Genomic DNA, 72,089 nt, shown 5'->3' with positions numbered 1-72,089 from the left:
AAAGATTCAGAGGTCTTCGGTCTGACGGTTCTTTGATAGTTTGAACGCAGGTAACTATTGCAGGCTCTGTGTATCTTTAAGCCTCATACTGTGTCACTCTCCATTGACAGTGTGTGTGTGTGTGTGTGTGTGTGTGTGTGTGAGTTCAGAAAATCACAGAAATCACGAAGAGATCACATATTGTCCTTTTGCATGTCTAATGACTCTGCAGAGGTCATAGCGGAACTTCTTGTACCTATTTCTGTCCTTTAGTTTTGCACCAACCTTGGTGTTAATCCAGCGATCCCTCACTGTGGGGACAACGGCACCGATACAATTTCTAATGAAGCCGGTAACGGAGGTGGTTAGCTCGTCTATGTTATCGGTGGAGTCGACAATTCAATCAGTGCTAGCAAAGCAGTCTTGTAATATAATCTCTGATTCTGGTGACCATTTCTCAACGGCGCGAGTCAAAGGTACTTTCTGTTTCAGTTTCTGCTTGTAAACAGGAAGCAGGAGTATGGAGTCATGATCTATTTTGCAGAATTTTTGTTGTGTTTTGCTTGTGGGTAGAATAACAGTGATCTAGGACTGTATCGCCCCTAGTGGCGTTGGAGACGTGTTGATGGCAGTTGTGCATCATGTTTTAGTGATACGGATTTGAAATTGCCACCAACCAGAAAAGCAACCTCTGGATGTAGGTTTTCTTGCTTGTTTATAGCCTTGTACAGTTCGTTAAGTTCCAGCTTGTTATTTTTCTTGTCCTGAGGTGGAACCTACAAGTAGGTGGAACAGTCAAAATAACTTCAGGGTGGTAGAAGGGTCGACATTGACCATCAGGTATTCCAAGACGGTTGAACAGTGGGTCGACACTTCTACCCCGCTGGAGTTAGCACACCAGTTGGTGTTGATGTAGAGGGAATGGGTCGGAATTACAGAGAGAGCCCAGGGCAGATGAGTCAAAGTTGAAGCTGGAATTTGGGTAAGTAACTGTCGATCTGATGTTCAAAAGTACTTGTTGGTTGTAAGAAATAATAACAGATACATTTCTTGACAATATAGTAAAAATAAACGGCAAAATAATCACAAAAAAGCAAAGTTGGTTAGGAGCTTGCAAAATGGCTGTCATTCAGTATAGCACCATCTTAACTAATCCGAAGCTGACGTGAGGAAAACTCGCAAAAGCGAGTTCACAAAGCAGATAGCCCAGATAGCATCCTGGGCCACGTCCTCAAAGTGTGTGCTAACCAGCTGGTGGCGTCTTCTCGAAGATGTTCAACCTGTCCCAGGCTGCAGTACCCATCTGCTTTAGGGAGGCCATCACCGTCCCAGTGCCCAAGAACGACAAAATGGCATGCCCAAATCACTATCACCCGTCGCACTCACCTTGGTCATCATGAACGCAGACGACACCTCCTTGGACACTGTGTTAACTAACCTCCAGACGAGCTTCAATGCCATACAACTCTCCTTCCGTGGCCTCCAATTGCTCTTAAATACAAGTAAAACGAAATGCATGCTTTTCAGCCGATCTCTGCCTGCACCTGCCCGCCTGTCCAACATCACTACTCTGGACGGCTCTGTCTTAGAATACGTGGACAACTACAAATACTTAGGTGTCTGGTTACACTGTAAACTCTCCTTCCAGACCCACATCAAACATCTCCAATCCAAAGTTAAATCTTGAATTGGCTTCCTATTTCGCAACAAAGCATCCTTCACTCATGCTGCCAAACATACCCTTGTAAAACTGACCATCCTATCAATCCTCGACTTCGGCGATGTCATTTATAAAATAGCCTCCAATACCCTACTCAACAAATTGGATGCAGTCTATCACAGTGCCACCCGTTTTGTCACCAAAGCCCCATATTCTACCCACCATTGCGACCTGTACGCTCTCGTTGGCTGGCCCTCGCTTCATACTCGTCACCACACCCACTGGCTCCATGTCATCTACAAGACCCTGCTAGGTAAAGTCCCCCCTTATCTCAGCTCACTGGTCACCATAGCATCACCCACCTGTAGCATGCGCTCCAGCAGGTATATCTCTCTGGTCACCCCCAAAACCAATTCTTTCTTTGGTCGTCTCTCCTTCCAGTTCTCTGCTGCCAATGACTGGAACGAACTACAAAAATCTCTGAAACTGGAAACACTTATCTCTCTCACTAGCTTTAAGCACCAGCTGTCAGAGCAGCTCACAGATTACTGCACCTATAATGTAGCCCAAACAACTACCTTTTTCCCTACTGTATTTATTTTATTTTATTTATTTATTTATTTTGCTCCTTTGCACCCCATTATTTGTATTTCTACTTTGCACATTCTTCCACTGCAAATCTACCATTCCAGTGTTTTACTTGCTATATTGTATTTACTTTGCCACCATGGCCTTTTTTTGCCTTTACCTCCCTTATCTCACCTCATTTGCTCACATCGTATATAGACTTGTTTCTACTGTATTATTGACTGTATGTTTGTTTTACTCCATGTGTAACTCTGTGTCGCTGTATGTGTCGAACTGCTTTGCTTTATCTTGGCCAGGTCGCAATTGTAAATGAGAACTTGTTCTCAACTTGCCTACCTGGTTACATAAAGGTGAAATAAAATTTAAAAAAATAAATGAAGTGCTTCAAGTGGCTGGTCATGGCCCCATCAAGGCCCTCTCCAGTTTGCCTACCGCTCCAACAGATCCACAGAATATTACATTTCCATCACTATTCACATGCCTGTAACACATCTGGACAAGAGGAACATCTATGTGAGAATGCTGTTCACTGACTATAGTTCGTGATCAACACAATTGACACAAGGGGTGTGTCCTCAGTCCTCTGCTGTCCTCCCTGTTCACCCACGACTGCGTGGCTTTGCAAGTTGCTCATGACACCATGGTTGTAGGCCTGATAACCCACAACGACAAGCCATCCTATAGAGAGGAGGTAAGTGAACATGCATCATGGTGTCATGACATCAACATCAGCAAAACAAAGGAGTTGATTGTTGACTTCAGGAACCAGAGCAGGGAACATGCTGGTACAAGAATTGAACACACGGCCTGGTACAAGAATTGCTTCATCGACGAACGCAAGGCTCTCCAGCGGGTGGTGAAGATGACCCAGTACATCACTGGGGCCGTGCTCCCACCCATTCAGGACTTCTACTCGAAATGGTGCCTGAGGAAGGCACGCAGCATAATCAAGGTCCCCACACACCCCAGCAACGAGCTGTTCTCTCTTACTGTCGGGCAAACGGTACTAGAGCATGAGGTCTGGTACCAACAGGCTCAGAGACTGTTTCTATCTACAAGCCATCAGACTGCTGAACACTTGAACTGGACTGACCACCTGCTCTAATTCTCTGCACCTTAGCAATCACTCATTCATATACCCACACAGACATACACATCCATATACATTCATGCTACACACACATCACAACTGCTGCTTTCAGACTCTTGTTATACTGCTCAGTTTATACACTGCACATTTTCTACAGTTTATACACTGTCCAATTTTGTGTATTGTAGTTTATATTTACTGTTTTTGCAGACTGTAGTATACTGTAGTATTTACTGTAGTGTTTTTGTAGACTGTACTATACTGTAGTACATATTGTAGAATTTCTGTTTTATTATCTTTTATTATCTTTCCCCCAGGAGAAATACTAAACGACAACATTTTCCATAACCGGTAGGTAAGGCCTAATGGCTAGTTCAGAGCCTCTGCTCTTTTCTATAATCTGTAGGGAACACAATATATGGTCTACACTTGGCATGTAGGTTTCTCACTTATGGGTAGCACAAATTGTGATATGGTTTAGGGGAATGGGCTGGGTATATGCAAATAAATACTGTAGTTCTTCCTATAGTTAATTTTTTGTGTGTTTCTGCAGACTGTTGCGTTTTTGATGACATGTTTTTTTCAAATAAAACTGTAGTATTTACTCTTGTATTCTACAGTATACTACAACATTCTATAGTAAGTACTACACATGATTCAGGGATACTACAGTGTGTAGTATACTATTATACAGTATACTATAGAATTCTATAGAAAGTACTGTAGTATTCTATAGTAAACTGTAATATTTTTTCATGTGGGTACTCACTGACCAGTAATACATTTTTTATAAAGCAGACTTGATCTAGCTTTTCATTAATTTGATAATGGACACATTTATCAGAAACTGTTGATTAATGTGGTTTAATTATTTTTATTAAATTGCAGAATGAAAGTGATGTGGATGATGTCATATGTATTTCCCTTTCGGACGAGCTTATGCTATAATGTAGAAACATTTTAATCCACAAAATGTCAAGCTATAGGGGCACATTTTGCAGCTAGTAGTACCACTTGTGGTCAGATCCTTCATGACATACAGTCCTCTCCTCTCTGCTTCCATAATCTCTAAACCATATCTTCTATTTCTCTCAGCCTCTCTCACAACTCCTCTGTGGTGCTTTAACACGCACTCACGCACACCCCTCTCTGTGGTTGTCTTACTAATGCATCGTCTCTCCTCTCTCCTTTCATGTGGTCGTCCACAGCAACCCAGGCACATTCATTTAGAACCAGACATAACCTTGGGCTTTCACTACTTTCTCAGTCCAGCTGCCGTCTTTACAGTGCCAGCGCCGCCGTTCCCCTTTCAAGTAGGACATACTTTTCTCTCTCTTTTTCTCTCGGTCCATCTCTCTTTCTCTCTAGCCATGTCTCTCCTCTCTCTAAGCCATGTTATGAGCATAACGTACCCATCTTCAAATCCATACTCTTGTTAATTATGTATGTCTTTAGTGTATTTTCAGAATTCGGTCTTCTCGGTCTTAAACATCCATGTCCCCGTGGTCGTCATTACCAACGAGAGAGAGAGCCCACCCTGAATGGAAATGCTGGTGTACCCTGCACATAACAACAGGCCCAGTTATCATCCTTTCTCTCACTCTCCTTTCCATATTTCCCTTTCTCTCTGTTTCTCTCTTGCTATCTTTCCTTCCCCCTACTTTCACGTCCTCCCTCCCTCCCTTCGTTCATCCTCCACGCTCCAAGCATGCTGTATGAACTAATAGCAGCGCTCCTGCAGCATTACTGTACTCCATCTCTCCATACAGGTCAGTTCTCTAGCAGGCCAGTTCACAACTAGCCTAGTAAGCTAGGCAGGAGGCTTTTTACAATCACTGTATGAGTTTCCTTTAAAAGGAGTTTGGTTAAAAGGGAGGGTCATTCCTAACAGTAAGTGGAACAGATACCATGTGCTCACATGCAAGTTATATTTTTTTGGTGGAGTCATTTGGAACTAGATAATCTGAAACTGCAGATTTTGGGTAAATTGTCTTTCCAATAACTAGTTAATGCTCCTTTTATCTTCAACTGTGCATAGCAGATAAGTAACATTGTACTACCATAGTAGGTATATATTAAGTACATTATAATAAGGGCTACAAACATTAAAGCTGAAATTTGCATTATGGGAAACAGCGCCACTATTCGCCGCCAGCACATTTATTATTGTTCAAGTTTAGTTTATGAAACAGAGAAGAGGAGCATCCAGCCACTTGGTAAAATAAAGAATTGCAAAACATAGTCTGTATTGTGCGAACATTGTTTGTTCTTTGAAGTTAATTTTTTTATTATCATAATTCATTTTTTAGAGGGTAGATCAGCTTTAATATTGCAGAGAGATTGCGTCTTCCATCAATGTAACTGTCTGCATAATTCCCAATCCCCCATGTATATTCTTTGTACATATATACAGTACCAGGCAAAAGTGTGGACACACCTACTCATTCAAGAGTTTTTCTTTATTTTTACTATTTTCTACATTGTATAATAATATGGAAGCGATCAGAACTATGAAATAACACATATGGAATCTTTGTTATATGTATTCATTATGGATCCCCATTAGCCAAGGCAGCAGCCACTCTTCCTGGGGTCAGACAGTTTATACTATTTTAGAAACATTACATTACAGACTGTGTGCCCTCAGGCTCCTACTCCACCACTACCACATACATTACCGGTCAAAAGTGTGGACACACCTACTCATTCAAGAGTTTTTCATTATTTGTATTATTTTCTACATTGTAGAATAATAGTGAATACGTCAAAACTATGATATAACACATACAAGTGTTAAAGAAATCTAAATATATTTGAGATTTGAGATTCTTCAAATAGACAGATGTTGCCTTGATTACAGCTTTGCACACTCCTGGCATTCTCTCAATGCATTTAAATGAACAGATGTGCCTTCTTAAAAGTTAATTTCTGGATTTTTCTTTCCATCTTAATGGATTAGAGCCAATCAGTTCCATTTGTCCATATTATGGGAAGAACAGCTCAAATAAGCAAAGAGAAATGACAGTCCATCATTACTTTAAGACATGAATGTCAGTCAATACAGACATTTCAAAAACGTTGAAAGTTTCTTCAAGTGGAGTCGCAAAATTATGAAACTGTCTCTGACCTGGGCCAGTGTGCCGACGGCGTACATTTTTAACTACTAATAAAATAGTTGCCAGTAGGTGGTGTGACACTGGCCAAACCCCCCTTTCCCCCAGGCCTGATGGTCTATTCCAAATGAACGTCTATGCAACCCTTTGCCCCGTCCCCTTTGTCTCACTCACACACATTGACACTGACAGTGACAGATCGAAAAACTAGCTACAATAGAAAATGGAAAAGCAGAGTAAAAAACGAAAGGGTTGGACTGAAAAGTTAAGAGACAAAAGAGTCAAAAAGTCTTCTCTCAAATGCAAGGAAATGTAAAAAACGAACCAACTTATTCAGTAGTGGTAGTAGTAGTATCAGTGCCACCAAGACTAACATCGAAGTGCTAGACCGGCAAGAGGAAGATACCACAACCCGGTTCGCAGGTAAAACAGTAGATGGAGAGGACAGCGAAGCCAAAGATAGTGCAGCCGAAGTGGTAGATATGTGCCTAAATGTGTTACAAATACAACATGTTATATCAGAATTTATGAGTGAAATGCAAATAACATTGGTCAGCTACTGCTGTGTAAATGTACCAGAAAGAAATAATTGAGGTAAAGACGTACAGTAACTGATTGTACAGTAAGTGGAAAAACTCAAATTTGACACCAAGCAAAGCTCTGAATGCCTAGATTTCGCCGTCCTGTGGGGATTTTGTGGGGGAAAAATGTGTTCTGTTGTCATTCATTCACTTGATATGAAAAGTGGGGCTGCTGCTCAGTTTTTGTAGTTTTTCAAAATTGGGCTTTATTAGTTAATTTATATATTATTTTAATTAATTTCAAGGTTGACGATTGGTCCAGTCCAGTTTCAGTGGAAGAGAGAGTCAGGGAAGGCCAGGATGCCAGACCAACTTTTGATTATTTCAAGAGAACCAAGTCAGATGACCTAAAAACATTTTTTTTGTTTCCACCCTATGCAGGAATAAAAAAACTCTGTGTTACAGAGGGTTTTCTGTTTTAAAGATGGCACCAATCGGAAATGCCTGTCATACAATGAAGAAAACCGTGTGTTATACTGTTAGATTTGTATGGCATTTGCGATGCCTACTGACAGCAGTATTTTTATGAGTGGAATGCCGGATTGGAAACATGTTCACCAAAGGATAGAAGAGCATGAGAAGAGCAAAACTCACAGAAGCAGTGCTGAGGCATACTTATTAAGGTCCTCCAAAGCAGACAAAGTTTGCTCAGTGGTAGTCAGGTGTCTGCCCACAGAGAGCAGGTACGCAGGAGAAGGCAGGTGCTGGAACGTGTCGTAGACAGAGTGAAAGTAATTGGCAAGAGGGGGCTCAGATACAGGGGGATTCAGTCTGAGGCTGCGTATACTTTCGAGGACACCAGTATTGATCACAGTAATTTCTTGGAGATGATAATACTGCTGGGAAAGTGTGACGTCTGCTTTAAAGAACGTCTCACCGAATGCATTGAGAAAAGCAAGAACCTATATCAGTCTGGGGCAAGAGGCAGAGGTTCTCTAATCACACTGCTCTCAAAAAATACTGTCAACAACGTCATTCACATGATTCAGTGTATTATCCAAGAGACCATGTCAAGTGAAATTGAGTAAGCTGGAATTTTCTCTGTCCAGATCGACACAACTCAGGACATAACTTCTCAAGACCAGTGTTCTGTCATTGTGAGATATGTGACAGATGTCATACAATAGAACCTTCTGGCTGTTGTGAAGTGTGAGGCATCCACTGGATGGTACTTTGTCCAATTGTTGATAGATGTTGTGGATAGTCTTTTTTTAATTTTTTAAATTTATTTCACCTTTATTTAACCAGGTAGGCTAGTTGAGAACAAGTTCTCATTTGCAACTGCGACCTGGCCAAGATAAGGCATAGCAGTGTGAACAGACAACACAGAGTTACACATGGAGTAAACAATTAACAAGTCAATAACACAGTAGAAAAAAGGGGAGTCTATATATACATTGTGTGCAAAAGGCATGAGAAGGTAGGCAAATAATTACAATTATGCAGATTAACACTGGAGTGATAAATGATCAGATGGTTATGTACAGGTAGAGATATTGGTGTGCAAAAGAGCAGAAAAATAAATAAATAAAAACAGTATGGGGATGAGGTAGGTGAAAATGGGTGGGCTATTTACCAATAGACTATGTACAGCTGCAGCGATCGGTTAGCTGCTCAGATAGCAGATGTTTGAAGTTGGTGAGGGAGATAAAAGTCTCCAACTTCAGCGATTTTTGCAATTCGTTCCAGTCACAGGCAGCAGAGAACTGGAACGAAAGGCGGCCAAATGAGGTGTTGGCTTTAGGGATGATCAGTGAGATACACCTGCTGGAGCGCGTGCTACGGATGGGTGTTGCCATCGTAACCAGTGAACTGAGATAAGGCGGAGCTTTACCTAGCATGGACTTGTAGATGACCTGGAGCCAGTGGGTCTGGCGACGAATATGTAGCGAGGGCCAGCCGACTAGAGCATACAAGTCTAAAATTAGATATGAGCAAGTATATTGGCCAATATAAGGGTTTCTCTACTCTGTTATCCTCAAAGTCCCCCAATCAAGTGTATGTACGGTGCTATGCACATGCCCTTAATCTGGTTTTGTCTGTCACAACTGAAAATGTCTTAGCAAGTGGGTCACTGTTTGCTCTCCTTAATGACATTGCTGTATTACTCCATGAATCCTACCAAAGGATGGATGTGTGGGAGAAGAAGAGCCAGGACAGAGTGTTTCTCCAATCTGAGAAAAACGCTGATGGGCTAAGCATAGTGCTTTGAAGAAGATCCTTGGATCCTTTGAAAACCCCGACCAGGGTCTGTATGTTGAAGTACTCCTCACACTATCAGCCATACAAGGACAGGCCAACATGACGACAACTATTCGGGGGAAGGCAAAAATATTTTCTGAGGCTCTTCTCAGGTATGAGACGATACTGACAGCTCAAATATTTATTTGGATATTTGAGAACACGTCACCACTGTCCAAATACCTGCAGACAAGTGGGAGGGACATCCTGTCTGCCCATCGAATGGTTGTGGCTACACAGGGAACCCCAAACGGCATGTCAAGAGGCTTTAACACCATTAAGAAAGCTGCAGACACATTTGTTCAGTTTGCAAATAAGAATATCAAAGAACAGGATGAGGACACAGAGCTGGAGGAGGTGGAAGCCACTCTGCAACAGAAAAGGGCAAGAATGAAGAAAATCATGTCTGGAGAGATGGCTCAAGATGAAGCTTTGACAGAGGCAGAGTGCCTATAAAGTTAAGTCCACAACCAAATCATGGATACAGCCACAGATGGTATCCACAGGCGATTTCTGTCTCATGGCACTCTATATGCTGACCTAGCCCTTCTGGACCCTAGAAACTTCTCCCAAATAACATCCAGTGGTCTTCCAGAGACAGCCCTTCAAGAGCTCAGCAAATGTTTGCTTTGATTTGATAGCCGAGCAACTGTTTTCAGTGTGAGCTGAGGAGCCTCGCTGTACAGTGGAAAAGATTGAAAAGCTCAGGATTGGAGGAATACATGACCAGGACAGTGGAGGATGGCCCTGATGGAAATGAAGATGAGGTGGAAATTAAGAATAAATACTGCTCATCCTGCAAATAATGACCACTGTGTTGTTACCAGATGCTGAGACGGTGCAACCTGTTGACTGATGCATACCATATCCTTGGCCTTGGATACGAGTTCCTACTCACCCTCTCAGTTATACAGGTAGCTTGTGAGCGAAGTTTCTCTACCTTAAAGTATATCAAGAGCAGACTCAGGAGCACTCTCTCACAAAAACACCTAGAGGTCTTCATGCCTTTGGCCACCTAGAAGGACATCCTAATGGCCCTGGATACTGACATGGGGATCGATAGAGTTGCAGAGATAAGTGAGCAGTTGAGAAAATTGCTTCTTCAATAAGGTAGTTGCGACATATTTCCTATAACTTGCTTACTTACCATTATTTTACTCCTACATTTCTGATGTCTCTTTTTCCTGTCTGTAATATTGCTGTCCAGTACTTTGACAGAGTAAAGCCAGCCAGCTGACCCTGAGCAGCAGTTAGAAAATTCTATGTTTCAGTGAGTATTGTGGATATTATAGCATCTATTTTTTACTCTAAGCTTCAGGTGATGTAGATGAATCATGACTCATGATGGCTTGTGCTGCTCTCTTACAGGTTATGTTCTATGTTTGGAGAGGTGTTCAACCATTGTTTTTTAGAAGGTGTACTCCCATGACATAAAGCTAGCCAGCTGACCCTGATCAGCGGTTAAACAGTTCTGTCTCAGTGAGTATTGTGGATATTATAGCATCTATGTGTCACTCTATGCTTCATGTGATGTGAGGTAGTTCAATCATGACAAATTCAGTGTGTGGTCTGCAGCCTTTTTAAAGTAGTACTGCAATAGTGATCAATGGTTGTGATGCCGCTAGGTGGTTGTATTAGGGGCTGGTCGTGTGTGTACGTGCGTGCATTAGCAGGGCGGCCATGATGGAGTATACGGGGGCCGGTTCTGGTGGGCCGGTCTTGATCTAAGTCCAGGGCCAATTCTTTACTCTTAGTCCGACCCTGGTTGAGGTTTAGGGTTTATGAATGATTTGTCTCAAATACAATGCTTTTAGTTTTAGAAATATTTAGGACTAACTCTTTGTTAAGTGTCGCAGTTATTTCTGTCACTGTAATAGCTGACAGGTACAGTGTTGAGTCATCTGCATACGTAGACACTCTGTCTTTCCTCAAAGCCAGTGGCAAATCATTAGTAAAGATTGAAAAAGGTGATGGGCCTAGACAGCTGCCATGGGGAATTCCTGATTCTACTTTGATTATGTTGGAGAGGCTTCCATTAAAGAACACCCTCTGTGTTCTGTTAGACAGGTAACTCTTTATCCACAATATAGCAGGGGGTGTAAAGCCATAACACATACGGTTGCCAGCAGCAGACTATGATCGACAATGTCAAAGGCCGCGCTGAAGTCTAACAAAACAGCCCCAACAGTCTTTTTATCATTAATTTCTGTTTGTTGAGTGTCCTTCTCTATAAGCATGCTGAAAGTGTGTTGTCAATTTGTTAAATGTAAAATAGCATTGTATCTGGTCAAACACAATGTTTTCCAAAAGTTTACTAAGGCTTAGTAACAGGATGATTAATAAGCTATTTATGTAAGTAAAGGGGGCTTTACTATTCTTAGGTAGCGGAATTACTTTTGCTTCCCTCCGAGCCTGAGGGAACACACTTTCTAGTAGGCTTAAATTGAATATGTGGCAAATAGGAGTAGCAATATCGTCTGCTATTATCCTATGTTATTTTCCATCCAAGTTGTCAGACTCTGGTGTCTTGTCATTGTTGATAGACAACAAAAAGATTTCACCTATTCCACGCTAACTTTATGGAATTCAAAATTACAATGCATGTCTTTCATATATACTGTACTTTGATGTGAAGTGTCAGCATTTGTTGCTTGCATGTTATGCCTAGGTATGCTAATCTTGCCAATTAAAAAAATAATTAAAGTAGTTGGCAATATCAGTTAGTTTTTTGATGAATGAGCCATCTGTTTCAATGAATGATGGCGTTGAGTTTGCCTTTTTTCCCAGAATTTCATTTAAGGTGCTCCGAAGCTTTTTACTATCATTAATTTATTTTGGTTTCAAAGTGTAGTTTCTTCTTCTTTTTATTCAGTTTAGTCACAAGATTTTTCAATTTGCAATACGTTTGCCAATCAGTTGTGCAGCCAGAGTTATTTGCCATTCCTTTTGCCTCATCCCTCTCAACCATACACTTTTTCAATTCCTCATCAATTCAAAGGGATTAAACAGTTTTTACAGTCATTTTCTTAATGGTAGCATGCTTATTAACAACTGGAATAAGCAATTTCATAAATGTGTCAAGTGCAGTGTCTGTTTGCTCCACATTACACACCACAGACCAACAGACATGCTTTACATCAATAACAGCAATCATTACAAAACTTATTGCATGACCTCTTATACACTACATTAGGTTTATCCTTTGGACATTTGGTTTTCCACTATAACTGATTGTCACACCCTGATCTGTTTTACCTGTCTTTGTGATTGTCTCCACCCCCTCCAGGTGTCACCCATCTTCCCCATTATCCCCTGTGCATTTATATCTGTGTTCTCTGTTTGTCTGTTGCCAGTTCGTTTCGTTCATACAGACCTACCAGCGGTTTCCCCCTTGCTCATGTTCTGTCTGTAGTGCCTGTTTCCAGATTTTGACATTTCTGCCTGCCCTGACTCTGAACCTGCCTACCGTCCTTTAACTTTGCCCTATTGCTCTGGATTACCAATCTCTGCCTGACCTGATCCTGAGCCTGCCTGCCGTCCTGTACCTTTGCCTGCCCTTGTTCGATTTAATAAACTGTTGTTACTTTGACATTGTCTGCACCTGGGTCTTACCTTCAAACCTGATAGTACAAACTGTCCATGACTGACCCAACAGATCCCGTTGCAGAGAGAACCCGAGGCTTCCCGACCTTACCCGAGAGTCACCGAAGATGGCTGAGTCACCACTTCCCGAGCCTTTGCAGCCTGGCAGAGCTGGGCTGTCGACAGCGGAACGGCAATACAGGATCAACACGAAGAGTTGTCTTCATCATTATTTTGTGTCCTCTTGTCGTTTAAAAAGACCAGAATAACTGGTGGGAGCAAGTACTCTGGTGGGCCATATTGAGTACTTTCCTGCTTCCCTTGCTCGCACCCCTTTTCATGCCATTCTGCTGTGGGGCAACCAGTCTGGCTTCCGAGCTGTACATCCCAACTCAGACCCTCTCAACTCCCATGGATGTTAGAGCGCTGGACGGGCGCTCTATAGGCCAGGTTACTCATAATACCACTCCCATCAACCTACGAGTGTCAGGGAATCACAGTGAGACTATTAAATTCCTGCTCATCAAGTCTCCTCAGATTCCCGTGTTTTGGGATTATCCTGGCTCCAGCGACACAATCCCCTCATCAACTTGTCTCCTGGTGACATCATGGGCTGGAATCCGTGCTACCACACCCAGTGTTTGAAGTCACCTGCCCCGGGATGTCTTCCTGTGGGCTCGGAAGGTGCGCCGGACTTCTCTACTGTTCCCGCAGAGTACCAGGACATGTGTTTAAAACTTCTTATGGCTGAAATCCCGTTAACGGGATCGATTTGACAACAGCCAGTGAAAGTGCAGGGCGCCAAATTGAAGCAACAGAAATCTCATAATTAAAATTCCTCAAACATAGAAGTATTATGCACCATTTTAAAGATAAACTTGTTGTTAACCTTGTTCCGCTAGCAGAACCCCTCGCCGACAGCCAATGAAATTGCAGGGCGCCAAATACAAATCAACAGAAATCTCATAAATCAAATTTCTCAAACATACAAGTATTAGGCACCATTTTAAATATACAATTCTCTTTAATCCAGCCACAGTGTCTGATTTCAAAAATGCTTTACAGAGAAACCTCCACAAACGATTATGTTAGGTCACCACCAAGCCACAGAAAAACCCAGCCATTTTTCCAGCCAAAGAGAGGAGTCACAAAAAGCACAAATAGAGATAACATTAATCACTAACATTTGATGATCTTCATCAGATGACACTCATAGGACTTCATGTTACACAATACATGTATGTTTTGTTCGATAAAGTGCATATTTATATACCAAAAATCGCATTTTAGATTGGCGCGTTACGTTCAGTAGTTTTGAAACATGCGGTGATTGTGCAGAGAGCCACATGAATTCACAGAAATATTCATTATAAATGTTGATGAAAATTCTAGTGTTATGCATGGAACCCTAGATACACTTCTCCTTAATGCAACCGCTGTGTCAGATTTCAAAAAAACTTTACGGAAAAAGCATAATCTGAGAACGGCGCTCAGAGCCCAAACCAGCCAGAGAAATATGCCATGTTGGGTAGTCAACATTATTCATAAATATCATTATAAATATTCACTTACCCTTGTTGATCTTCATCAGAATGCACTCCCAGGAATCGCAGTTCCACAATAAATGCTTGTTTTGTTCGAAAATGTCCAATATTTATGTCCATTTATTTCCAATAGCTTCTTTTGTTAGGGCGTTTGGTAAACAAATCCAAAAGAGCAATCTGGTCCAGTCGGACGAAACGTTCAAACAGTTATATTGCAGGTCGAAGAAACTTGTCAAACTAAGCATAGTATCAATCTTTAGGATGTTTTTATCATAAAAGTTCAAAGTTCCAACCGGAGAATTCCATTGTCTGTAGAAAAGACATGGAGCTAACGCTCACGTGACTGCGCGTCATGAGACTATGGCACTCTGACAGACCACTGACTCAAAGAGCTCTCATCTGGTCCCACTTCACAGTAGAAGCCTCATTCAAGTTTCTAAAGACAGTTGACATCTAGTGGAAGCCTTAAGAAGTGCATCTGACCCTTCCCGTCAGTTCGTGGTGGAGGCTGATGCGTCTGACGTAGGAGTGGGGGCGGTCCTGTCCCAGCATTCTGCCCTGGACCTGAAGCTACATCCCTGCGTCTTCTTCTCTCATCGCCTCAATGCCACGGGGAAAAACTACGATGTGAGAAATCATGAGCTTCTTGCAGTGAAGATGTAGTTGGAGGAATGGAGGCACTGGCTGGAAGGGGTGGAACACCCGTTCATCGTATGGACCAACCACAAAAATCTGGAGTATCGCCGCACTGCCAAACTCCTCAACTCCAGGCAAGGTAGATAGGCCCTGCTATTCACACAGTTCAACTTCTCCCTCTCATATTGACCGGGATCCAAGAATGTCAAGCTGGCTGCACAGTCTAGTTGTTATAGCCCCACTGCTATTACCCCGAGACCATCCTTCCCACCTTGTGCCTGGCGACGGCTCACTCAGCTGTGTATCGGGTAACAGGTCCGGGAGGCGCAGCATTCCCAGCCGAACCCTGGGGGGGTCCAGATAACTGGATGTTTGTGTCTCTGATGCAGTCCGCTCTGCCATCCGGGCTTCCGCCGGACCCTGGCTTTTATGCGACAATGCTTTTGGTGGCCTAGCATGGATACTGCTTTCCAGCTAATTTCTGCAGCATTAGAAAAGATGTCATCAATACATGTTGATGATTTCATTCCTGTGCTGTTTGTAACTACCCTGGTAGGTTGACTGATAACCTGAACCAGGTTGCAGGCACTGGCAACATTTTGCAGCTTATTCTTGAGTGGGCAGCTTGATGAAAGCCAGTCAATATTTATTAAACCACCCCGAAAATATACCTTTCTGTTGATATCACATACATTATTAAGCATTTCACACGTTATCCAGATACTGATTGTTAGCACTTGGTGATCTATAGCAGCTTCCCACCAGAATGGGCTTTAGGTGAGGCAGATGATCCTGTAGCCATATTACTTTAACAGCATTTGACATGACATCATCTCTAATCTTTACAGGAATGTGGTTCTGAATATTATCAGCAACACCTCCACCATTGTCATTTCTATCTTTTCTATAAATGTTATAACCTTGTGTTGTTACCACTGTATCATCAAAGGTATTATCTAAGTGAGTTTCAGAGAGTCAGAATATGAATGCCATCTGTTACTAGCTAATTACTGATTTCATTAACCTTATTTCTTAAGCTACATATGTTTATCAACAGTAGATGTGCTCATGATCTTTATGTTAGTGCAGGGTGAACTGCTCACAGTGGACTTCCTCCTAGGGCACACCGGCTTAGTGCTAACAGTTTAAATCTGGTTCATTGGCACATAATTACTGCATACAATAGCTGTAGGATCAGTAAATGCATTCAGGACAGTTAAAGGGACATAAATTAGGTTACTTATAATTGTGTCTACTGACGCCCCTGGTGTAATGTACAGTTGCTGAAGCATTATGACAACTCTGCGTCACAATGGTAGGGCTGATTTGGGCTTGAGTCATTGAAAAGTCATTGTCTCAACGCAGCCTTATAGTGCTGTGAAAGGATCCAGGATCCCAAAGGATTTGGGTGGATCCCATGCAAAGGGTATTGAAATTGTCAACAAAAGTTAAGCTGCAATAATCACGTAGCCAGTTGTGAAGAGAAATAATCCTGCTAAAGCGTTTCAATGCCGCAAATCCGAGATGGCAGAGGGCCAGATATGATGGGTATTTTGTTAGTGTTTAGCAGTGGGTCAATCAACTCTTTAAATTACAGCTTTTCAGAATTGCCCTTCATAATGTCATTAAAACCCACATGGACTACAATATAATCGATTTCCATTTCCTGGCATTGTACATTCAGGAGCAGCTTAGTAATGTGATTTACTCGAGCACTGGGATAAGTCATTGTTTTTGCACCAGGAACAGTCACATTCCTTACCATTGGAGCTGCCCAGAATCACGGCTGGCGAGAAGGCCGAGGAAATCCGCCCACTCCCACGCTTCTCAGTATTCAGAGATCCCTTTATGGATGGGCGAGATGCATGATAACTTGAGCCCATTTGTCACGTTCGTCATAACGAGGAGACCAAGATAAGAATACATTCTTCTTTTATTACACGAAAGAACACTAAACAAAACAACAAAACGAACGTGAAGCTATAAGACACGAGTGCTGACAGGTAACTACACATAGACATACCAAAACCCCATAGATATACAAAAACCCTAGACAAGGCAAACACACATACCACCCCCGGCATACCCTGACCTAACCAAAATAATAAAGAAAACAAAGATAACTAAGGTCAGGGCGTGACAGTACCCCCCTCCCAAAGGTGCGGACTCCCGGCCGCAAACCTAAACCTATATGGGAGGGTCTGGTTGGGCATCTAACCCCAGTGGCGGCTCTGGTTCTGGACGCTTTCCCACTTTTTTACACTGAGTCTGCTCTTGTAGCACTGACCCGTGGATCATCGTCGGGGCTCTGGACTGCGGATCCTCACCGTAGGCCCCGGGCTGGGGACCCTCGCTGCGTGGATCATCGCCGGATGTTCTGGACTGGGGACCATCGCTGGATACCGTCGCTGGAGACCCCGGGCTGGGGACCGTCGCTGGAGACCCCGGGCTGGGGACCGTCGCTGGAGACCCCGGGCTGGGGACCGTCGCTGGAGACCCCGGGCTGGGGACCGTCGCTGAAGACCCCGGGCTGGGGACCGTCGCTGGAGACCCCGGGCTGGGGACCGTCGCTGGAGACCCCGGGCTGGGGACCGTCGCTGGAGACCCAGGCTGGGGGCCAGCGCTGGATGCTCTGGACTGGGTACTGTCGCCGGACGCTCTGGTCTGCCAATGCGCACTGTAGGCCTGGTGCGTGGTGCTGGCACTGGTGGTACCGTGCTGGGGACACACACCTCAGGGCGAGTGCGAGGAGCAGGAACAGGGTGTACTGGACCCTGGAGGCGCACTGGAGGCCTGGTGCGTGGTGCCGGCATTGGTGGTACCGGGTTGGTGACACGCACTTCAGGGTGAGTGCAGGGAGGAGGAACAGGGCGTACTGGACCCTGGAGGCGCAATGGAGGCCTGGTGTCTATAGCTGGCATCAATTGTTCCGGAACTTTAACACACGTTTCAGGATGAGTACGGAGATCTGACTCAGGTGGCACCAAACTGACAACACGTTATTTTATTCTAAATCCGTGCGTCCTCCACCAACTCAACAACTCCCCCATTTCTCTCTCCTCTGAATCCTCCTTCTTCTCCCAGACTGGCTCTGGTTTACTCGTGCCCCTCCCCAATTGTTTTTATTGGGGTTTCTGTGGTTGCCTTGACTCCTTGTGTCGTCGCCTTTCTTCCTGTCCTATCTCCACCTGCTTCCATGGCAGGGTCCTGTCCCCTGCCATTACCTCCTCCCAGGTCCAGGATGTCCTCCACTCCTCTATCTCCTGGGCCCAGTGTGTCCGCTCCTCATTCACACGCTGCTTGGTCATTATTTGGTGGGTTATTCTGTCACGTTCGTCATAACGAGGTGACCAAGGCACAGCGTGATAAGAATACATTCTTCTTTTATTACACGAAGAACACTAAACAAAACAACAAAACGAACGTGAAGCTATAAGACACGAGTGCTGACAGGTAACTACACATAGACATACCAAAACCCCATAGATATACAAAAATCCTAGACAAGCAAAAACACACATACCACCCTTGTCACACCCTGACCTAACCAAAATAATAAAGAAAACAAAGATAACTAAGGTCAGGGCGTGACACTGTTGCTCCAGGTTCTGTTTTCGTATTTAATGAATATCGGTTTTGTTTCAATCATTTTAAATCATGGAATCATTTAGTAACCAAAAAAGTGTATAACAAATCAAAATATATTTCTAGAAGTAGCCAACCTTTGCTTTGATGACAGCTTTGCACACTCTTGGCATTCTCTCAGCCAGATTCACGAGGGCGGCTTTCCAACAGTCTTAAAGGAGTTGCCACATATGCTGAGCCCATGTTTGCTGCTATTCCTTCATTCTGCGGTCCAACTCCTCCCAAACCATCTCAATTGTGTTGAGGTCGGATGATTGTGGAGGCCAGGTCATCTGATAAAGCATTCCATCACTCTCATTGTCAAATAGTCCTTACATAGCCTGGAGGTGTGTGTTGGGTCATTGTCCTGTTGAAAAGCAAATTACAGTCCCATTTTTTTCTGGGCTGTGATGTTTCACAAAAGTTCTGAACCTTTTTATACTCATAGTTTCTACAGATTGTACATTTTTACAAAAATATTATTATATTATTGATCGATTGACTACGACTTTTCAAATCACGCCAGCCGACAAAATAGTTTGACAGCTCTTTAAAGTTTATTACTTTCTGAAAGGTAGCCATTATTTACTATTTTACATCTTTGTATTTATCACTTGGGTTTGGTATACTTCAACTGGTATGCCAGCCCTGGAGTTTTCCCAGACTTAAAGGCTTTAATTGCATCAAGAAGTTCCTCCTCTGTTGTTTGAAGTAATTTATTTTGTTAATTGATGTAATGTTGCAAATAGACGTGTTAGTTTCAGCATTACTGATTCCAGCTTTAAGTGCTGCCAAAAATGGAGAAATGTGAAATGAAGCTTGAATCCACTGTGGTGTGTTTTACAAAATGACCACTGTCTATTGGACACAGTAACACGTCCAATCGGTCTGCTGCCTTCTACAGTCTCTGGGAATGTTTCCTCATAAAAACAACAACCACAACATACCAAGGAGAGAAAACACATGGCATAATCCATTTCACAGTCTGCTGGAGATCAGCAATCTGCAATCTATAGAGAGCTCCAACTTCCTGACATGGACCCCAGAACTAAACTCAGCAAAAAAAGAAACAGCCCTTTTTCAGGACCATGTCTTTCAAAGATAATTTGTAAAAATCCAACTAACTTCACAGGTCTTCATTGTAAAGTGTTTAAACACTGTTTCCCATGCTTGTTCAATGAAACATAAACAATTAATGCACCTGTGGAACGGTCATTAAGACAAAGTTATGTCACAGTTATGAAAACTTAGGATACTAAAGAGGCCTCTCTACTGACTCTGTAAAACACCATAAGACAGATGCCCGGGGTCCCTGCTCATCTGCGTGAACGTACCTTAGGCATACTGCAAGGAGGCAGGGCAATAAATTGCAATGTCCGCACTGTGAGACGCCTAAGACAACGCTACAGGGAGACACAATGCTACAGGGAGACAGGATGGACAGCTGATTGTCCTCGCTGTGGCAGACCATGTGTAACAACACCTGCACAGGATCGGTACATCTGAACATCACACCTGCGGGACAGGTACAGGATGGCAACATCAACTGCCCGAGTTATACCAGGAACGCACAATCCCTCCATCAGTGCTCAGACTGACCGCAATAGGCTGAGAGAGGCTGGACTGAGGGCTTGTAGGCCTGTTGAAAGGCAGGTCCTCACCAGACATCACCGGCAACAACATCGCCTGTGGGCACAAACCCACCGCTGCTGGACCAGACAGGACTGGCAAAAAGTGCTCTTCTCTGACGAGTTGCGGTTTTGTCATTATTACATTTCTGTTAGTCACATGTTTGTGGAACTTGTCCAGTTTATCTCTCAGTTGTTGAATCTTGTTATGTTCATACAAATATTTGCACATGTTAAGTTTTCTGAAAATAAATGCAGTTGACAGTGAGAGGACGTTTCTTTTTTTTGCTGAGTTTATTTTATAGTGATATCTCTGAATAAGTTACATAGCAGTCAATCACACTGGAATGGGGTGGAGGGGAAAAACTCACAACCTCTCTTCTCAGGGCTCTGTGTTAGTCTGGGTGGTGGATTGAAAGTTTTGTTTCAGCTCTACTACTCAGTATGGACTCGCTAATGTGTTGTGGACAGATATCTGGTCTGTTTTCTAATATTAATGTCACATAGATACAAAGCAGGAATGTGCACTTTGTAACTATTTGAACACATAAATCCATTTTAACACAGTGGTTCCCAACCAGGGATACAGGACCCCTGGGGATACTTGGCCTATCCACAGGAGGTACTTGAGAAAAATCATGACACCATAGGCCTACTGGTAAAATGCACATGAGGGGATACTTCTGGGGTAGTCCAGGCAGATCAAAATTCAGTTGGTACAGCAACGGGAAAAGGATGGGAATCACTGCTCTAACATATAGCCAACACATAGTTTTATTAATGATCTTTTAAGTACCAATTTATATGCATTATTTACAGATAGTTACCATTTAATTGCCTAACTCACTTTCCAACAGACAACATTATCCAAGAATATATTTCTCATACAGGGAATTCAATGCAAATTGACATTGGCTGCATGTCTTGCATGAAACGGTTGTTTTTCTTCATTCTCACATTATGCAAAACAGATTCATTAGTGGAGGGGATACGTTTCAGCTCTTACCCGTTCTACGTCTGACATCTATCATAGCCGTGTTGTCTTAAATAGAGTTTTGCTGAAATCTGAGAAACTCCCCTACACCTGGGAATCTATTTGGATTGTCACAACAGCAATTAACGCTCAGAGATCTCAGAAATCCCATACTGGAGGGCACAGTAGTGTTTCTAAAGAGGAAGAGCAGTATATTTACATTTATTCGACTGTAGGTTTACCTTTTCTTGTTACTTTGCCGTTAATTAAATCAAAGAAAATGGTATTTGTCACCTGCTTCGTAAACAACAGGTGGTGACTAACAGTGAAATGCTTACTGTACGACCACGCACCCAAAGACTTCTATACAAGGGCTATTGAGTTCCGTCATACTATTGAGCATGTCTGGTTTAGTGAAGGCTCAGATGTGGAGATAAAGAACCTTGCTGGGTTTTAACATTCATAATGAATTGGTTTCTGCTGTGAGAGAGAGAGAGAGAGAGAGAGAGAGAGAGAGAGAGAGAGAGAGAGAGAGAGAGAGAGAGAGAGAGAGAGAGAGAGAGAGAGAGAGAGAGAGAGAGAGACAGACAGACAGACAGACAGACAGACAGACAGACAGACAGACAGACAGACAGACAGACAGACAGACAGACAGACAGACAGACAGACAGACAGACAGACAGACAGACAGACAGACAGACAGACAGACAGACAGACACACACACACACACACACACTTGGAGTGCATCCAGCCCTCCCTTTTCCCTCGTTCAGGCCTTGCACTCCAGCATGCAGCCGAGGTGAAAAAAGACAAAAAGAAAAAGAAAATCTATAGCAATCGATGGTTTTTAGAATTCTAATTTATATCCCTGCAGCAGAAAATTACCCCATAATTTCTCTCACACTCTTCCATTTCATTCTGTTGATTTTCTTATCATGATATACTGGAACGGTTCCTGGGCTACATTGTCTTCTCCACCACCTTTTAATGCTCTGTAAAGATTTCTAGTCTCCCTAAAGACATAGCCTAGGTGTTTCAATGTTCTGTTTTTTTTCAGTTCATCGGCTGCTGTGCAATCCAATATTTTCTCTGCCAGAGTCCTCTTGAGATGGGGGGAAATGGGCGAGTACTGCTCTAAACCTAGAAAAGGCTGTCAGAAATCACAGACAGTCATGAACCATGCTCTTCTTTCCAGCACCCTGTGATAACTCTTACAGGAAAACCACATGAATAACGTGACAACATGTGAAGCAACATGTGATAACATAAAACTAGATCATGTTCTCACGTGTGAAATTTATGTGAAATAAATGTGACAACATAGGGATGCAAAATTTCAACGTATGAAACTACACGTGAAAACATGTGAAAACACAATCTCATGTGAAATAAATGTGACACCATGAGGATGCAACATTAAAACATATGATACCATGACACTACATGTAAAACATTTGAGCAAATGTGGAAACATAATCTCATTTGAACTTTCTTTACAACATGGGTGTGCAACATTTCAAAATGAAATTGCATGTGACAACATTTGAGCACATGAAAGCCGAGATGTCAGATGTTCAGAAATATGGTAAATTTACAACTAGTTACTGTATTTTTACAGCTAAATTTAAGTGTTAATGTACAGTACGTTGCTTCATGCTGATTGCTTAGTTGATAGCTACGTGAAGTTCCTGCTGTTCCACCAGTTCTGTGAACATAAGGGATTTTGGCAAGAATATATTTCTGCACTTTGCCTAAAGTTGCAGTAAAAATACAGTAAATTTCTAGAACAACTTGAAGGTGTTATGTCTATAAAAGACAGCATGCTGCTGTTGTCTGATTTCATTTACTGTAAAATCTTGTATATTTTGTACTATGGACAATTTTTTCCACCAATGTAAAACTAGCCATGTTTAAGGACACCTGATGGGGATTTGAACTTGCAACCTCCTGATTGAGAGAGGAGCAATGTTTCTGCAGTGTCACCAGGTTCATAGTTACTGCTTGGAACATACACTGCTCAAAAAAATAAAGGGAACACTTAAACAACACAATGTAACTCCAAGTCAATCACACTTCTGTGAAATCAAACTGTCCACTTAGGAAGCAACACTGATTGACAATAAATGTCACAAGCTGTTGTGCAAATGGAATAGACAACAGGTGGAAATTATAGGCAATTAGCAAGACACCCCCAATAAAGGAGTGGCTCTGCAGGTGGTGACCACAGACTACTTCTCAGTTCCTATACTTCCTGGTTGATGTTTTGGTCACTTTTGAATGCTGGCGGTGCTTTCACTCTAGTGGTAGCATGAGACTGAGTCTACAACCCACACAAGTGGCTCAGGTAATGCAGCTCATCCAGGATGGAACATCAATGCGAGCTGTGGCAAGAAGGTTTGCGGTGTCTGTCAGCGTGTCCAGAGCATGGAGGCGCTACCAGGAGACAGGCCAGTACATCAGGAGACGTGGAGGAGGCCGTAGGAGGGCAACAACCCAGCAGCAGGACCGCTACCTCAGCCTTTGTGCAAGGAGGAGCAGGAGGAGCACTGACAGAGCCCTGCAAAATGACCTCCAGCAGGCCACAAATGTGCATGTGTCTGGGTCAGAAACAGACTCCATGAGGGTGGTATGAGGGCCCGACGTCCACAGGTGGGGGTTGTGCTTACAGCCCAACACCGTGCAGGACGTTTGGCATTTGCCAGAGAACACCAAGATTGGCAAATTCGCCACTGGTGCCCTGTGCTCTTCACAGATGAAAGCAGGTTCACACTGAGCACGTGACAGACGTGACAGAGTCTGGAGACGCCGTGGAGAACGTTCTGCTGCCTGCAACATCGTCCTGCATGACCGGTTTGGCGGTGGGTTAGTCATGGTGTGGGGTGGCATTTCTTTGGGGGGCCACACAGCCCTCCATGTACTCGCCAGAGGTAGCCTGACTGCCATTAGGTACTGAGATGAGATCCCCAGACCCCTTGTGAGACCATATGCTGGTGCGGTTGGCCCTGGGTTCCTCCTAATGCAAGACAATGCTAGACCTCATGTGGCTGGAGTGTGTTAGCAGTTCCTGCAAGAGGAAGGCATTGATGCTATGGACTGGCCCGCCCGTTCCCCAGACCTGAATCCAATTGAGCACATCTGGGACATCATGTCTCGCTCCATCCACCAACGCCACGTTGCACCACAGACTGTCCAGGAGTTGGCGGATGCTTTAGTCCAGGTCTGGGAGGAGATCCCTCAGGAGACCATCCGCCACCTCATCAGGAGCATGCCCAGGCGTTGTAGGGAGGTCATACAGGCACGTGGAGGCCACACACACTACTGAGCCTCATTTTGACTTGTTTTAAGGACATTACATCAAAGTTGGATCGGCCTGTAGTGTGGTTCTCCACTTTAATTTTGAGGTTGACACCAAATCCAGACCTCCATGGGTTGATAAATTTGATTTCCATTGATCATTTTTGTGTGATTTTGTTGTCAGCACATTCAACTATGTAAAGAAAACAGTATTTAATAAGAATATTTCATTCATTCAGATCTAGGATGTGTTATTTTAGTGTTCCCTTTATTTTTTTGAGCAGTGTATATTAACACACTACAAAATAAGGGTATGTTGTTGGTCCCTGGTGTACCAAAAAGTCAAAGGTATACTTCAAACCTACACATGTAAACTCACATGGTACAGTTTGGTACCTTGTAGGTATGGGAGATTTTTCTAATATTTGGAATATAAGGTATGGTCATCACTGTACTTTAAAATATAGGTGGGGTAATGTACTGATTGGGGGCATTATCATATTTGGGGGCATGGTTAAATATGTGCATTTTTGCCAAACATCAGTTGAAGTGTTGGAGCAGTTTAAGTATTTGATGGTTTTGCCACAGTAAATTGAGGAAGTCTGTAACATTGTTCTGGAAAACATGTCGAGTGACTGTAACAGTAATGGTCTGTGCTGTAAAGAGGTTTTTGTTCATTTTCTGCTAGCTGAGTGGCAACTTGTTGCTCTGAATATGATATGTATTGACTGGAAGCTACTTCATTGACTGGAAGCTACTAGTACACTTGCTGCCACTGCCAATCCTTGCTAGTAACCTAGCATTCCTTGACTGATGTTTCTGTTGAAAACATGTGCTTCACTTGCTGAGTGGCAACATAATGTAGTAGCTAATGTGATCTGTTGTATTCGATTCATAAATTATAAGCGTCTATACTATCAGCTCTGCACCCTTGTTAATGGCGGACATAAATGCATGTGATGAAGAGCCATATGGTGTTTAATTCATAGCAAGTCACTATGTTACTGTAATACTCAAGGGAATGTCACAATAGCTTACTAGCAACCGGTTGATAGATTTAACTTTCTGTGAGCGTACTGCAATTAAGCTTTGGGGAAAAGCACAGCAACCACTCATCAGTGCAAATCTTGATTGTCAACTTTAACAAATAAAGCACTTAAATGGTACAACATTTTCACCTAAGGTTAGCAAAAATACAACATATTTTAGACCATGCCACCAAATATTCTAATGAGCCCCTACCACCTACTTTAAAAAAAAGTATTTTCCCCACACCAGTTACAACCATACACACAATAACCACAACTGACAGACACACACAAACAACTACATCTCATCTGCCCACACCCACACCCACATGCTCACAACCCCATCTCTATTGCCTGCATTAATGTTTGCCACATGGCCCTAAATTGTACCATTTTGTTTTTCTCGGTCGCCCATACTATTTCAGTAATTAATCATTCGATTTTACATTGTGTTAATGATGGAGGATTGATTGATTTCCATGTTTTTAGTATACATTTTTTTCAAGATGAATGATGAGAAGAGAATCGGCCAGCCCATTGGGTATCTCACAACACACCCATGCGCCATGTCTATAAATATGCAGACAGACAGATTAAAAGTACGTTTATGTTGTAATACTTCGGACAGCCAACTTTCTAGCTCCGCCCATAACTTTTTGACTTTATAGCATTCCCAGAAAGCATGGATTATTGAGTCATTGCTCATTTTACACTTAAGACATGACTCTGCTATTATGCTGTATAATTTGTGAAGTGTGTATCTTCTATAGTAAATTCAATAAATTAGTTTACACTGGATTAAGCATACATTTCCGTTAACTGTAATTTTGTTAGTTATGCTCACTAGTTTATATTTTTTCTAAGAGATTGTGAGCTGGATATGCCTATCTTTACCTATTATATGAGCATTCCTCAAGGTTGCTCTGATATTCATCCATTGGTCAGTCCAAAATTGCATTTTAATTCTGACATGGAAATAAATGTGCTTCCTGCTACCAAGTCATTTATGGTTTCTATGCCTTTTAGTTTTCCATGTGGACCAATTTATCTGTGAATTCTGAAAAGCTATCCAATAATTGTTCCATAGGTTTGTGTTTTTAGGGAGTGGTATTGGTTTTTGTAGAATACGTTTCATTATCTTCCATATTGTTATAGTGTTCTTAACAATGACGTTGTTAGGATTAGACACGTACAAATATTCTGGGGATGAGTATAAGCATCTTTAATATGTATCCATAGTTCCTCTTTAGTACATTTAAATATATGTCACAAGTAAAAGGCTTTGGTAGCAAGTTAAAACAACCCTCAGACTTAGGAAGATATTAAACTTTCCTTTTGTTCTATTACTTTTATATGCCCATATATAGTCTGTTATGAGAATGTCTTTGGTGGGGTAATTGGTATTACCGAAATAAATACAAAAATATTGTGAGCCATGGCATTCTGAAGAGGTTTATTCTACCTGTAAGATTTATGGGAAGATTGTTCAATTTAATTAGATCTGCTATCATATTGTTTAGTAATGGAAAAAAGTTATCTTTATATATTTGTTCTTTGTTCTCACTTATAAAACATCCTAAGTATTTAATATTTTTGTGGTCCCCTTAAAAGATTTACTGTAAATCACAAGTCATTATTTTTGTTGCAGTATTATTGCAGTTAATAAAATGTTTTCCAATAAAATTGTACATCCTGAGATTTTTGAGTATACTGAAAATATTTTTAGTGAAGGGGGCATTGAGCTTTGAGTACTGGTTAGGTATATCAGGATATCATCTGCAAATACATTTAGTTTATATTCATGTTTATCAATACTGATACCTGCTACGTTTAGGTCCTGTCTAATTCTTTCTGCGAACGGTTCAATTGCCTGTGCAAACAGGAGGGGGGAGAGATGACATCCCTGTCTTGTGCCCGTTTTTATAAAGAAGTGTAATCAGATGATGTAGTACTTGTTTATATTTTTGCTTTAGGACATGTATATAATATACAGTATGTATTACATGTATTATTTCAGCTGGAAAGTTGAATGCTTCCAGATTTTTAAATAGAAAAGGCCAACATGGTAAAAAGCCTTTTAGGCATCAATAGCAATTTTTGATGAATCTACATCTTGTTTTTTTGCATATTTTATTACACTGAAAGCTCTTGTATTCGTTTGTATCGATTTGTAATAAACCCTTTTTGAGAAATATGTATTGCAAGTCAGGTCAAACTTTTGCCATTCTGTCGCTTATTAGTTTTGTTCGTATTGTATTGTTGCAATTTATTAAACTTATGGGTGTAATGTGCATGGGACTCTCCTTATTTCACTGGTTTTAATGTAACTGAAATAACTGTTTGATACATGGAACTTGAAAGCACTGAATTGAGTGACGTGTTGTAATTTGAGTAAATAGGGGCACTCCTTTGTCCCAGAAAGTAAAATAAAATTTTATTAGGAAAGCCTGCCATCCCTGGTGCTTTTCTACATGTGCATGTTTTAAAACCTCTTAAGTCTACCCCTTCCTTTTTCGAACATTCTGTTAAAAATCGCGCAACTTTTCAGCGTCCTGCTACTCATGCCAGGAATATAGTATATGCATATGATTAGTATGTGTGGATAGAAAACACTCTGAAGTTTCTAAAACTGGTTAAATCACGGCTGTGACTATAACAGATCGTGTGTTTCATCGAAAAGCGCAAGAAAAACTGCTCTCTGAAAGCTAAAAATAATTTCCATGCGTCACATTCATGGGTTGTTAAAAGGGCACAAAATTAATTATGGACCTGCATGCAATTCCTACAGATTCCACACGATGTCGCCATTGTCGTCATTTTCCAGGGACTTTTTTGTTGGTAAATCCAACTAACTGGATTCAATTTCTTCCGGTCTCCGCCAGGATGTTGTGAGGTGCACATTGGCAGCCATTGATTTGAAGACGAGGAGCTATTGAATACACATCGCCCTGTAATCATTTTGATAGATTATAAACGTTTACTAATACCTAAAGTTGGATTACAAAAGTATTTCGAAGTGTTTTGTGAAAGTTTATCGTCGACTTTTTTAATTTTAAAAAATGATGCTGCGTTTTAAAACAATGTTTTTTTCTGAATCACACAGCTTCCATAGAAAGCTATTTTGGGTATATATGGACCGATTTAAACGAAAAAAAGACCCAATAGTGATGTTTATGGGGCATATAGGAGTGCCAAGAAAGAAGCTCGTCAAAGGTAATGAATGTTTTATATTTTATTTCTGCGTTTTGTGTAGCGCCGGCTAAGCTAAATCTTTGTTTACGTCGCATTCAGGCATTTTGGGGTGTTGCATGCTATCAGATAATAGCTTCTCATGCTTTCGCCGAAAAGCATTTTAAAAATCTGACTTGTTGGCTAGGTTCACAACGAGTGTAGCTTTAATTCAATACCCTGCATGTGCATTTTGATGAACGTTTGAGTTTTAACGAGTACATTTAGCATTTAGCGTAGCGCATTTGCATTTCCAGGTGTCTACTTGAGACATCTGCGTCTCAAGTAGGAGCAAGAAGTTTTAACAGTGTCTAATATTTATTTTTTGGTGAGTTTGATTTTTAGTGATAATTTTTTTATCTACTGATAGTTGCTAAAGGGTTATTTACATTTTTAAATGTTTTATTTCACCTTTATCTAACCAGGTAGGACAGTTGAGAACAAGTCCTCATTTACAACTGCGACCTGGCCAAGATAAAGCAAAGCAGTGCGACAAAAACAACAACACAGAGTTACACATAAACGAACATACAGTCAATAGCACAATAGAAAAATCTATTGTACTGTGTGTGCAAATGTAGAAGAGCAGGGAGGTAAGGCAATAAATAGGCCATACAGGTAAACATTGTTAAAAAAAATACAATTTAGCTTTAACACTGGAGTGATTGATGTGCAGATGATGATGTGCAAGTAGAGATACTGGGGTGCAAAAGATTAAGAGGATAAGTAACAATATGGGGATGAGGTAGTTGGGTGTGCTATTTACAAATTGGCTGTGTACAGGTGCACTGAACGGGTAAGCTGCTCTGACAGCTGATGCTTAATTAAAGTTAGAGAGGGAGATATAAGACTGCAGATTCAGTGATTTTTGCAATTCATTCCATTCATTGGCAGCAGAGAACTGGAAGGAAAGGTGGCCGAAGTAGGTGTTGGCTTTGGGGATGATCAGTGAAATATACCTGCTGGAGCACGTGCTATAGGTGGGTGTTGCTATGGTGCCCAGTGAGCTGAGATAAGGTGGCGCTTTATCTAGCAAAGACTTATAGATGACCTGGAGCCAGTGGGTTTGTCGACGAATATGTAGTGAGGGCCAGCCAACGAGAGCATACAGGCACTGTGATAGACTACATCCAGTTTGCTGAGTAGAGTGTTGGAGGCTATTTTGTAAAGGACATCGCAGAAGTCAAGGATCAGTAGGATAGTCAGATTTAAGAGGATATGTTTGGCAGCATGAGTGAAGGAGGCTTTGTTGCGAAACAGGAAGCCAAATCAAGATGCTTAATGTGAGTCTGGAAGGAGAGTTTACAGTCTAACCAGACACCAAGGTATTTGTACTTGTCCACATATTCTAAGTCAGAACCGTCCAGAGTAGTGATGCACGTCGGGTGGGAGGTGACGGGCAGCAATCAGTTGAAGAGCATGCACTTAGTTTTACTAGTGTTTAAAAGCAGTTGGAGGCCACGGAAGGAGTGTTGTATGGCATTGAAGCTCGTTTGGAGGTTTGTTAGCACAGTGTCCAAAGAAGGGCCAAATGTATACAGAATGGTGTCATCTGCGTAGAGGTGGATCAGAGAATCACCAGCAGCAAGAGCGACATCATTGATATGATATACAGAGAAAAGAGTCTGCCCGAGAATTGAACCCTGTGGCACTCCCATAGAGACTGCCAGAGGTCCGGGACAACAGGCCCTCCGATTTGACACACTGAACTCTATCTGAGAAGTAGTTGGTGAACCAGGCAAGGCAGTCATTTGAGAAGCTAAGGCTATTGAGTCTGCCAATAAGAATGCAGTGATTGACAGAGTCGAAAGCCTTAGCAAGGTCGATGAAGATGGCTGCACAGTACTGTCTTTTATCGATGGTAGTTATGATATCATTTAGGACCTTGAGCGTGACTGAGGTGCACCCATGACCAGCTCTGAAACCAGATTGCTTAGTGAAGAAGGTATGGTGGGATTGGAAATGGTCAGTGATCACTTTGTTAACTTGGCTTTCAAAGGATTTAGAAAGACAGGGCAGGATGGATATACAGTTGAAGTCGGAAGTTTACATACACATAGGTTGGAGTCAGTAAAACTTGTTTTTCATCCACTCCACACATTTCTTGTTAACAAACTATACTTTTGGCAAGTCGGTTAAAACATCTACTTTGTGCATGGCACAAGTAATTTCTACAAAAATTGCTTACAGAGAGATTATTTCACTTGTAATTCACTGTATCACAATTCCAGTGGGTCAGAAGTTTACATAAACTAAGTTGACTGTGCATTCAAACAGCTTTGAAAATTCTAGAAAATGATGTCATGGCTTTAGAAGCTTCTGATAGGCTAATTGACATCCTTTGAGACAGTTGGAAGTGTACCTGTGGATGTATTTCAAGGCCTACCTTCAAACTCAGTGCCTCTTGCTTGACATAATGGGAAAATCAAAAGAAATCAGCCAAGACCTCAGAAAAACAATTGTTGACCTCCACAAGTCTGGCTCATCCTTGGGAGCAATTGCCAAATGCCTGAAGGTACCATGTTCATCTGTACAAACAATAGTACGCAAGTGTAAACACTGTGGGACCACACAGCCGTCATACCGCTCAGGAAGGAGATGCGTTCTGCCTCTTAGAGATGAACGCACTTTGGTGCGAAAAGTGCAAATCAATTCCAGTACCACAGCAAAGGACCTTGTGAAGATGCTGGAGGAAACAGGTACAAACATTTCTATATCCACAGTAAAACGAGTCCTATATCGACGTAACCTGAAAGGCCGCTCAGCAAGGAAGAAGCCACTACGCCAAAACTGCCATAAAAATGCCAGACTACGTTTTGCAACTGAATATGGAGACAAAGATCTGACTTTTTGAAGAGAAATGTCCTCTGGTCTGAAAAATATAATTGTTTGGCCATAATGGCCATCATTATGTTTGCAGGAAAGCCGAAGACCACCATCCCAACCATGAAGCATGGGGGTTGCAGCATCATGTTGTGGGGGTCATTTGCTGCTGGAGGGACTGGTGCACTTCACAAAATAGATGGCATCATGATGTGGGAAAATTATATGGATATATTGAAGCAACATCTCAAGACATCAGTCAGGAAGTTAAAGCTTGGTCGCAAATGGGTCTTCCAAATGGACAATGACCTCAAGCATACTTCCAAAGTTGTGTCAAATGGCTTAAGGACAACAAAGTCTAGGTATTGGAGTGACCATTACAAAGCTCTGACCTCAATCCTATAGCAAATTTGTGGGCAGAACTGAAAAAGTGTGTGCGAGCATGGAGGCCAACAAACATGACTCAGTTACACCAGCTCTGTCATGAGGAATGGGCCAAAATTCACCCAACCTATTGTGGGAAGCTTGTGGAAGGCTACCTGAAACGTTTGACCCAAGTTAAGCAATTTAACGGCAATGCTACCAAATACTAATTGAGTGTATGTAAACTTCTGACCCACTGGGAATGTGATGACAGAATTAAAAGCTGATATAAATAATTCTCTCTACTATTATTCTGATATTTTACATTCTTAAAATAAAGAGGTGATCCTGACCTAAGACAGGGAATCTTTACTTGGATTAAATGTCAGGAATTGTGGCCTATAACCGTTTGGGTCTAGACTGTCTCCCCCTTTGAAGAGGGGATGACCACGGCAGCTTTGAAAACTTTTTGGGATCTCAGACGAAATAAAAGAGAGGTTGAATAGGCTAGTAATAGGTGTAGCAACAACTTTTGCGGATTTGACTCTAAGAAGACCTCCAAAATGATTGGCACTACTTTTATTGATCTCACATTATTTCTGTATTTTCCAGAAGCTGTTAAGTCAACCAAGCTGGAGAAGCATGAGCAGCATCTCCTGCTTGTTCAGAGTGAACGGTCTGTGTACCGGAAGATGGTTGCTGACATTTTGACACAAAAATTGTTCAATTCACACACTTATCAAGAGAACATCCCCGTTCATCCCTAGTGCATTTGATCTGGCAGACTCACTAAAGACAAATGGTTCATTTGTAAATTATGTATGATTGTTTCAGTGTGACCCTGGCTATCTGTAAATAAAAAAATAAAAACACAATTGGGCCGTCTGGTTTAATATAAGGAATTAGAAAATAATTTACTTTTGATACTTAAGTACATTTTAGCAATTCCATTTACTTTTGATAATTAAGTATTTTTAAAACCAAATACTTTTAGACTTCTACTCAAGTAGTATTTTACTGGGTGACTTTTACTTTTATTTCAGTCATTTTCAATTAAGGTATCTTTACTTTTACTCAAGTATGACAATTTAGTACTTTTTACACCACTGGATGTGGCTGGAGGTTATAGCATTTCTTTCACATGACCCATCAATTAAGACAAGTGTGTCTGGGTAAGCGTCATCTAATATTGATTAAAAAAAATTATCTGGACACTCAGTTTTTGTGGAATTGTTCTTTATTACCACCACTTTTAGGCTTAATCTTTACTACACTACTCACATTTTAGCACATGACCTCACATGTGAACCCTTAAATAGATGGGTGGGGCTGGTTTAAGAGGGTGTGAACAATACTGAATTGGTGAAGACAAAGGAGAGCTATCCAGTAGGTACCAAAATATTCAAAGGCCCTTTTCTTAAAAGTGATTTTACAAGTTGATCCACTTTCAAAGCAGAATTCCTTTCCCATTGTTCCTCAACAATGTAGTGTATGATATGTCATTGTGTAGCTCTGAGTCTCTACTTTTTACCTATGTAAAAACCCAATTTCAAATTTAGCTACATAAGACCGAATCCAGATAGTGAGTCACAAATGGTATGCTTTATTTGAGTTTAACCTGTAGTTGTTGGCTGTCTTCAAAAGTAAAAGATCATATTCATGATTAGGTTCAGAAACGTTATTTTCTTCTTTAACCATGTAAAAAAAGGGCTTATTCTATGATAGAAATTGAAATTAAAGAAAAATAAAATTAATAACTCAGATTTAACTTTGCCAAGGATGAGATTATCATTCCCCCAATGTACGTCTTAAAAGCATCCTAAATTATGCCGGGGGTTGGCTTTTCTGTGTCCTTCGTCTACATTTGTAATGGTAATTTTTTATTTTATTTTTTATTTTAAGTTAATAAATTTCGGATCTTGAAGATGTTCTCTGTTTCTTTCTCAATATTCTGTCACTAAATGCATTTTCAGTTGGTGTGATTATGATACAGGAGAATGAGCCGATATCACAATATCATGATTTTTTAAAAATCAGTAAATTGTTGAGTGCAATTACGAAAATAAAAATCTAGTCAAATGTCGAATACTTTTCTTACTTTGAGAAAAGAAATGTATTTTATAGTTTTGTAGTAGTTGGCAACAATAATCTCCAGGTGTCTTGTAAAGTATTTGTAGTGATGCACATTTTCAGGCTCTTTGGAGGCTCCCTAAATTTGTCCTTTTTAATACTATGTTTGTCATTCTTATCGAATTTAGGTCACCTGCTATAATAATAGTTCCTGTCTGGATTTGATCCAATATAGCTTGAATTCTTATCAAAAACACCACATTTGACCTTGGTGGAATGTGTATTTTTCTCCATATATGGTACGATTCAACATTAGAAAACAGCATTTTTGGTCATGTGAGGGAAAATGGTGTGTTCTTATTTATCAGGATGCATGATGGTTTGTGTGTACTGTATTGATGCAAAAACAAAGAGTTTTGCAATAATTGTTTGCTTTTGCAAGAGATGTATAATGTTTTGCTGGTTTGGTGTAAGGTTTTGTGGTTTGTGTGTAGAGTTTTGCAAAAATAGCCTATAGCTTCAAAGATAGTTCCTAACATGTTTTTTTTTGTTAGGAATAAGTTGAGTGGCTAATCTGCCTTTGCCATCGGTACTATTGGCCAACGTACAATCGCTGGATAATAAAATGGACGAACTATAACCAGGATGTGTACTCCGAGCATGCACTGACCAACTGGCAAGTGTCTTCACTGACATTTCAACCTCTCCCTGTCTGAGTCTGTAATTCCAGCATTTTTCAAGCAGACCACCATAGTCCCTGTGCCCAAGAACATTAAGGTAACCTGCCTAAATGACTACCGACTTGTAGCACTCACATCTGTAGCCATGAAGTGCTTTGAAACGCTGGTCTTGGCTCACATCAACACCATTATCCCAAAAAACCTGCTCCAATTTGCATACCGCCGCAACAGATCCACAGATAATGCAATCTCTATTGCAGTCCACACTGCTCTTTGTGAGAATACTATTAATTGACTACAGCTCAGCATTCAACACCATAGTTCCCTGCAAGCTCATAACGAAGCTAAGGACTCTGGGACTAAACACCTCCCTCTGCAACTGGTTCCTGGACTTCCTGACGGGCCACCCCCAAGGTGGTAAGGGTAGGTAACAAGACATCTGCCACGCTGATCCGCAACACAGGGACCCCTCAGGGATGTGTGCTCAGTCCCCTCCGGTACTCCCTGTTCACTCATTACTGCATGGCCAGGCATGACTCCAACACCATCATTAAGTTTGCCGATGACACAACAGTGGTAGGCCTGATTATTGCCAATGACAAGACAGCTTATAGGGAGGAGGTCAGAGATCTGGCCGTGTGGTGCCAGGAAAACAACCTCTCCCTCAATGTGATCAAGACAAAGGAGATGATTGTGGACTACAGCTAAAAGAGGACTGAGCACGCCCCCTTTCTCATTGACTGGGCTGTAGTGGAGGAGGTTGAGTTTTTCAAGTTTCTTAGTGTCCACGTCACTCACAAACTAACAGGATCCAAGCACACCAAGAGAATCATGAAGATTCACGACAAAACCTATTCCCCCTCAGGAGACTGAAAAGATTTGGCATGGGTCTTGAGATCCTTGAAAGGTTCTACAGCTGCACCATTGACAGCCTGGTATGCCAACTGCTCGGCCTCCGATTGCAAGGCACTACAGAGGATAGTGCGTATGGCCCAGTACATCACTGGGGCCACGCATCCTGCCATTCAGGACCTCTATACCAGGCGGTGTCAGAGGAAGGCCCTAAAATTTCTTCAATGACTCGAGCCACATTAGTCATAGACTGTTCTCTCTGCTACTGCATGGCAAGCGGTACCTGAATGCCAAGTCTAGGCCCAAGAGGCTTCTAAACAGCTTCTAACCCCAAGCCATAAGACTCCTGAACATCTAATCAAATGGCTACCCAGACTATTTTCATTGACCCCCCACCCCCTCTATTACGCTGCTGGTACTATCTGTTTATTATTATCTATGCATAGTCACTTTAATAACTCTACCTACATGTACATATTACCTCAATTACCTCAACTAACCGGTGACCCTGCACATTGACTCTGTACCGGTACCCCCTGTATATAGCCTCACTTTTGTTATTTTACTGCTGCTCTTTAATTATTTGTAACTTTTAATTATTTTATTTATTTTTTCTTAAAAATGCATTGTTGGTTAAAACCTCACTAGGCTAGGGGGCGATATTTTCACCTCCGGATGAAAAGCGTGCCCAAAGTAAACTGCCTGCTACTCAGGCTCAGAAGCTAGGATATGCATATAATTAGTATATGTGGATAGGAAACACTCTAAAGTTTCTAAAACTTTTTGAATGATGTCTGTGAGTATAACATAACTTATTTGGCAGGCGAAACCGCGAGGACAAACCATACAGGATTTTTTTTTTGAGGTCACTCTCTTTTCAAGGGGTTTCTATGTGGATCTAGATTTCTAAGGCACTTGCTTGCAGTTCCTATCTCTTCCACCAGAAGTCAACAGTCTTTAGAAATTGGTTGATGTTTTTCCTTCGTGTAATGAAGAAGTAGGGCTGTTCAGAACGAGGGTCGAATCTAGTGTACTGTTTGTTAGGGGCGCGCGACCTGAAAGCTCACTCAACTTTGTTTGTATCCGCTATTGAACGCAGTTTGTCTCGTTTTAAATTTTAGAGATTATTGACGTGAAAAAATACCTAAAATTGGATTAGGAAAGTTGTTTGAAATGTTTGGACTAAGATTACAGGTAATTTATTAGATATTTTGTAATCATGTTGGCATTGTTGGAACTTTGGAACGTTTTTCTGGATCAAACGCACCAAATAAATGGACATTTTGGAGCGATAAGGACGGAATTAATCTAACAAAAGGACCATTTGTGATGTTTATGGGACATATTGGAGTGCCAACAGAAGAAGCTTGTCAAAGGTAAGGCATGAATTATATTGTTATTTCTGAGTTTTGTGTCATGCCTTGCGGGATGAAATATGATTGTCTGTGTTTGTTTGATGAGGCGCTGTCCTCAGATAATAGCATGGTTTGCTTTCGCCGTAAGCTTTTTTGAAATCTGACATGGTGGCTGGATTAACAAGAAGTAAAGCTTTCATTTGGTGGTATTCATGGTATTGCACTTGTGATTGTATGAAAGTGAAATATTTCTAATAATTTAATTTGAATTTGGTGCTCTGCCATTTCACCGGATCTTGTCAAATCGATCCTGTTAATGGGATTTGATCCCTAAGAAGTTTGAAGGCCTTGAAAGTAAGCATTTCACTGTAAGGTCTACCTACACCTGTTGTATTCAGTGCATGTGACAAATACAATTTTATTAGATTTGATTTCACGTTAAAATCCACATCGTCACGTGAAGTGTTCCGAAAACACATGGTTTCACATGATTTCACATGTGCAAAACGCAGAAATGTCACATGTGAAATCATGTGATTTACCTCGTGTTTTTTCTATAACGGACTGCACAAAAACAGAAACACCTCATTGAAATAGCCAGTAAACACTGATATTTGTGTTACTAGAGCTTCTAAGAAAGTCCTCTATAATTTCCACATGTACTCTACTTATAAGTAATTTACAAACTTGGCTCAAAGAGCACTAGACATCGTCTTTAGTGTTGGCTTTTACAGACCCAAGTATAACCTGTACATCTTTAGTTACAATGAAAGTCATTCTGTTTTCTTGCTACTACAGCTACTTCCTGCATTGCTTACACAGTCGTGACAGATGCTCCTCTTTGCAGCTCTCAATCATCATCATCTTCCTCCGTCTCTCCTCTTTTGGAGAAAAGAGTAGCTGATGTCATCTCCGCTATGCTGATCCAGTCTTCTGTTAATATATTGCAACCTACTGCTACTTCCACCTCCACTAGACTAATGTGTTGGTTATACTACCACTTCTCCATCCTGTGGTTCTCTCATTTACAGGTAGAAAATATCTCCATTATATTACTGCAATGACGACTTAGCCAATAGACCACTGGGATTGTAATGCTACAGTTGGCTTTCCCATTCTGTTCAGTCCATCTCGACTCCGCATCAAAATATTAGGTTTTTAATCAACACCACACGCTATAATGTTCTGTCTCTGTCTCTCTTTCTCTCTCTCTAATATTCTGCAACTGTTCATGGCTTTGAAGCACTTGGGCAGAAAAATTCACACAAGATTTGTTCAGCTCACATCTCTCAAAATTCTCTCTCTTTCTCTCTCTATTTCTCTCTCTATTTCTCTCTCTCTCTCTCTCTCTCTCTTTCTCTCTCTCTCTCTCTCTCTTTCTCTCTCTCTCTCTCTCTTTCTCTCTCTCTAATATTCTGCAACTGTCTATGGCTTTGAAGCACTTGAGCAGAAAAATTCAGCTCACCTCTCAAGGTTCTCTCTCGCTCTCAACCTCTGAATGCTCGGCTATGAAAAGCCAAATGACATTTTACTCCAGAGTTGCTGACCCGTTGCACCAATATTAACCACTGTGATTATTATTCGATCCTGTTGGTCATCCATTAACTTTTGAACATCTTGAAGAACGATATGGCCTTACAGTTTTTTTCTGATTGCTTAGGCACTATCTTTGAAACTATAGGCTATTTTTGCAAAACTCTACACACTAAGCACAAAACCTTACACCAAACCAGCAAAACATTATACATATCTTGCAAAAACAAACATTTCTTGCAAAACCATTAAAATCCTTTAAAAAAATGTTGCATCAATTTTTGCGCCAACTACGCACTGATGGTATAAATGAAAAGCTCTTGTGGCTTTTTCTGTGTGAAGGGCATAGCAGTTTGCAAGAAAGTTTTGTCATACATGTATTAAACACACATACACACAGGTATCCAAATGTGCAATGTATGGATGTGCATTCCAAACATAACTCACTATCAATACAAATGAGGGGAAAATGTTCTAACTGGCATCACCCCTGATCGATGTCTCCACAAGCCTCCTCTATTGCCTGTGGGGGTATGTGTTGGTGGGGCTGGTGATCATACACCTTCCAATGCCATGCAGAGACAAATTCTTCAATAGGATTCAAGAACGGAGAGTATGGGGGAGATTGAGTGCGATGAAAAGTGACCTGTGGACCAATTGCGGACCACAGCAGCCCGGTGGAAACTAACATTGTCCCAGATGATAACGTACCTGGGCTGCTCTGGCCCCTGGTCATTAGGGATTAGTCTGTTATAGAGGGTGTCAAGAAATGTGATAATGTGTGCAGTGTTGTATGGGCCTAGAATTGCATGATGGTGAAGGACGCCTTTTTGACTAATAGCCGCACACATTGTATTGTTGCCACCACGTTGTCCCGGGACGTTGATGATGGCACGGTGTCCGATGATATTTCTGCCGCGGCCCCTTGTTTTTGGAAGGTTGAAACCTGCCTCGTCTACATACATTAGCTCATGATACACTGCATCTGCTTCTAGCTCCATGACTCTCTGAAAGAGTCAAGACAAGACAATGTAGCGCAGTACGAAAAGACAGGGATCAGTCAATATGATGTAGCACCATACACTTCTAGATCCAGTACCAATGATAGTATAGCTTACCTGCACATATTCATATCTCACTTGTTTTACACGGTCTGAGATTCTTTCGAAAGGGACTCTGTAGACGTTGTGGACGTTTCAGTAGACGAGACAGTGCAGAGAGACTCACTCCATTGACGTTTTGGAATATGGTGTTATCTGCAATTATGTGGTCCTGCAGATCTCTGAGTCTGATGCAATTATTTGCAATGACCGTATTTACAATATGGGTCTCCTGCTCTGGGGGTGTAACAGTCGACCTCTTCCACCAGATACTGGTTTTCTTGCAGTTCTGTAAAAGCATTTGAATGGTTTTAGTGATAGATCCTTCTCATTATGAAAGTACAGTACATATTACTGTACCAGTAAGACTACATCCCTTACAGTTACTTACCAGTTCTCATTTTGAAATATCCAGATGATACCTACAACAGTATAGCGGCTCAGATTTTGTTGAACCCGTTGCCCAGCCACCCTCGTGATCATCCCATGGTTGACACGATGGTCAACCACAATCACTCTGATTTCATCAGTTATTGTGTTACAGACTCCCCTTCCTCTTCCTCTTCCCTGTCTTCCCCTTCTCACCTGTCCTATTTCTCCTCTCCTCCTCTTACTTCTTCAACTCCTAGCCCTCCTGATCCTCCTCTTCCTCCTCCACGTCCTCCTCTAGTTTTCACCACTCTTTCTCTCTGTCCAATATTGGCCTCCACTGTTGTCCAAACCAAACATTTACCTGTGGCCTATTTCTTTCTAGGGAGTTTTATAAGCACATTCGTGACATCTGCTGATGGAGAAAGGGCTTTATAAATACATGTGAAACTTTACAAATGAATAAAAAATGTAAAGCTGAAATGTCTTGAGTCAATAAGTATTCAACCCCTTTGTTATGGCAAGCCTAAATAAGTTCTGAAAAAAAAATGTGCTCAACAAATAACATATTCAGTTGCATTGGTGCACTCTGTGTGCAATCATTTTTGAATGGATACGTCATCTCTGTACCCCACACATACAAGTATATTTATTGTCCCTCAGTCTAGCAGTGCATTTCAAAATCATATTTTATAAATCCTTAAAATAAGGGCTGTATTTGTGTAGGCTTACGCAGGCGTGACATTTCTTGAAAACCGTGCAAATCTCTCTAGGACAATGTGACTTTTTCTTTTTCTTTACTTATCCATATCTTTACAATCTAAACATACAAGATCTCTGCATATGTGTATCAGTCACGTTTAAATCAAAATGATTAGATATACTGGATATACTTTTAGATATACTGGATCATGTATTATGTGAGGAAGGGTGGGTTACTATACTCAAAATCGTATTACAAGTTGCCTTGCAGAAAAGTTCCCTTGAGAAGGGACAGCTATTCTATATTGGAATGCTACTTTTTTAGGCATGAATCAAAAAAACACAGAGAAACTGTGGATGTGAAGGTGAATCCCCAGAAGGTTAGTCAATCGTAGGATGCTTTTCAAGTTGGAGGCCAACACTGCCAATGTCCCATGAGAGAGTTTGGGATAGACCACTGGGGGTACACTGAATCCATAGGATAGAACACTGGGGTTCCACTGATTCCATAGGATATAACACTGGGGGTACACTGAATCCATAGGATAGACCACTGGGGGGTCCACTGAATCCATAGGATAGAACACTGGGGTTCCATTGAATCCAGAAGATAGAGCACTGGGGGTCCACTGAATCAATAGCATAGACCACTGGGGGGGTCCACTGAATCAACAGGATATAACACTAGCAGGACAGTGAATCAACAGGATAGAACACTGGGGGGACACTGAATCCATAGGATAGAACACTCGGTGTCCACTGAATCCATAGGATAGAACCGGGGGGCTCCACTGAATTCATAGGATATAATACTGGGGGTACACTGAATCCATAGGATATATCACTGGGGATCCTGTAACTTCCGGGGTGTAGTGGGTGAGAAGTCAGGCGCAGGAAGCAGAGAGTTCAGGGTAGTGCTAATACCTTTTAATGCACAACAACGGTGAACATACGCCAACCCCACGAAACACTGGGCGCCCACCAAAACAAATGCCCCAAACACGGGGACTTAAACAGTCCAGCAAAAACCCAAGCAAATGCGAAAACCATGACACACAGACGTGTACACACGTACATCGAACAATCCCGCACAACCAGCAGGCGGGCCTGCAATCCCGCCGAGCGTCACCCGAACAGGAAGGTAGGAGTCATGACACCTTCGGTAGCAGTCATGACAGATCCACTGAATCCATATAATAGACCACTGGGGGTCCACTAAATCCATAGGATAGACCACTGGGGGATCAACTGAATCAACAGGACAGAACACTGGGGGTCCACTGAATCCATAGGATAAAACACTGGGGGTCCACTGGATTAACAGTGTAGACCACTGAATCATCTAAATCAACTGAATCAACAGGATATAACACTGGTGGTACACTGAATACATAGGATAGAACACTGGCGGTCTATTGAATACATAGGATAGAATACTTTGGGGTATACTGAATCCATAAGACAGAACAATTGGGGTCCACTGAATCAACATGAAAGAACACTGGGGGTACACTGAATCCTTAGGATAGAACACTGGGGGTACACTGAAACCTTAGGATAGAACATTGGGGTACACTGAATTCATAGGAAAGAACACTGGGGGGTCCACTGAATCCATAGGATAGAACACTGTGTGTCAACTGAATCCATAGAGTAGACCACTTGGGGTTCCACTGAATCCATAGAGTAGACCACTTGGGGTTCCACTGAATCCATAGGATAGAACACTGTGTGTCAACTGAATCCATAGGATAGACAACTGGGGGTACACTGAATCCTTAGGATAGAACACTGGGGGTACACTGAAACCTTAGGATAGAACATTGGGGTACACTGAATTCATAGGATAGAACATTGGGGGTACATTGAATCCATAGGATAGAACACTGGGGGTCCACTGAATCCATAGGATAGAACACTGGGGGTCCACTGATTCATCAGTACATACACTGGGGATTCCACTGAATCAACAGTGTAGACCACTTGGGGTACACTCAATCCTTAGGATAGACCACTTGGGGTACACTGAATCCATAGGATTGACCACTGCGGGGGTCCACTGAATCCATAGGATAGAACACTGTGTGTCAACTGAATCCATAGAGTAGACCACTGGAGGTCCACTGAGTCCATAGGACAGAACACTGGGGGGTCCACTGAATCCATAGAATAGAACACTGGGGGTGCACTGAATCCATAGGATTGACCAATAGATGGTTCCACTGAAACCTTTGGATAGACCACTGCGGGGTCCACTGAAACCATTGGAGAGAACACTGGGGGTTTCACTAAAACTGTAGGTTAGACCACTTGGGGGTTCCCTGAAACCATAGGATAGACCACTGGGGGTTTCACTAAAACCGTAGGATTGACTTATAGGGCTCCACTGAAACAACAGGATTTACCACCGGGGGTTCCACTGAAATCATAGAATAGGTCACTTGGAGGTTCACTGAATCCATAGGATAGAACACTGGGGGTCAACTGAAACAACAGGATACAACACTGGGGGTTCCACTGAAATCATAGAATAGATCCCTGGGGATACACTGAAACCATAGTATAGAACATTGGGGGTTCACTGAAACTGTAGGATAAACCACTAGGGGGGCCATTGAAACCATAGGATTGACCACTGGGGGTTCAACTGAAACAATATGATAGAACACTGGGGGTTCCACTGAATCCTTATAATAGATCAATGGGTGGTTCACTGAAACCATACTTCACCAAACACACTGACAGGATGACAAATAAGAACCTGTTTCAGAGTGATACAAAGGGAAGGCAAGCTGTGTGTGTGTGTGTGTGTGTGTGTGTGTGTGTGTGTGTGTGTGTGTGTGTGTGTGTGTGTGTGTGTGTGTGTGTGTGTGTGTGTGTGTGTGTGTGTGCGTGCGGGTGTGTGGGTGTGTTAAAGAGATCGAAAGAAATAGAAAACGACTCTGTCAGCTTGACATCTAATATTATGCAAAACACTGCTATGAACACAGACAGGTTGGTGGAGGCTCCCTGTTTTAAAACGAATGTGTCGCCATTTCAGCTCAGAGTCGTTCGTGAATGATAAATGTGATGAAGAAGGTCATATCGGAGCATGCGAGAGGAGAGAGCAATAGAGAGAGGAAAGAGAGAGAGAAGTGAGAAGGACAGAGAGAGATGAGCAAGAAGGAAGAGAAAGAGAGAGTTAAAGGAGAGAGAGAGGGATGGATGAGAGATGAAGGAGTGAGCGGGGAGGGACGACAGATGAAGGAGAGAGAGGAGAGGGAAGAGAGATGAATGAGAGAGAGGGGAGGGAAGAGAGATGAAGGAGAGAGAGGGGACGGAAGAGAGATGAAGGCGAGAGAGGGGAGGGAAGAGAGATGAAGGCGAGAGAGGGGAGGGAAGAGAGATGAAGGCGAGAGAGGGGAGGGAAGAGAGATGAAGGCGAGAGAGGGGAGGGAAGAGAGATGGAGAGAGAAGGGAAGGAAGAGAGATGAAGGAGAGAGAGGGAAGAGAGATGAAGGCGAGAGAGGGGAGGGAAGAGAGATGAAGGCGAGAGAGGGGAGGGAAGAGAGATGGAGAGAGAAGGGAAGGAAGAGAGATGAAGGAGAGAGAGGGAAGAGAGATGAAGGCGAGAGAGGGGAGGGAAGAGAGATGGAGAGAGAAGGGAAGGAAGAGAGATGAAGGAGAGAGAGGGAAGAGAGATGAAGGCGAGAGAGGGGAGGGAAGAGAGATGAAGGCGAGAGAGGGGAGGGAAGAGAGATGAAGGCGAGAGAGGGGAGGGAAGAGAGATGAAGGAGAGAGAGGGGAGGGAAGAGAGATGAAGGAGAGAGATGGGAGGGAAGAGATATGGAGAGAGGGGAGGGAAGAGAGATGAAGGAGAGAGAAGGGAGGGAAGAGAGATGAAGGAGAGAGAGGGGAGGGAAGCGAGATATTAAGAGATGGAACCCAGCGAGAACTTAATGTTCTGAGAACCGTATGTTTCTTAGTGCTTGGTGAGAGTGTGGTTGTCTTATGTTTTTTTTGCATGAACCACCCACAACTTTCTGGGAATGGTGCAGGATAGTTTCTTGGCTTTGCAACATTCTCAGCACATTTAACTTCTTCGTGACAGTGGGGAAGTATTGAGTAGCTTGGATGAATAAGGTGCCCAGAGTAAACTGCCTGCTACTCTGTCCCAGATCCTAATACATGCATATTATTAGTAGTATTGGATAGAAAACACTCTGAAGTTTCTAAAACTGTTTGAATGATGTCTGTGAGTATAACAGAACTCATATGGCAGGCGAAAACCTGAGACAAATCCAACCAGGAAGTGGGAAATCTGAGATTTGTAGTTTCATTTAAGTGATTGCCTATCCAATATGCTGTGTCTATGGGGCCAGATTTCAATTCCCAAGGCTTCCAGCAGATGTCATCAGTCTTTAGAAAGTTGTTTGAGGCTTCTATTGTGGAAGGTGGTCGAATAAGAGCTGTTTCAACAAGTGGACTAGGCTGTGGCCAATCAGTTGTTTACTGCGCCGTCACGCGGGTGCGCCGTCCCTTCTTTTTCCTCTGTAATGAATACGCTATTGTCCCGTTGGAATATTATTGAAGATTTATCATAAAAATACCCTAACGATTGATTTTAAACATTGTTTAACATGTTTCTACAAACTGTAATTGTAACGCCCTGATCTTAGAATGTTTTATGTCTCTATTTTGGTTTGGTCAGGGTGTGATTTGGGTGGGCATTCTATGTTCATTTTTCTATGTTTTTGTATTTCTTTGTTTTGGTCAGGTATGGTTCTCAATCAGGGACAGCTGTCTATCGTTGTTTCTGATTGGGAACCATACTTAGGTAGTTTTTTCCCACAGGGTTTTTGTGGGTAGTTATTTTCTGTTTTGTGTTTCTGTACCTGACAAGACTGTTTCGGTTTTCGTTCATTCTCTTTGTGATTTTTGTTACTTAGTGTTCAGTTGAAATATAAGTATGAACACTTACCACGCTGCACTTTGGTCCACACCTTCTTCAACAGACGATCGTTACAGAACTACCCACAACAAACGGACCAAGCAGCGTGGTAACGAGGAGCAGAGGGTTCAGGATTCCTGGACTTGGGAGGAGATATTGGACAGACAGGGACCCTGGAGACAGGCTGGGGAATATTGCCGTCCTAAAGAAGAACTAGAGGCAGCTAAAGCTGAGAGGCGGCGATATGAGGCAAGGCAGTGCAGCAGGCACGAGAGGCAGCCCCCAAAAAAGTTTTGGGGGGAGGGACATAGGGAGATTGGCGGAGTCAGGCGAGAGACCTGAGCCAACTCCTCGTGCTTACAGGAAGCAGCGTGGTACTGGTCAGGCACCGTGTTATGCGGTGAAGCGCACAGTGTCTCCAGTGTGCGCTCATAGCCCCGGAGCGCTACATGCCAGCCCCCCGCAAGTGCCATGCGAGAGTGGGCATCCAGCCAGGGCGGATTGGTCTCCGGTGCGCAGTTTCGGCCCAGGGTATCCTGCGCCAGCTTTGCGTACTGTGTCTCCGGGGGCTGGGAGGGTTCAGTTCGCCCTATGCCTGCACTCCGTGCCGGACGAAAGTGGGCATTGAGCCTAATGGAGAGGTGCGAGTGGTAAGCACCAGATCTCCAGTGCTCCCCCACAGCCCGGATCGACCTGTGCCTGCACTCAGGAGGGGCCAGGCTAAAGTGGGCATTCAGCCTGGAGGAGTGGAGCCAAGGCTGCACATCAGAGCTTCCCCACAGCCTGGTTCATCCGGTGCCTCCTCCACGCACCAGGTCTCCTGTAGGTCTCCCCTGGTGGGCCCTGTGGCAGCCCCACCCACCAGGCTGCCTCTGCGTCGCCTCCCTCCAGAGTCGCCCTCCAGTCCGGAGCCTCCAGTGTCGCCCTCCAGTCATTAGCTTCCAGCGACGCCCTCCAGTTCGGAGCCTCCAGTGTCGCCCTCCAGTCATGAGCTTCCAGCGACGCCCTGCAGTTCGGAGCCTCCAGTGTCGGCCTCCAGTCATGAGCTTCCAGCGACGCCCTCCAGTTCGGAGCCTCCAGTGTCGCCCTCCAGTCAGGAGCTTCCAGCGACGCCCTCCAGTCAGGAGCTTCCAGCGACGCACTCCAGTCCGAACCCTCCAGAGGTGCCCTTTGGTCCGGAGCGTCCAGAGGCGCCCTTCAGTCCAGAGCGTCCAGAGGCGCCCTTCGGTCCGGGGCCCTCTGCTAGGAGGGTCCCCAGTCTGGGGTCGGCGACGAGGGTCCCCGCTCTAGAGGCGCCACCTAAGTGGGCCAAAGCAGAGGTGGAGCAGGGTCTGCGTCCCTCACTAGAGCCGCCACCACGGAGAAATGCCCACCCAGATCCTCCCATATAGGTTCAGGTTTTGCGGCTGGAGTCCGCACCTTTGGGAGGGTGGTACTGTCACGCCCTGACCTTAGAGTTTTTTATGTCTCTATTTTGGTTTGGTCAGGGTGTGATTTGGGTGGGCATTCTATGTTCCTTTTTCTTTGTTTTGGCCGGGTATGGGTATGGTTCTCAATCCGGGACAGCTGTCTATCGCTGTCTATCATTGTCACCTTCTACAACAGACGATCGTTACAGTAATGGAACTCTTTTGACTTTTCGTCAGGATTTTGCGCTCGCCCATTGTGCCTTTGGAATAGTGAACTAAATGTGCGAACGAAACGTAGTTATTTGGAAATAAATATGGACGTAATCGAACAAAACAAACATTTCTTGTGGATGTGGGAGTCCTGGGAGTGCATTCTGACGAAGATCAGCAAAGGTAAATGAAGATTTATAATGCTATTTATGACTTTTGTTGACTCCACAATTTGGCGGGTAACTGTATGGCTTGCTTTTGTGGCTGAATGCTGTTCTCAGATGATTGGATATTGTGCTTTTGCCATAAAGCTTTTTAGAAATCTGACACAGCGGTTGCATTAAGAACAAGTTTATCTTTAATTCTATGTAAAACATGTATCTTTCATCAAAGTTTATGATGAGTATTTCTGTTATTTGATGTGGCTCTCTGCAATTTCTCCGGATGTTTTGGAGGCATTTCTGAACATGGCGCCAATGTAAACTAAGGTTTTTGGATGTAAATATGAACTTGATCGAACAAAACATACATGTATTGCGTAACATTAAATCCTGGGATTGTCATCTGATGAAGATCGTCAATGGTTAGTCATAAATTTTATCTATATTTCTGCTTTTTGTGACACCTCTCTTTGGTTGGAAAATGGCTGAATGCTTTCTGTGACTAGTTGCTGACCTAACATAATGATATATTCTGCTTTCGACCGAAAATCCTTTTTGAAATCGGACACTGTGGTTGGATTAACAAGAAGTTTATCTTTAAAATGGTGTAAAATACTTGTATGTTTTAGGAATTTTAATTATGAGATTTCTGTTGTTTTGAATTTGGCGCCCTGCAATTTCACTGGCTGTTGGCGAGGTGGGACGCTAGCGTCCCGAACGATCCCAGAGAGGTTTAAGGAACTGGACAAATAAAGTATTTCTTGACATTTAATTTATTAACAGGACGTTTAGTAGAAGTTCAAACATGGAGACATCTTAATAATATCATAGGAAAGTTCTTTGACTGGTTTGACATTAGGAATGTTCTCAAATAGTTCAGAATTGTTAATAAACAACGTTCTTCTGTGGGAATTTCAGTACTTCAGCATAACGTTTCATACAGCTTTCCTCATGGTTCTATTTAGTCATAAAGAAAACGTTTCATTAGAACCACAAGAAAACTTTAGAAAACGTTCTATTTCTAACCTCCATCGCTATCTTTATCTTGTTAAGTGTGTTTAGGTGTGATGGCCACGCCCACTAATTGGCCACACCTGATCTTAATGAGTGATTGTTTCCATTGAAATGGGGTCTGTTTGAATAGACTAAAATGAACAGCTTTGTATGCGTAAAAAAACATGGCATGGTAGCTCCATCAGGGCAGCACTGTAAAACGTTCTCAGGACCTCCCAGCAAACTAAAAATAAACATTCCCAGAACAGGCTAAACGTTCTCAGGACCTCCCAGCAAACTAAAAATAAAAATTCCCAGAACAGGCTAAATGTTCTCAGAACCTAATTTTTTTCTCTCAGTTTTACCGGTCAGGACAAATATGGCTTCATTCCCACAACCAAAGTGAAATATAAAAAACATACGTTCCCACAACTTCCAAGGAACCAAATCTGCTACCTTGTTAGGTGAGAATAAGAGAGAAAGGAGTAAGTGCTGCTGGAGTTGGGGATCGGCAATGGCACTGGGTTTTGTGAGTCATAAGGGATAAGCGATAAGCTCGCCTGTGGCCAGTCTACATTTCCCCACACAGACACAGACACGCACACACAAACACGCACGTATACTGTACACACAAAGATATCCACCCACAAGCAACCAAACGCACATACACACGCACATGCGTACACACAAGCACACGCATGCACGCATCTACACACACACGTTCACCTCGGTGCGGAACTACAATGGTTCATTCATGGTACAACAAAAAAAACACTTCACAAAATACCTCCACTGTGAGGTGTAATTGAACAAGCTCTGTTTTAGTGAATAGGAGACAGAGATTGGTAGACAAGATTTATTTAAAAGTCTGACTCAAATAACTTCCTTGCAGTGCGTCTGGATTTATATCAGATCTTCATGGCTGTGGTCCGTAATGAGAGGGAACGGTCAGACAGGAGAGACGGCTGAAGGAAGGAGAGGAGAGAAAGCAGGAGGAGAGGAAGAAGAGAAGAAGAGGAATGGAGGGATGGAAAGCATAGAAAAGGAGTGGGGAAGATAGGAGAGTGGAGAAGAAAGGAGTGGTGGGGAGAAGAGTAGAGGAAAAGGACAGAGGAAGCGAGAGAAGGGGAGAGTGAAATGAAAAGAGGTGAAATGCCCAGTGCCAGTAGGTGTCCTCAGCATACAGTGAGGCAATTTGTCCCGCTCACATCTCCCAAGGTTCTCTCTCTCTGTCACACTCTCTCTCTCTCTCTCCCTCTCTCTCTCTCAGTTCAATTCAAAGGGCTTTATTGGCATGGGAAACATATGTTTACATTGCCAAAGCTAAGTGAAATAGATCTCTTTCTCTTTCTCTCTCTCCCTCTCTATTTCTCTCTCTCTCTAATATTCTGTAACTGTCTATGGCTTTGAAGCACTTGGGCAGAATAATTCACACGCAAACACTAGAACTAGTACATTTGCATCTAGGCTTTGTTAGCCTTGTGTTCCTAGATTTCAATTTTTTGTTGTTGTTGTCATGTTGAATTTTTTTCAGAACCACATAGCAATCAATCGAAACTGAAATCTATTGGCATGACACCAAGACTCCTGGTTATACAAAAATTTCAACTAAAACATCTGAATATTTCTTCAAAATGACAAAAACGCTAATCAAGACTTGTTATATATTATATATAAATCCATGGGAATAATTTGAAATGAACCCTAATATATATTTCTCAGAGATTGCAGTCAAGGCAGTGGTACTGATTAATAGATCATGGGTAATGGTTATGTTCATTTCCCCCTAGTAGCAGTCAGAGGCCATGGAGACTACTATCCCAGCCGTGGGTAGGTCAGGTTCCCTGGTCAATAATCACAGAGGGAGAGTTAAAGGGTGTGGGTGCTTGTGCGTGCTTGCTTGGAGGGAGAGGGTGAAAGTCTGTCATGAGACACTTCTTTGATGTGGGAGAAATGAAACTGCCCAATCAATACAGACGGCACTTAATGACTCCGGTGGTCCATAAGCCTACCTCACAAACTCTCCTCTCCCCCCTGCCCCCCCCCCCCCCCTCTCTCCTCAATTGTGCAAAGTCCATCCTCTACTCTCTTCCTCCGTCATCCTCTCCTCTATGACCCGGATACCGATAATTTGTCTTAATATGTAGGAGTGTGTCATTTCCTCCTCTCCTCCGTCGCTCTAGTGTATCAAAATTATTTTGGGATCCAGACCTAAATTGTGTAGGTCGCTTAAAATCAGAGCGGAGATAGGGGGTGAGTTGCTGACTACTAAATCCTCTGTTAGCTACTTGGGATGTATCCTTGATGGAAGCTTGCGAGGTGTGAGCATGGCCAATAAGGTGCTAGGGAAGGTTAATGCCAGGACTAAGTTTTGGGCGAGAAAGTCCAAGCTGCTTGATAAGGACTCCATGAAAGTGCTAGCTTACTGCCCTCATTCAATGCCATTTTGACTATGCTAGTACTTCCTGGTTTGGGTGCTTATCTAAACTTATGAAGGGGAAGCTCCAGATACCCCATAATAAGCTGATCAGAGTAGTAATGAAGGTGAGTCCACATACTCACATAGGCAGGAGCTGCTTTTAGGAACTAAACTGGCTGCCTGTTGAGGCTAGGGTGTCCCAGATAACTAGGTTTGGTTTCCAGGAGTATTTATGGTCCTGCGCCCAGATACCTAAGTGATTACTTTCCTCGTGTTAGGGATGCACACAATCACAGCACCAGATCAGGTGTCATTGATGTGTGCTTTTACAGGTTCAGGAGAATCTGTGGAAAGAACTGAAAACTGCTGTTCACAAATGCTCTCCATCCAACCTCACTGAGCTCGAGCTGTTTTGCAGGGAGGAATGGGAAAAAATGTCAGTCTCTCGATGTGCAAAACTGATAGAGACATACCCCAAGCGACTTACAGCTGTAATCGCAGCAAAAGGTAGCGCTACAAAGTATTAACTTAAGGGGGCTGAATAATTTTGCACGCCCAATTTTTCAGTTTTTGAAAAAAAAGTTTGAAATATCCAATAAATGTCGTTCCACTTCATGATTGTGTCCCACTTGTTGTTGATTCTTCACAAAAAAATACAGTTTTATATCTTTATGTTTGAAGCCTGAAATGTGGCAAAAGGTCGCAAAGTTCAAGGGGGCCGAATACTTTCGCATGGCACTGTATGTTTGATGTCTTCTGTGCCCATATGAATAACCCCTATGATGTAACTGGAATGATGAGATAGATGTTCTTCTTCCATGTTTTTGTTTTATTATTAAACTGCCATACGGTGTTCGATCTTGTCTAGCCATCTTGTCTCAAGAGGACCACAATGGAAATCAGTCCCAGAATTGATTGTGTGTTATCCTCAATGATTTTATTCATGTGCATGTATCGCTTTTTCAAGTTTTATGTGTTCTTGTTTTTTTTTAAATGGTCGAATTAATAAACTAAACTAAACATGCAACCGAATAATTTTGAGGTCAGCCACACCCCCTCTGAAACAGCTACTGTTTTCTCAGAGGAGAAAAGCATGCTACACATTTCAAAAACAATGTGCACAACTAAAAAAAATGTATAGCACTTTACACATGTATTTTGTGATTCCACCTCTGTAAACGTCATTTGCCTGATGATTCTCTAATACAAAAGGAGTCTTATTTATTTTAAGGGCATTTGTTTCCACATTTCCTCTCCTCGCTTCGATTACTTTTTCAGGAGGACAGAGGAGGGCACGCAAGGAATCAAGGAAAGGAGGCGAGGAATCAAAGAACTCCAATTGATATTCTTCCATTGACACAGTTCTATGGCCTCACCATTCTCATCGTGGCAGGTAATAAGATTTCTGCAGGTTTCCCTGTGTGAAAAGATGCTTCACTCCCCAGACCCAGATTTTCATTCTACCGATAGTTACATCATAGCTTCTTTATGTGCTCCATTCTGAACGTTCCAGAGGGTGTTGATTAATTTCAGACGGGCACATAAAAACACCTTTGATGGATTATTGTTCCCAGGATGCTGCCTCATCCCCGTTCTCTATCATGTTTTATTTTCACCATCAGGGTTTACTCCTCACATATCACAACCTCACACACACACACACACACACAATCAAAGCTTTCTAGCAGTCGATAGGCATCACACAGAGTTCAGACACTCATATTAGAGAGAACCCAGTCAACATACCTGTATTCTGTTATATGAGACAGCAGTGGTCTCAGAGGCAGCGCAGCACATCACAGAGATCATACACAAACCTCTGCAGACAGGTTTATGTACACGCCGAGCAGAGAAATGGTCCTGAGATTTACCTCTGTCCTCTGGAGAGAGGCCCCCCTCAACGATTGCACCAATCATCCCAAGGTCAGGGCAGTTTCTCACCCCATTACTATCAATCCATTTCTCTCCACACGCACACACAGATTCCTCTCTCCACTCCACAGTGCACAGGAAGCCCCAGCAGGTGAAGTAAGAACAAGGGGAACATTCATGACGCCGTGACAGTAATCTGTGGCGATGGCTTGGTCTGAAAGCCTGTGACATAGATGGGTTCCCTGAGTCTTGTGTTTTCAGCAATCCATGACACCCACTAATGGTGCGCGGGTCAGGTGTTTGTTTTCCCGCAACGGCTGCAATCACCCGCACCGCCCGACTATATGTGATAAAAGAAATATCTGAGGCCTGCAACCAACCCTAACCCGTAAAGATAGAAAATGTGCTATAGGCTACAGTGAAAGACTGCAGAACAATTGTTTGACGTGGTGCAGGATTTTATTTTTCTCCTGATTTAGATATGTTTCTGTTTATAATTTCCATCTATTTGTCAGTCAACTTGTCTATAATTAGATACATAAAGCTTCTCTTTTGTCATTATAAGTTGCCCTAGAAGACTAAATCAACCCTTGCTCAACAGAATATTGTCATAGTTCGACAGAATGAATGCATCAATCTAGTTGACAGCGGTAAAGTTTTGTCTGTCATCTTTCACGGAGCAAAGATGTTTAGGGACTGGGGAGAAAATGCAATAACGCACAAAAATACTAGAATGATTTTCTGTGCAAAATGTCCATGAGTTTTGCTGGTTGTTGGTTTACTAAACACCGGACCTGGCAACCCATCATTACGCACACCTGGCAACCCTCATTACGCACACCTGGACTTCATGACCACCTTGATTACTTCCCCTTTATCTAGCACTCCCTAGCATTACTCTTCAGGCAGTATTTGTTCTGTGTTCATGTCTAGACGTGTCTTTTGTTTTGTATTGCTCAATGTTCTTTATTATTAAACTCACCCACTGCTCCTGCTTCCTGACTCCCAAAGTCATTGTTACTGTTGTAAGGAAAATGAAAGCTGTGAAAACCACCCTGTAAGATTTAAGTTCAGCTTCGATGCATATTTTATGTGATTGAAATACTTTCAGCTTTTATTGTGCTTTTATGATGAAGACGGCACCTCTACAGACGGTATCTAACTGAGCATTGCATTATCTCAAGATGCAGAAAGAAAGAAATCATGTTTCTCCACTCCTGTTCTCATGTCCAAATTTAGCCTACTTCTGGTGCATCATTTAACTGCAAGAAATGCTTAATTCTGCAAAAGTTATTAATAAGGCTCTGTGAGAGGTTATAGACCTACAGTCAGTGTCCAGATTTCAGTTTCCATTTAACCCATCTGAACAGTAGGCTACAGTTCCCTCGACGTCCCATAGGCCTATTTGACGTCCCGTCTTGTGACTGTCGAAGTTGTATAACGTATCACAGTCATCACACAAAATGAAGCCATAACACAACCCTGCTATCATCCTCTTTGATCACTTCAACTAATATTTTTAAAACATTTCTTTTCTGGCCTTCCCTTCTCTTAATTTCCAACTCTCCTTTCGCAGGTTTTGTCCTATTGAATTAAACTTCGACAATGTCCTTTTTGCCTCCGTGGATTGATGTTTTTCTGCCACTTCCCAAAAGCATTATTTGGCGAATGGCTGTGTAGGCTATTTGGTGCGAGTAGAGTTAAGCCCTGAAGCTTAGGCTTATGCACTAATACCTAAAATAATGAAAGAAAAACCTCAATGTAGCCTATATAAATTTCACAAGTTATACATTTATATATTTTTTTATGGTATTGTTTTCTCTTTATTCAACACACCCGCCCTTCAGCCACAAAATATTTAAGGACCCTAAACCCGTCCGCCCCTCAGATATAACCTCCCGAATGGTCAAAGGCACTGCATCTCAGTGCAAGAGGCGTCACTACAGTCCTTGGTTTGAACCCAGGCTGTATCACATCCAGCCATGATTGGGAGTCCCATAGGGCAGCACACAATGGTCCCAGCGTAGTCCAGGTTTGGCTGGGGTAGGCCATCATTGTAAATAATAATTTGTTCTATACTTACTTGCCTAGTTAAATAAAGGTAAAATACATTTAAAAATAACCGTGGGGGCAGGGAGTAATAAGTCAACCCATGCATCACTAACACCCACCATCACAGATTGTTCTGTAATTGTATCTGTAGTTAGAAACTGATAAGATTGGCATTCCTTAAACATTATTTTGTTGAAATGTAAGCTAATTGATTGCACCCAAAATTGATAGGATTCAGATAATATTCAATAAATATACTATAGTACCCAACACCTGATTTGGACTAAACTTCTTCCTACCAATGAATAAGTAATTTCAGAACAATATGAGAAGGTGGGTGTTGAAATACTATTTTTTTTGCTTGTTGAGGTGGAGCGACCCCCTGGGTTGTCTGCCATCCCCATGAGAAGTTGTGACCGCGGTATAGAGGCTAGCAGTAGGTGGCACGCACGCGCGCGCGCGCACACACACACACACACACACACACACACACACACACACACACACACACACACACACACACACACACACACACACACACACTAGTCGGGGGGAACCCAAGTGCAGCATAGCCCAATGCAGTACGGTATTTTAAAATATGAATGATGATGTCCACTGGCCATATTTACATCTCCCAGACGGAGAACAAGTCGGGCAGCTTTCATTAGAGCCTAGCATTACAATCACAGCTTTGTCACGCCCTGACCTTAGTTCCTTTTTTATGTCTCTATTTTGGTTTGGTCGGGGCGTGAGATGGGGTGGGCATTCTATGTTGTTGTTCTATGTTTTCTTTTCTATGTGTTTGGCCTGGTATGGTTCCCAATCAGAGGCAGCTGTCTATCGTTGTCTCTGATTGAGAACCATACTTAGGCAGCCCTTTCCCACCCGGGGATTGGTGGGTAGTTGTTTCCTGTTTTCACCTTTCAGGACTGTTTCGAATTTTATTTCTTACATTCACTTTGTTATTTGGTATTTTTGTGTTCTGTGATAATAAATAACCATGGACACTTACCACTCTGCGTTTCAGTCCGTTCCTTCCTTCTCCTCATCTGATGAAGACGAAGATCGTTACAAGCTTGTTGTGTCCCATTAGCCATTCTGGTCCGGCCTAAGGACGCAGGGGAGACCCGGCACACAGACTCTGTAGGGACGACAGGCGACCACATCCCTCTGACACCTCAATGGCAGGCCCTAACCGGCCCAGATCATAGGTTCACTGAAAATACTTTGTCCAGTAATACTTTGGCGCTCTCGCCCTCGTGGATTCAATTATTGCTTTTGGGTGATAGGGAAGGAAAAGTAATAGACGAGGCTGGAAAGCAAACTTTAGCTGGTAGAGAACCAGGGAAACTGCTTCCATCTGTATTATGACACTGCTGCAGTGGGAGTGCAAACATCTACTGCTAGATTAGAGAGGGAAGGGATAGCTGTTTGGATTGTACAAACATATAGGACATATGTTACTGTCACAACCACCAACATCCTCATCTACCAACATAACTGCCTCTGCTATTACCACTGCTACAATTGCTTTCTGTGCAGTTATTCCTTGTTGTATGACTTTGACCTTTGCTCTGTGTGTGTGTGTGTGTGTGTGTGTGTGTGTGTGTGTGTGTGTGTGTGTGTGTGTGTGTGTGTGTGTGTGTGTGTGTGTGTGTGTGTGTGTGTGTGTGTGTGTGTGTGTGTGTGTGTTTTTGTGTGTGTGTTATTACCGTTATTTCTGACCTCCACATGACCTCCTTTCTCCAGGCTGAATAGGGTTCACAAGATGTCCCACAGAATAATAGCTAACCATATCACCATCCATACGATACGTCTTAAAGCTTCTGGGGGATGTATCTTTTAAAAAAGGGAAAGGTGGTGTTATGGTATGTTGCCTCCCGTGTCATGTAATCCTCTACCCTTCTAAGCTGCTAACAAAGTTGGATTGTTGCACCCCTTTACCTGCAGACTTAAATCGCCATTGCGTCAGAATTTCCCTGTATGAACCCCAGTGTGTCTTATGACATATGACGAGGATATGACAAGGATATGACGAGGATATGATATGGATATGACAAGGACAGGATAAGGATAGGGCGAATAATAGGCTAGAGGGAGTGAGATATCACAGACTGCCTAAGTTAAAAGGAAATGTGATATTACTTCAAATGGCGAAGACAAATCCACTTGCACACACATGCACACTCACCATCTCTAATTGTAGAGAAGGTAACGTCCAGGGGAGAGGGTAGAAGGGAGGACAGGATCAATGAGTTTTTAGGTAATACATCAACAGTCAATAGAGCAATCTGTATTTTATTAGGATCCCCATTAGCCGCTGCAAAGACAGACGATTATTTTCTTGGTGTCCAAACAGGAACAAAACAACATCTCAACAAAACAATAGTCTATATCATAGAGCTACAGAGAGGAGAGATTACCACTGAGATGGCCTGTATCTTATTAATAGTGTGTTGCTGAAAATACGATCATGTACTGTATGTTTTGAAAAGTTTTAGAACGTTTTTGGTTTTATGGCTCCTTGTAAATTTTAGAATAGATCACTTTAAAACGTATAAATATTAATGAATACAATGTTTCTGTTTAATATGCAAGCCTCATTCTTCTCATGTTAGCCCTTTCAACTTCCGTAACCGATATAAATGCAATAACATTACTTCATTTCAAAGCTTTGTGCATACTTAATAAGCCTGGTATGTACACTACCGTTCAAATGTTTGGGGTCACTTAGAAATGTCCTTATATTTCCAGCTTCAATAGTCATTTACAACATTATCAACGTCTACACTGTATTTCTGATCAATTTAATTTGATTATAATTGACAAAAAAAATTAGCTTTTCTTTCAAAAACAAGGACATTTCTAAGTTACTCCAAACTTTGAATGGTAGTGTATTTGTGATGTTTCTGCTGAATCACTCCCTCAAAGTCCCTCAAAAATGTCACAATTTAATTTCCAGGGTTTACTTTGCAATAAATGTATTTCTAAATATATAAATAAAAGAGTTGCACAGAAGGAATATCTAATGTGCGCACATTTCCCAAGATAATCACTGCTGAGAGTGTTGTCTCTCTCGAAATATGAGAACATGTAAATGTTGTAACAGAGTCAGGTTCTTCACCCACTGGGCAGAATAGAGGGAGTTCATGTACAAAAGCTGAAGAACATACAAAACATCCAGGTTCTTTCTACAGGAGCTGGGGTTGTAGGCAAACTCGTGGAAAACCAAAAAACGAACAGAGGGAGCCCATGATCTGTCACCTTCTGATAACGTGTCTCTGCGAGGCCACGTTACGTGGTGAAGTCTAACCGTGGCTTCCACAGAGGTACGTCTGGCACGACACCCACCCCTTTAGAAGGAAATCTCTTTTCTGAATACTTCAAGCCGTTCCCATGATGTGTCATTTCACAATGTAACAAATTAACATTTGAAGTATATTTCTTGGACAATTGCTCTTTCTGATAGCAATTTTTGAGAATGAAGTGTGGAACAATTACACTTTTCAATTTCACAGGCGTATAACAGTATATCAGCAAATGTGTGGGTATCAGTTTTGTCTGGTATCGGACCCCAAAAAACATATCGGTCGGCCTATAACACACACACCTAGTCAGGGGGAGACGGAAAAACGCAAGCTTACCGAACCTCGCAATAGGATGTATTTTATGACAGCGTACTTACGCACAGTACAGCTGTCTCAGAGACAATTTATCCCTCCACACCTGTCACTTCCTGACTGAGAGGGAACCACATTAATCCTAACAGCCACGGTGGGTGCCTGGGAGACTGAGACAGACTCATCTCTGCTATACAGTGTGATGATGGAACACAGCTATAAAAGGATTATTACAATACAACACTGTCATTCTGCTCACTCACTCACTCACTCACTCACACACTCACTCACACACTCACACACTCACTCACACACTCACACACTCACACACTCACTCACACACTCACTCACACTCACTCACTCACTCACACACTCACTCACTCACACACACACTCACTCACACACTCACTCACACACTCACTCACACACTCTGTAAGAGCACCTCTTTGTGCTTGACTTGAGTTGGTTGCATCACATATGACTAAAGGTTCAGGGATTGAATTTCAATTCATTAAAACCAACACAGAATTGAACACCAAATGAATTCCTTGTCTGCGTTCACTCAAGGCTAGGTCAATTTCAATTGCAGCGAGACGTGACAAGTAGATTTTGCATTTCATCAAATGTTTCCATTTCACATTAAACTTAATATTCTCACGGTGAGTTTGGCCCTGAACATGGTGTGCTTCATGCTGTTGCCTAGGCAACACACACACACAAAAACACACACGCGCGCGCACACACACTAATGCATGCACACACACACTCTCTCTCTCCCTCAAAGTGACCTTCCATCCACGACACCATCATCACTTTAGACAAGCTCCTAGACGAGGGAAAAGAAATGCACTTGACAGGAAGTTACCATCAACGGCAATGACAGAATTCACAAGGACTAGTTTCACCATCAGCCAATGAAATGCCAGATAGACGTCTCTGTTCTGCTGGCAGCTCCCTGACAACCGCAGATAGATCAATAGCCATCCCAATCTCCAGCCCCAATCCACAGAAGACAGGAATGATCACTATCACCATTAAAGCAGGGCTACAACGTTTTCACAGAAACACACTTCATGATACATTGATAATGCCTGCAGACCATTTTGAGTGGATGAAACCCCCAGTCAATAGAATAGGCTGTCTGGCTTAGTCTGAGCAGAATCAAGATTTGAGCCCTGGCAATGAGATTGGAGCCAACATTTTGTGTTGTTTTCACTCCCTGGTTTGTGAGACTAAGTTAGTACAGTGGTTCCTCCTTCAAAAGTTGCATCATATTGCAGCACACCTCTATGGCACGTTATTTAATTGTCAGCCATGTTTACCATTAATGCTAGTTAGTCCTAGTTTGACCACTAGAGGGCATCTTTGAGAATAATTTGATAGTCTTCAATATTGGCATTACTAGAGAATATAAAACCTTTTTTTGCAAGAACATAGCATACAGGATTGATTTTAAGAAAATGTGCTTATTTAATTTTATTAATATTATGATCTTTCTATCCAAGAAAAACAAAAAACTTAACTGTCAGTATTTCCGTTAGGATGTAACGGAAAATATGGCGGTTTGCAACGTGACGGTCGGGAGTAGGCTACAGTACTAGGAGCATAAGAGGATTGGAGGATTCTAAATTGATATCTAAGGGGCATTTTTCGTTAGGGCAAATCTCGTCTGTGAGAATATCTAAGGGGCTTTTCGATAATTCTAAATTCATTAATAATAATAATAATCACTTTGTTTAAAAAAATAACGATATTTTGGAGATGATTTTGTTTGCTTTTAACCTACAGTGAGCGAGAAAAGGTCATTCTTGAACATGGGGTGAGACATTCTCACTAATTTGTAAATAAAGGAAGTTTGTTACTTAGAATTATTTATCTGTGTTTTTCAGAGGGAGAGATACCAAAAGCCATCTCATGGGTCTCCCGGTGGTGGCCAGCACAAGTATCGAACCAGCATCGGTAGCAAGTTTGAACTGCGATGCAGTGTCTTAGACCGCTGTGCCACTCCGTTAAGGAAATATGGCCGTGTACAACGTGACCGTTTCCACACCCTATTCACAGTCAGAAGACTTGAAGAAACTTGAGTGGAATTCTGAGTCGATGGTCGGCGGGCCAGAACATAATATGTTTATAATATTAGCACAATTCATTTGCCTGCACTACAAATGTAACATGTTTAACACATACAGTGCCTTGCGAAAGTATTCGGCCCCCTTGAACTTTGCGACCTTTTGCCACTTTTCAGGCTTCAAACATAAAGATATAAAACTGTATTTTTTTGTGAAGAATCAACAACAAGTGGGACACAATCATGAAGTGGAACAACATTTATTGTATATTTCAAACTTTTTTAACAAATCAAAAACTGAAAAATTGGGCTTGCAAAATTATTCAGCCCCCTTAAGTTAATACTTTGTAGCGCCACCTTTTGCTGCGATTACAGCTGTAAGTCGCTTGGGGTATGTCTCTATCAGTTTTGCACATCGAGAGACTGACATTTTTTCCCATTCCTCCTTGCAAAACAGCTCGAGCTCAGTGAGGTTGGATGGAGAGCATTTGTGAACAGCAGTTTTCAGTTCTTTCCACAGATTCTCGATTGGATTCAGGTCTGGACTATGACTTGGCCAATCTAACACCTGGATATGTTTATTTTTGAACCATTCCATTGTAGATTTTGCTTTATGTTTTGGATCATTGTCTTGTTGGAAGACAAATCTCCGTCCCAGTCTCAGGTCTTTTGCAGACTCCATCAGGTTTTCTTCCAGAATGGTCCTGTATTTGGCTCCATCCATCTTCCCATCAATTTTAACCATCTTCCCTGTCCCTGCTGAAGAAAAGCAGGCCCAAACCATGATGCTGCCACCACCATGTTTGACAGTGGGGATGGTGTGTTCAGCTGTGCTGCTTTATGCCAAACATAACGTTTTGCATTGTTGCCAAAATGTTCAATTTTGGTTTCATCTGACCAGAGCACCTTCTTCCACATGTTTGGTGTGTCTCCCGGGTGGCTTGTGGCAAACTTTAAACAACACTTTTTATGGATATCTTTAAGAAATGGCTTTCTTCTTGCCACTCTTCCATAAAGGCCAGCTTTGTGCAATATACGACTGATTGTTGTCCTATGGACAGAGTCTCCCACCTCAGCTGTAGATCTCTGCAGTTCATCCAGAGTGATCATGGGCCTCTTGGCTGCATCTCTGATCAGTCTTCTCCTTGTATGAACAGAAAGTTTAGAGGGACGGCCAGGTCTTGGTAGATTTGCAGTGGTCTGATATTCCTTCCATTTCAATATTATCGCTTGCACAGTGCTCCTTGGGATGTTTAAAGCTTGGGAAATATTTTGGTATCCAAATCCGGCTTTAAACTTCTTCACAACAGTATCTCGGACCTGCCTGGTGTGTTCCTTGTTCTTCATGATGCTCTCTGCGCTTTTAACCGACCTCTGAGACTATCACAGTGCAGGTGCATTTATACGGAGACTTGATTACACACAGGTGGATTGTATTTATCATCATTAGTCATTTAGGTCAACATTGGATCATTCAGAGATCCTCACTGAACTTCTGGAGAGAGTTTGCTGCACTGAAAGTAAAGGGGCTGAATAATTTTTCACGCCCAATTTTTCAGTTTTTGATTTGTTAAAAAAGTTTGAAATATCCAATAAATGTCGTTCCACTTCATGATTGTGTCCCACTTGTTGTCGATTCTTCACAAAAAAATACAGTTTTATATCTTTATGTTTGAAGCCTGAAATGTGGCAAAAGGTCGCAAAGTTCAAGGGGGCCGAATACTTTCGCAAGGCACTGTATGCTTAGTACACAACACATTCAGTGATAATAAGAAATGCAACTTTTCTCATTTAGTAAGTAACTTAGTAGCCTATATGACTGATTTTTTTTTTTTTTTTTGAGGGAGGATCAGCTTAATATTGCGGAAAGAGTGTTGCTTCCAATGTAATTGTGTGCATTATTTCCAATCCCCCATATTTTTTTGGTAAATATATATATCCATACATGCATGCATACATACAGTATACACATACAGTGGGGCAAAAAAGTATTTAGTCAGCCACCAATTGTGCAAGTTCTCCCACTTAAAAATATGAGAGAGGCCTATAATTATCATCATAGGTACACTTCAACAATGACAGACAAAATGGAAAAAAAATCCAGAAAATCACATTATAGGATTTTTAATGAAATTATTTGCAAATTGTGGTGGAAAATAAATATTTGGTCACCTACAAACAAGCAAGATTTCTGCCTCTCACAGACCTGTAACTTCTTCTTTAAGAGGTTCCTCTGTCCTCCACTCGTTACCTGTATTAATGGCACCTGTTTGAACTTGTTATCAGTATAAAAGACACCTGTCCACAACCTCAAACCGTCACACTCCAAACTTCACTATGGCCAAGACCAAAGAGCTGTCAAAGGACACCAGAAACAAAATTGTAGACCTGCACCAGGCTGGGAAGACTGAATCTGCAATTGGTAAGCAGCTTGGTTTGATAAAAAATCAACTGTGGGAGCAATTATTAGGAAATGGAAGACATACAAGACCACTGATAATATCCCTCGATCTTGGGCTCCACGCAAGATCTCACCCCGTGGGGTCAAAATGATCAGAAGAACATTGAGCAAAAATCCCAGAACCACACGGGGGGACCTAGTGAATGACCTGCAGAGAGCTGGGACCAAAGTAACAAAGCCTACCATCAGTAACACACTACGCCGCCAGGGACTCAAATCCTGCAGTGCCAGACGTGTCCCCCTGCTTAAGCCAGTACATGTCCAGGCCCGTCTGAAGTTTGCTAGATAGCATTTGGATGATCCAGAAGAAGATTGGGAGAATGTCATATGGTCAAATGAAACCAAAATATAACTTTTTGGTAAAAACTCAACTCGTCGTGTTTGGAGGACAAAGAATGCTGAGTTGCATCCAAAGAACACCATACCTACTGTGAAGCATGGGGTGTAAAGGAAAGAATGAATGGGGCCATGTATCGTGAGATTTTGAGTGAAAACCTCCTTCCATCAGCAAGGGCATTGAAGATGAACCGTGGCTGGGTCTTTCAGCATGACAATGATCCCAAACTCACCGCCCGGGCAACGAAGGAGTGGCTTCGTAAGAAGCATTTCAGGGTCCTGGAGTGGCTTAGCCAATCTGCAGATCTCAACCCCATAGAAAATCTTTGGAGGGAGTTGAAAGTCCATGTTGCCCAGCAACAGCCCCAAAACATCACTGCTCTAGAGGAGATCTGCATGGAGGAATGGGCCAAAATACCAGCAACAGTGTGTGAAAACCTTGTGAAGACAGAAAACGTTTGACCTCTGTCATTGTCAACAAAGGGTATATAACAAAGTGTTGAGATAAACTTTTGTTATTGACCAAATACTTATTTTCCACCATAATTTGCAAATAAATTCATAAAAATTCCTACAATGTGATTTTCTGGATTTTTTTTTGTCATAGTTGAAGTGTACCTATGATGAAAATTACAGGCCTCTCTCATCTTTTTAAGTGGCAGAACTTGCACAATTCGTGGCTGACTAAATACTTTTTTGTCCCACTGTATATACATACACATACCTATATAGACATACATACTTTTTTAAAGAATATTCCTTTATTATTATTCCCCGCAAACCCTACCGCCGTTCCCCCAATTGGAGTAAACTAATACACACTTCGACTTTTACCTTCAATTTATACACCTTATACACATTTTACAGACACAGTCTACTTCACAATAGTTCCCTCTTGTTTGGTCTTAGTCCTTCCTCTATTTCTGATGTCCATCCAGTTAGATTTCTATTTATGTGATTGAATTTAGTTGATTCTAATATTATTGTGAGAGGTTATCCAGGGATATTTACATCTAAAGCTGACAGTATGTTCTGTTCGTTCTGTCGTTACAAGAGCAGGATATCCCGACACAGACAGACTTCTTTCTTTAAATTACTGTTTTATGTAGGATGCTACATTTTTGACCAGTTGCAATTGTAAGTAGGCCTAATAAAAAAATCCTACTTCTATTAGGCTGTTAAGCCTCGTAGCCTATCTCAGCCAGTTAGGTTATTTTATATAGGTCTAGGCTCCGAAGAAATAGACTCCAATTAAGCCCTCTTGTTGTTTGTAAAGTCAAATTAAAATGAAGATTATTGTTGATATTCATTTTCTCGACTGGTGTAGGTTTTCTCCATCTGTTGGTTTCTGGACAAGGACATACCGGCTGGCCAAACCCTCCCCTAACCCAAATGACGCTGGGCCAATTGTGCTTCATGGGTTTCCCGGTCGTGGCCTGCATGGGTATCAAACCAGCATCTGTAGCATCTGAAGCAACGCAGAGAATGCATTTGACTGTTAGGGCTTTCAGGAGGAATGGGACATTTTGTGTCAATTCATTAACCATGTGCCATGGAATCGCTTCCTAACTATTTTGCAAACTATATGGCTCTCCATCAATAATAAACTGTAGAGGATTGGGGCGGGGTGAGGAGTACTGAAAAGGTGTGACTTTCAGGTTACAAGAGGCTATAAGTATACAGCAGATCGCCGATTGTCCTCACTTTGATTATGCTGTAACAACATACTGTAGCACCATGACCAGGATCTCTATTCATTTAAGTGAGCAGATTAGGGCTTTCAGGAGGAATTGAAAATCGACTGGAGACATTTCAAAAATACTGGTAGACCTTGGGATTTTGGTCACGGACAGTGCTATTCGCAAACACTATCATCATATGCCTGTGTTAAGATGAACACTTTAGCCCAGGAAAAGGTACAGTAGGCGACAATACTGTAAAGTAGGTCTAATAATGCTAAAGATAATGCTTAAATAAATCGACTGCTGGTCTGTACTGTGTGCTGTGCATTTGTACATTGTGTTCCATTTCCAGCGAGACCATTCCAGCCATCGACTCACTGATGAGTGAAGATGATGAGCGATTGGCAAAGGCCATCTGTAATCTGCTGGCATCACGGTACATGGCATCACAGCACATCAACATTGCTCTTATCACAGTCAGAAGAAAGGTAGAGAAATTTGCATGGACTTAAGTCACACATGTAAGATACCAAATTAAAGCTACACTCGTTGTGAATCCAGACAACGTGTCAGATTTCAAAAAGGCTTTTCGGCGAAAGCATAAGATGCTATTATCTGATGATAGCACAACAGTAAACAAAGAGAGTAGCATATTTCCACACTTCAGGCGCAACACAAAATGCAGAAATAAAATATAAATCATGCCTTACCTTTGACGAGCTTCTTTTGTTGGCACTCCAATATGTCTCATAAACATCACAAATGGTCCTTTTGTTCGATTAATTCCGTTCAGAAAAACACAGCTTCCAATTTGCGCAACGTCACTACAAAATATTTTAAAAGTTACCTGTAAACTTTGCCAAAACATTTCAAACTACTTTTGTAATACAACTTTAGGTATTTTAAAACATTAATAATCGATCAAATTGAAGACGGGACTATCTGTGTTCAATACAGGAAGACAACAAACTGACGCTACTATTCGAGTCATGCGCCTCTCTCAAAAAGCACACTTCAAATTAAACTCATTCAAGATGGCCGTATTTCTTCATTACACAAAGGAATAACCTCAACCAATTTCTAAAGACTGGTGACATCCAGTGGAAGCGGTAGGAACTGCAAACAAGTCCCTTAGAAATCTAGTTTCCCAATGAAACCATTGAATAGACAGCGACCTCAAAAAAAATAAATCTGAATAGTTTGTCCTCTGGGTTTTGCCTGCTACATAAGTTATGTTATACTCACAGACATGATTCAAACAGTTTTAGAAACTTCAGAGTGTTTTCCATCCAAATCTACTAATATTCTGGGGATGAGTAGCAGGAAGTTGAAATTGGGCACGCTATTTATCCAAAAGTGAAAATGCTGCCCCTATCCCGAAGAAGTTTTAAGCAAGCCGAGTCCCAAGCATCCACTCAAACTCCATGTGTGGGGGGCAATTTATCGCCAGGGTCCAGGCACATATTTGATTTTTGATTGTAAGTTTGGCTATTTACAAAGCAAAGGGTATATCAAATATTGTAGCCTACACCTCACGGACTGCTATGTGTTCCACAATAATTCACTGTTGCCTCCTTTTTCAGTTACCGTGGCTCGAGATTTCTTTGAGGAAGAAATCGTCAAGAGATATGCTCTATGTCAGAGAGGTGTCTCTGGGACCACAGGGTAGGATTATAGCAATATTATAATACATCATATTTTGTTTTGTATATTTCTAGTATTGTAACTAATGTTGGCTTTTATGCTAAAAAAAAAAAAAATTTCTCCAAATGCAGACAATGACCCAAAACACACTGCCACATGGGTGTGCATTGCAAATAGGTCAAGGCGCCAGCAGAGTAAGTAAACCTTTATGTAGTAAAATAAATATTAAATAAAAAAAAAAAAATAGAAGACATACAACACCTACGGTAGGCCTACAGTATATCTAAAAAGAAATGTGAATCTCTACATGTAAACCCGATCCAACTTGTTTGGCATACACTGAAAACATTCATCCGTAACTCTGCCAAGCCTACAAGCAAAGATGAACTGGTGAAGGCCATCAATACGTTTTGGCTAGAGAAATTGACGATGCAACAAATACATTGATCATCTCAACAAGGTTTCACCCGTGGTCATTGAGCTGGTTGGAAGTGCAACTAAAATGTAGTTGAAATAAACATCTGCATTTGAATGTCTTTTTTCTCTTTATTTTATTAACGAAAGCATAAATATGTTGATGAAGAAAATACTGTACTGCTGTTTTGAGTTAGAAATCTAACACTTTCGAATACTTCAAACCTATAATAGCCGGGATATAAAGAGTCTATTGTCCTGCTAATAAGGCTATACCCGCTACAGTACTACAGTACACTTTGAAAACCTGTCTTCAAAATGCCTCCAGCTGTCCATCACTACTGTAAATAAAAACACAACATCTTGTTTACACTCTTTATTGTAACCACAATGTAACCAATAATTTGTATCTTTCTTTCCAAATACTTTTAGAATTTTGGATTTTCAAATGTGCATTTTTCATGTAATGTTTCGTTAAATCCAGTTCCGATTTAAATATAACTTTTGACTGACACCTTTAGTGAGAGGTCTGATGCTTTAGTATTTAATACATACAGTATCTAAGGGGCATTTCTCACCTCATTATTAGTTACATTATTTTAGTTTGAACGTGCAGACAGGCACTATGAACAGCGGGAACGTTTTCTCAGTCAGCGCCATTATTAGTGCAATGCTCCTTAATGTGCTGCTCTGTGCTACCCAGTGGGGCGGGGCGGGGTGGGGTGGGGTGGGGTGGGGTGGGGCGGCCCGTCCCATACCCCCTGCCCTCATGCCTTGAACCTCGTGTTTCCACCGCTATCTCAGTGGATAAAGCTGGAGAACTGCAAGGAAATCCCGTTGCGCAACACTCGGGAGCCATGACGAATATGACCAATATATATTGTCCTGCTAATAGCCCATCCTAGAAACGTTGTTTGCAGAATTCACAGCCTGCTACGCTTGTGATAAGTGGGATTAATAATATATCTGTGAGAATATCTAAGGGGCTTCTATAGAATTCTAAATTAGTGAAAAATAATAATAATAATAATAAAATCACTTTGTTTAAAAAATAACGATATTTTGGAGATTATTGTGTTTTCAAATAACTTAAAGTGAGCGAGAAAAGGCCATTATTGAACATGGGGTGAGACATTGTTACTCATTTGTAAATAAAGACCGTTTGTTATTTAAAATGATTTATTTCTGTTTTTAGAGGGAGAGAAACTTAAAGTCAACCTTCGGTCGCGGGTATTGCACCAGGATCTGTAGCAACGCAGTTTGCACTGCAATGCAGTGATTCAGACCACTGCACCACTCAGGTGGTGTACAATGTGACTGGTCGGGAGTAGGCTACAGTACTACAGTAACAGCAAAATAATCCTAATATTTCCACACCCTAATTGTGGGTTAAATTTCTCTTTGAATAAAAACCTTAGTGTAACAACAATATTAGTAAGTAATACTGAAGTCATGCTCAATTATCAGTTTCTATTTGGATGTCAGCACAACCCTGTGCTGACATCCACCAAGCCAGCACTCAGACTCAGCTAGCAGGTCTTGTTGTTATCACAGACAGTTTCTTATGGAGTGGTTTTGTCAAAATGCTTTTGTGGTTACTTGAGGGATTTCTTTGTGTGTTTTAGTTTATTTGATATGAGAATCACGGAGAGAGTATCTACCGTTTTGAATTAGAAATTAGTTATATTCTGTGTCCCTAAAAGGTCTGCATACTCAAAACTATTCAGGATTTGGACATTTGGGTTAAATGCTTTTCAAATTATAATTTTCATTTGTCAGTTTATGTGATATTGCAACACATAGTCAAATACATTACTTAATTCATTTCAAGTACTTGAGGTGCGCTTGATTTAGCTTGCCTGGTACAATGGAGTGGTCTCAAAGGGAGCAACTCCTGCCCAATTTTACACTGACAAACATGTTAGCTATGATGGTTTATTTTTGGAGTCTTAGCTTTTTTTTTATTTTTATTTTATTTCACCTTTATTTAACCAGGTAGGCTAGTTGAGAACAAGTTCTCATTTGCAACTGCGACCTGGCCAAGATAAGGCATAGCAGTGTGAACAGACAACACAGAGTTACACATGGAGTAAACAATTAACAAGTCAATAACACAGTAGAAAAAAGGGGAGTCTATATATACATTGTGTGCAAAAGGCATGAGAAGGTAGGCAAATAATTACAATTATGCAGATTAACACTGGAGTGATAAATGATCAGATGGTTATGTACAGGTAGAGATATTGGTGTGCAAAAGAGCAGAAAAATAAATAAATAAAAACAGTATGGGGATGAGGTAGGTGAAAATGGGTGGGCTATTTACCAATAGACTATGTACAGCTGCAGCGATCGGTTAGCTGCTCAGATAGCAGATGTTTGAAGTTGGTGAGGGAGATAAAAGTCTCCAACTTCAGCGATTTTTGCAATTCGTTCCAGTCACAGGCAGCAGAGAACTGGAACGAAAGGCGGCCAAATGAGGTGTTGGCTTTAGGGATGATCAGTGAGATACACCTGCTGGAGCGCGTGCTACGGATGGGTGTTGCCATCGTAACCAGTGAACTGAGATAAGGCGGAGCTTTACCTAGCATGGACTTGTAGATGACCTGGAGCCAGTGGGTCTGGCGACGAATATGTAGCGAGGGCCAGCCGACTAGAGCATACAAGTCGCAGTGGTGGGTGGTATAAGGTGCTTTAGTGACAAAACGGATGGCACTGTGATAAACTGCATCCAGTTTGCTGAGTAGAGTGTTGGAAGCAATTTTGTAGATGACATCGCCGAAGTCGAGGATCGGTAGGATAGTCAGTTTTACTAGGGTAAGTTTGGCGGCGTGAGTGAAGGAGGCTTTGTTGCGGAATAGAAAGCCGACTCTTGATTTGATTTTCGATTGGAGATGTTTGATATGGGTCTGGAAGGAGAGTTTAGAGTCTAGCCAGACACCTAGGTACTTATAGATGTCCACATATTCAAGGTCGGAACCATCCAGGGTGGTGATGCTGGTCAGGCGTGCGGGTGCAGGCAGCGAACGGTTGAAAAGCATGCATTTGGTTTTACTAGCGTTTAAGAGCAGTTGGAGGCCACGGAAAGAGTGCTGTATGGCATTGAAGCTCGTTTGGAGGTTAGATAGCACAGTGTCCAAGGACGGGCCAGAAGTATATAGAATGGTGTCGTCTGCGTAGAGGTGGATCAGGGAATCGCCCGCAGCATGAGAAACATCATTGATATATACAGAGAAAAGAGTCGGCCCGAGAATTGAACCCTGTGGCACCCCCATAGAGACTGCCAGAGGACCGGACAGCATGCCCTCCGATTTGACACACTGAACTCTGTCTGCAAAGTAATTGGTGAACCAGGCAAGGCAGTCATCCGAAAAACCGAGGCTACTGAGTCTGCCGATAAGAATACGGTGATTGACAGAATCGAAAGCCTTGGCAAGGTCTATGAAGACGGCTGCACAGTACTGTCTTTTATCGATGGCGGTTATGATATCGTTTAGTACCTTGAGCGTGGCTGAGGTACACCCGTGACCGGCTCGGAAACCAGATTGCACAGCGGAGAAGGTACGGTGGGATTCAAGATGGTCAGTGACCTGTTTGTTGACTTGGCTTTCGAAGACCTTAGATAGGCAGGGCAGGATGGATATAGGTCTGTAACAGTTTGGGTCCAGGGTGTCGCCCCCTTTGAAGAGGGGGATGACTGCGGCAGCTTTCCAATCCTTGGGGATCTCAGACGATATGAAAGAGAGGTTGAACAGGCTGGTAATAGGGGTTGCGACAATGGCGGCGGATAGTTTCAGGAATAGAGGGTCCAGATTGTCAAGCCCAGCTGATTTGTACGGGTCCAGGTTTTGCAGCTCTTTCAGAACATCTGCTATCTGGATTTGGGTAAAGGAGAACCTGGAGAGGCTTGGGCGAGTAGCTGCGAGGGGGGGGGAGCTGTTGGCCGAGGTTGGAGTAGCCAGGCGGAAGGCATGGCCAGCCGTTGAGAAATGCTTGTTGAAGTTTTCGATAATCATGGATTTATCGGTGGTGACCGTGTTACCTAGCCTCAGTGCAGTGGGCAGCTGGGAGGAGGTGCTCTTGTTCTCCATGGACTTCACAGTGTCCCAGAACTTTTTGGAGTTGGAGCTACAGGATGCAAACTTCTGCCTGAAGAAGTTGGCTTTAGCTTTCCTGACTGACTGTGTGTATTGCTAGTAGTAGGTGTTAGCCAGCGTAATGAGAGAAATTGGTGAGAAATACAAAAACCGTGACGAAAGATCTACCAACATGTGCATAATCACATATAACTTTGGTTTACGGCATGTAACCCCGGAAGGGCGGCTTTGCCCAATTCAAAATATCTTGCAGACTGAGAGACACACAGACAGACTCAAAGACTAGGACACACATAGACTGAGACAGCTACGTCAGCTGAGCAGCTACGTGTGTGTGTGTGTGTGTGTGTGTGTGTGTGTGTGTGTGTGTGTGTGTGTGTGTGTGTGTGTGTGTGTGTGTGTGTGTGTGTGTGTGTGTGTGTGTGTGTGTGTGTGTGTGTGTGTGTAAATGTGAAGATAGGAGAATAGGACTCAGACATGACTGGTCAAATTAACGTGGTCTTCTGTGGGTTCCTTGGGGACAGATAGGGAAACACTACAGTACTTTTATTTCAAGTTGTCTAATAGTTTTAGAATATAACATTACTAATGAAAGCATATTGAGCTTGTGAAACCATGTTGTGGGATCTGCTTAGAGAGCAGCCCTGTTCGGTTATCAGTCTAAAGTGTTGGGGTGATCTGCCAGACGTGGTTTGTGCAAAGCTCATGACTAACTTTTTCCTTCTTCGTCCCAGTACCATCCCAAAGCGCAGCTTTTATTAAGAAATAACAAATTCACAGCAACATGAAAATAGTCTGGCTACCCAGACCATTTGCACCCCCCCATGCTGCTAATACTCTGTTATTATCTATGCATAGCCACTTTAACAACCCTGCCTGCATGTACATAAGTGTTTTTTAATGTTTTGATATGCCAACATCGGTGTAAGTCATTTGCATTTTGCTTTTAAAGTAATTAGTGCATTTCTGAGACAGATACAGAGTGTCATACATTTAATTTGTTGAGAAAAAATATTTTAGCGTCTTCATTTAATGGAAACCGACAAACATACATTACGTTATTAATAATTATAATGTGTTAATTGAA

This window comes from Oncorhynchus clarkii, chromosome 16, assembly GCF_045791955.1.
Source record: "Oncorhynchus clarkii lewisi isolate Uvic-CL-2024 chromosome 16, UVic_Ocla_1.0, whole genome shotgun sequence".
NCBI classification, from domain to species: Eukaryota; Metazoa; Chordata; class Actinopteri; order Salmoniformes; family Salmonidae; genus Oncorhynchus; species Oncorhynchus clarkii.
This window is presented reverse-complemented; position numbering follows the sequence as displayed.